This window comes from Entelurus aequoreus, linkage group LG09 (genome assembly GCF_033978785.1).
Source record: "Entelurus aequoreus isolate RoL-2023_Sb linkage group LG09, RoL_Eaeq_v1.1, whole genome shotgun sequence".
NCBI lineage: Eukaryota > Metazoa > Chordata > Actinopteri > Syngnathiformes > Syngnathidae > Entelurus > Entelurus aequoreus.
In genome coordinates this window covers 54,331,622-54,403,710 of record NC_084739.1, presented here as the reverse complement: position 1 = coordinate 54,403,710, position 72,089 = coordinate 54,331,622, and the positions used below count along the sequence as shown (strand labels likewise).

Below are 72,089 nucleotides of genomic sequence, written 5' to 3'. Positions count from 1 at the left end.
ATCCATCCATCCATCCATTTTCTACCGCTTGTCCCTTTCGGGGTCGCGGGAGGGGCTGGAGCCTATCTCAGCTGCATTCGGGCGGTAGGCAGGGTACACCCTGGACAACTCGCCAGCTCATCGCAGATGAATTCATATGTTACAATTTATTCTGGTCTCTGATTTTCCGTCATATCTTTTAAAAGTATTCAAGTCTTTGAAGAATTTGACTTGTTAAAACCTGCAGAGACCCTGGTATTGGATTAATATTGGTATCGGTCAATACTCAAGGTTCCAATATTAGTATTGTATCGGAAATGAAATTGTTGTATCAAATCACAGCTAGTTGTAGTTCTTGTGTCATGCTGTTATATAACAATAAAGTCAAAACAAAGTTCGTCACGATTTATGAAACCCAGAAGAGGAAAATGGTATTAAAAACATCCCCATCCATCCATCCATCCATCCATTTTCTACCGCTTATCCCTTTCGGGGTTGCGGGGGGTGCTGGATCCTATCTCAGCTGCAATCGGGCGGAAGGCGGGGTACACCCTGCATCCAGCCATCATAAATCCTACCATTATTCAAAGGGTGTATTTGCAGACGATATTTTTGGACTTACTACAAAGTCCAAGTCAGATCTCAAAATAATCTGTGGTTGGGCGATTTAATGAAGCAAACCACAAGGTGAGTAGGCTCATTTGACAGATGTTTATTTTTGGAGCCACGATAAGAAGTGCTGCTTCAGCATCAGGTTTTCTTCATTGGGGTTTCCAACCATGTATGTTTGGTCATGCCCGCTGGCTGCAGAATATAAGTTTAGCAAGTCTGATTTAGATTTGGGGTTTGGCTTCTTCCAAACCTGGGCCTTGTACCAGCAGCAATAAGATGATCAACATCCAACACACACATCTGCAGTCGTGTGTCATCCACCAAGTCAGATGATGAAACAGTCTTAGGTTGTCTGCTTGTGTTCGCAAATTGTTTTTGTAGCAAGTGTTGATTAATTTACAGAAGGGTCATTGTGGCCCCAGTTAATTGATTCAGTCCAAAAGTCATTGGGACTTATGTTAAAACTATAAATTTATGGAAGACAAAACATGGAATGGAATGGAAAACATGAAGAAGTCAGAAAAATAAAATATACTACTGTTTGCAGATTGTTTACTTACTCCAGTACCACAAGATCGGTGATTGTCTCACTATCGGAAAATGTATGTAGTTTGTGTCTTAGGTTCTAAATATAGCAAGCGCACCATCGAATAAGATCCGATACAAGTTTCAATAATATTTATTGAATGTTTAATGGTATCTAAAAATGTAGCCTAGAAACATGCTATTGTGCTCTTCCAACTGTGAGAATTTGTTAAGAGTTACATTTGATTTAGATGTGTCTTAGTAATAACTAGGTTAGTGGTTTTCATTCTTACCATTGTTCTCTGTTTGACACTTGATCAAATATTGTTTAACATTCCACACTGCAAAGCAATTCATGTATGTATGATTCCTGCTGATATCGTATTGGATACATTTTGGTATCAGCCAATTCTTCAGCTCCAATATCGGTTTTGAATCGGAAGTGAAAATGTATCAGGACACTCCAAGTTCTAGTGCATGGGTCACAAACTCGCAGGCTGCAGGCCAATTGCAGCTCGGAGACAATATTTTGTGGACCCCACCTTAATATGAAAGTTAAATGTTAGCGTGGCCTACAAGTTGTATATGAATAACACTTTACAGTGTTGTGTGCGGAGTTGAACAAACGTACCAATCATGGTGATGTATATTGCTCTGAGGGGGCGGGACATCGACTGGGCTTGGTGCAATCAGATAAATATTTCTCAATGACTAAAAGTGACAGCAGCGTTGACATGGAGAGTTTTCTTCCGTGCCGGGCTTCCTTGTTTTTATTGGACATTCAAGCCCACAGCAACGCCAAATTAATTGCATAAGATGGGTAAGTGCAAGTCCAACTTTCAATTCCGGGCCTCCAATTTTCCTTCATGTCTGTTGTACTTTTTTGCCAGCCATGACTAGCGAGGCTCTATCGGTAGCAGTCCCGCCTCCACTCACATAAAAAAAGATTGTGGATGATTAACAAGGGGTTATTCTGTTCATTTACAGGCAGGCACATCTGCGGAATTTTTCACATTTTTAAAGATTCATTTTTGCGTCAGAGCATCTCTTATTGTTAGTGAAATGTAAAAAAAATAGGATCTATACAAAACGTGTTGAACGATTGCCGCAGCCGCATGTACTCACCATTCCGCTTGCTAAATGCAGTAATGAATTGCAAGACATTTACTGAAGTAACATTTTGGATAGATTGTTCTTCTCAGAGTATGTTTGATGCAACATACTTATTACTTTTAATTGATAATTTTTGGGAGTAAGAAATGCTGATTTTGCTTCATTACAATAAGTTTTATTCCAATCTCTACAATTATTTGCATACGTTTGGTAGATGTATGGCAGAAATTCTGTAGTTTAGGATACATTTAAAAAAAATCTATCCTTTGTCCGTTTCTTGTTTGTTTGATGAATTGTGGGAAAAATGTGTGTCTGGCTCGCCGCTTGTACATGATCACTATTGTCTGTTTTATGGTTATTTTGACGTGTATTTTGAGGACCATCAACTCACTTCTAGTGTATGAACGCCAGGAGTTGTTAAAGATGAAGGAATCAGTACAATCATGTGAACTTTACAATGCAAGAGACTGATTCATTTTACCTTGCCGATCTACCCGAGTACCTCTTTCGGGTGAACACGCCGCTGCCCAGGAAACGGAAACGCCGAGGGGTACGATCCGGCCGACTGGTAAAGGTGAAAGCCTGGTTGGCGCTTTATCCTGACGCGGTGAGGTCCTCTGCACTTCCCCGGGAGTACAGCGATTGTTTTGGCCGCTATCTGTCACGGTGCGCGCTTCGACCAGTCGGGTCTTGGTTGGTGCCAATTATCGGACAGCGGGAGGATCCCTGCACGCTGCGCCCTCTCCGCTCACCTCACCGGGGATCAGGTGGTGTGTCCCTGGCTAATCTTCGGCCGCTGAGCTGGGCACTGCACGTGGCTAAAACAACGTTTACGAGGTGTGCACTTGTGAATGCGAGATCCGTGATGAACAAGACTTTTGTTCTCCAGGACTTTTTCTCATCACGCTCTTTGGATGTACTGTTCTTGACAGAAACCTGCATCGGCACCGGTGAGTCTGCTGCTTTCTCAGAGCTATTGCCTCCAGACTGTACTTTCATTAACACGCCGAAAACAAGCGGTCGTGGCGGGGGTTTAGCTATTGTTTTAAAGGAAAGCGTTCATCACAAGGTGATCGTCGAGTGGTCTTTCCCTCCTTTGAACTGAGCTGTTTCGAGCTGCGACAGACTGATCCAGCATTTTGTGCTGTAATCTACAGACCACCAAAGCACAACAAAGACTTTATCAAGGACTTTTCAGACTTCATTGGTTTTAGTCTGCTGCGCTACGACAAGATTTTAATCGTCGGGGATTTTAATGTGCACGTTTGTTGTCCTTCTAAACCCATGGCCGGAGAGTTTTTGGACTTGATCGAAGGTTTTAATTTGGCTCAGCATGTTACTGGCCTAACACATGTACATGGACACACGCTAGACCTTGTACTGTCTTATGGTTTTAATGTTGACAATGTCGTTGTTGGTGATGCTGTGTTTTCCGATTACAATCCTGATATGTTCAATTTAAGTTTGGACCCTGATGTAAAACCGCCTGCCGTGCGTCATGGCCGTGTTATTAGGTCTGACACTGCAGCCGCCTTTTCTCCTTTGTTCACTGTGTCCATGCAGAGTATATCACACTTTGCAGACACTGAACAATTGATGTGCTTTTTTATTTCCACATGTTCTGAGATTCTGGACAGTATAGTGCCCCTCAGAGCTATACGTCCAAAGTCAAAACAGGAGCCTTGGCTCAATGACACCACGCGCACAGCTCGGCATGAGTGGCGAAGGGCGGAGCGTAAATGGAAAGGGGATCACTTGGAGGTCTCTTATCAAATTCTAAAAGAAATCTGTCGGAATTATCAAAATGTGGTTAAAGCTGAGAAAACAAAATATCTGTCAGACTTAATTTCAAATAGTGTCAGCAAGCCACGTGTTCTTTTTAAATCTATTAGTTCTGTTCTTAATCCGAATCCAGCCACTTCACTGGAGATGACAAGTGAAACTTGTGAAAAATGTATCTCGTTCTTTAATGACAAGGTTGCTTCTATTCGGGCAAATCTTTCTCCTTCTGCATTGAGTTTAAATGTGGGCACTCAGTGCTTGGCTGTGTTTTGTCAGTTTGAGCCTGTGTCGATGCCTGAGCTTACAGCAGCGTTTCTCAAAGTGTGGGGAATAGAGACATGACAGGTGGGGCGCGAGGAACGGGAGGAATTTTTTGATTTTTTATTATATTCTTAGATTTTTTTTTTCACTATGCTTTCATTTTCTATACACACTGTAAATCACTGTGATACTGTCTGTGAAATCCGCAATATAAAAAAATGTAAATTACTTATTTTTCCTGCAGGCTTCAAATTTCTAGGTAGGAGCGAAAGTTTGACAGACAGAGCAACAGTAACTACTGGGGGCGGGGCTAAGCGGAAAAAACTTTCACGCGGATGGGTTGCTACCCATCCGCGCTAATCATCCACTCATCGGGGAGAGAGCTGTGTCCATTCTTCTCCCCTTTGCCCTTTTCCCTTTTCAGCTGTTGCTTCACTCAAAACGAAGTACAGGTCTCAGCTGAACATTGAGCATGACTTAAGAGTGACAGTGTCAAGCCTGCAACCCCGATTTGAAAAGCTGTGCAGTGCAAAACAGGCTCATTGCAGCCACTAATGCTGGAGTACTGTAAAACTCATGTTCACTTGCCCTGTCTTGCCAAATGCGTAACTCCTCCTTTTTTTTTTGCAAAGTTATTTTTGATGCAAGTTATTTGATTTATTATTGAACTCGATGCAAGTTATAACACTTTTATTTGATTTATTATTGAACTTGATGCAAGTTATAACACTTTTATTTGATTTATTATTGAACTTGATGCAAGTTATAACACTTTTATTTGATTTATTATTGAACTTGATGCAAGTTATAACACTTTTATTTGATTTATTATTGAACTTGATGCAAGTTAACACTTTTATTTGATTTATTATTGAACTTGATGCAAGTTATTACACTTTTATTTGATTTATTATTGAACTTGATGCAAGTTATAACACTTTTATTTGATTTATTATTGAACTTGATGCAAGTTAACACTTTTATTTGATTTATTATTGAACTTGATGCAAGTTATTACACTTTTATTTGATTTATTATTGAACTTGATGCAAGTTATAACACTTTTATTTGATTTATTATTGAACTTGATGCAAGTTATAACACTTTTTTTGGATTTATTATTGAACTTGATGCAAGTTATAACACTTTTGTTTTATTTATTATTGAACTTGATGAAAGTTATAACACTTTTGTTTTATTTATTATTGAACTTGATGCAAGTTATTTTATTTATTATTGAACTTGATGCAAGTTATACCACAGCTGCAGTTATTTGAGTTATTATTGAACTTGATGTAATTTTATGTTATTGAGTTTGAATGTATACAACTTGATGTTACTTGATGTTCAATACATTTGAAAATGTTAAGCTTGGCATTAGCGTTCTGTTGGGGCGATGGGGGCAGGTGGGGCTTGAAAACTCCCCCTTGTCCAAAGTGGGGGATGACAAAAAAAGTTTGAGAACCACTGGCTTACAGGAATAGTTGACAAACTAAAACCCTTGTCCTGTCCCACAGACCCAGCCCCCCCTCGCTTTCTTAAAGAAGTCTGGGACTCTATTGACTTGTTTGTTAGGGACATCATCAACAGCAACTTGATTTCTGGCAGTGTGCCCTCTTGTTGTAAAGGAGCTGTTGTTTAGTCTTTGATCAAAAAAACAGGTCTTGATCCTACAAGTTTGTCAAATTATCGGCCCATTTCTAAATGATCTTTTGTGTCAAAAATTTTGGAGAAATGTGTTTTGGCGCAACTGCAGCCTTTTTTTTAGATGAAAATAGCACTTTAGATCCATTTCAGTCTGGATACAAAGCTTTGCACAGTACTGAATCTGCAATTTTAAAGGTTTTTAATGACTTGCTTTTAATGTCTGATTCTGGCAGCTCTGCCATTTTAGTGCTTTCAGATCTTACAACTGCCTTTGACACAGTCGACCACACAATTCTTTTAGACCGCCTGAGAGACTGTGTGGGTGTCAAGGGGACTGCATTAGGGTGGTTCAGATCCTACCTGTCAGAGAGGTCCTTCTCTGTCAGGCTGCCAAATGTATATACCGATTTCAAAAGGCCACGGCCCCCTGACACCCTTCTCAACTGTCTATGCGACGTCAAGGCTTGGTTAGCCCATCATTTTTTAATAATGAATGAGGGAAAAACTGAAATTCTTAGTTTTTGGTCCAGCCCTCACTGACTTGGGACCATTGCAAAATGATGTGCGTCCCAAAGTCACCAGGCTTGGCGTCACTATAGACAGCGATTTTAAACTTGACAAACAAGTCAATGGCGTTTTAAAATCGTGTTTTTATCATCTTTGTCTTTTAGCAAAGGTAAAACCGTTTTTATCTTTTAACCTTTTTGAACAAGTCGTGCATGCTTTTATTTCAAGTTGCCTGGACTACTGCAATGCACTATATGCTGGAATTAGCCAAAAGTCTCTCTCCCGGTTGCAGTTAGTCCAGAACGCGGCAGCACGACTTTTAACAGGAGCCAGGAAACGCGAGCATATAACCCCAATTATTGAGAGTTTGCACTGGCTCCCTGTTCATTTTAGAATTGATTTTAAAACCTTGCTGTTTGCTTTTAAATCTTTACATGGACTGGCACCTCATTATATCTCGGACCTCATCCAAATTTACACTCCGAGAGCCAGCACCAGCTTGTGGTGCCATAGACGAGACTTAAAGGCCTACTGAAATGATTTTTTTTTATTTAAACGGGGATAGCAGATCCATTCTATGTGTCATACTTGATCATTTCGCCATATTGCCATATTTTTGCTGAAAGGATTTAGTAGAGAACATCGACGATAAAGTTTGCAACTTTTGGTCGCTGATAAAAAAAAGCCTTGCCTGTACCGGAAGTAGCGTGACGTCGCAGGTTGAAGGGCTCCTCACATTTCCCCATTGTTTACACCAGCAGCAAGAGCGATTCGGACAGAGAAAGCGACGATTACCCCATTAATTTGAGCAAGGATGAAAGATTCGTGGATGAGGAACGTGAGAGTGAAGTACTAGAGTGCAGTGCAGGACCTTTTTTCGCTCTGACCGTAACTTAGGTAAAAGGGCTCATTGGATTCCACACTTTCTCCTTTTTCTATTGTGGATCACGGATTTGTATTTTAAACCACCTCGGATACTATATCCTCTTGAAAATGAGAGTCGAGAACGCGAAATGGACATTCACAGTGACTTTTATCCCCACGACAATACATCGGTGAAACACTTTAGCTACGGACACAACGTGATAGCATTGTGCTTAAATGCAGATATAAAACAAAAGAAATAAGCCCCTGACTGGAAGGATAGACAGAAGATCAACAAAACTACTATCAGGAGACACCGAACCAAACACTGGACCTGTAACTACACGGTTAATGCTGTGCCGCCTGTTGAAGCCTAGCAATGCTGTTGCTAACGACGCCATTGAAGCTAACTTAGCTACAGGACTTCGTCAGAGCTTTGTCAAAAACATTAGCGCTCCACCTACGCCAGCCCTCATCTGCTCATCAACACCCGTGCTCACCTGCGTTCCAGCGATCGACGGCGCGACGAAGGACTTCACCCGATCATCGATGCGGTCGGCGGCTAGCGTCGGATAGCGCGTCTGCTATCCAAGTCAAAGTCCTCCTGGTTGTGTTGCTGCAGCCAGCCGCTAATACACCGATCCCACCTACAGCTTTCTTCTTTGCAGTCTCCATTGTTCATTGAACAAATTGCAAAAGATTCACCAACACAGATGTCCAGAATACTGTGGAATTTTGCGATGAAAACAGAGCTGTTTGTATTGTGATACAATGTGTCCGAATACTTCCGTTTCAACCATTGACGTCATGCGCAAACGTCATCATACATAGACGTTTTCAAACGGAAGTTCCCCGGGAAATTTAAAATTGCTCTTTATAAGTTAACCCGGCCGTATTGGCATGTGTTGCAATGTTAAGATTTCATCATTTATATATAAACTATCAGACTGCGTGGTCGGTAGTAGTGGGTTTCAGTAGGCCTTTAAAACCAGGGGAGACAGGGCCTTCTCTGTGGTCGGCCCTAAGCTCTGGAACACTCTGCCCCTCCATGTTCGAACTGCTCCCACAGTGGAGTGTTTTAAGTCTCGTCTTAAGACCCACTTTTATTCTTTAGCTTTTAACACTACGTGAGTTGTGTGGTCCTCTGTGGTCCTCTGTGTTATTAAAATTTTTATTTCTATTTATTGTTTGCGACTTGTCCAGGGTGTACCCCGCCTTCCGCCCGAATGCAGCTGAGATAGGCTCCAGCACCTCCCGCGACCCCGAAAGGGACAAGCGGTAGAAAATGGATGGATGGATGGATGGTTTTACCCTTTAAAATGTTTTTTAATCATATTTATTTTTATATTGTTTTTATATTGGTTTTATATTTATTTATTTTTTTGTTTTTCATTCAGTCATTGGTGGAGCTAAGGATAATATTTGAATATTGTTTTTAATATTGTTGTGCAGAACTTTGGAAACATTTCTGTTGTTTAAATGTTTAAATGTGCTATACAAATAAAGTGGATTGGATTGGATTGTTTTGTGTTGCATCCCATTGGTGACATTTACTTCACCAGGTCTTTGTTGAGCTGCTTTTGAGTCAAAAGTCTTTCTAAGCTACCTAAAGCCATTCTAAGCGCTCATCTGACGTTCATCAACAGATAGCATCCAAGGAATTCGTTAACATTTTTCTTTCCTGAGATCAACCGAGCTAAACACTTGTCGGTTCGTAAACAGGTCTAAAGTGATTGCCTGCAGCCACGGTAACTGTCAGCTGACAAAACATGAAAGCACCTCCTGTAATTTCTGTAATTGCAAGCTAATCAGATGGACACAGTAAGAGTTCAGAGATAACCAGGTCAATCTTATGCTGCCCATATTTTAACCAGGAACAGTTGGTAGCTCAGTTTTTGTTATAAATCTGTTCTAACGCCTCGGTTGAAAACAGTACTGTATGAAAAGTGAAACAATGTGTACCATAGGAAAAATTGTAAATCGAATTAAGCGGTAGAAAATGGATGAATGGATGGAATTAATTATTTCCAAACACCCAGATATATGAACAGAAAACGCATTTTTTTAGAAAACTAGAAAGCGTCCGGAGAGAGCAACCCTCCCCTAGGCCCTGTATGCAAATAGTAAAAAAGTCCTGGTGTCAGGCTTGTCCCTGACAGTCTGGCTATGTCTTAGTTTTCCTCTACGTTTGTCTTTGTTTCCTGTCTTTAGTTCCTGTCGGCGCTCTTATTTTGGTTATTTCCTGATTATCTCCCTGAGTGCTTTGTCCCCTCAGCTGTGGCTGATTGGCACCTGGCCACACCTGGTGTCAATCAGTCAGCTGCTATTTGAACCTGCCTTCCTCTCCAATCAGTGCTGGATTATTGTAGCTTCTACCTGTCACTACTACCTGTCATAATACTTGTTGTTGTAGCTCTGTCTACTTTTGTCCACTCTGCTCATGTCATAGTTCCTTCGTGTCACAGTAAGTGTTTTTGTTTCTTGTCGACAGTTAGCCTTTGTGCTATTTTAGTTCATAGCCAAGTTTGTTCTCCGCCTTTTGTTTGTACCCTTTTATTTGTTTTTTTGCTATAGTATTAAATTAAATCATGTTCTCTTGCTCAAAGCCTGCAGCCATCTCTGCATCTTGGGGTTCATCACCCACACACTTTGACACCTGGATCCAGACGGTGATCTGGATCAGCCCCCAAATGTAATAATTTGTTCCTTACCCAATTTCTTGGAAGTTTCATCAAAATACTGTATGCTTATAACTTTTAGGGCAATCTATGTTGGAATAAAGGTAACCGAGTGAAGCCTTTGTCTATGTGTTTGGAGTCTGGGCTGCAAGCATTCATCCACACACAGAAGTTGAAGCATGGAACGTAAATGTAAGGTAATGTAATAGAAATGATCCGGATAAACCCCAAAATGTAATCAAGATTTGTCACATGCAGAGTACACCACAGTGAAATGCTTTTTTCCATGCTCTTCAGATATTGCATACAGTGGGATCCAAACACTAGTTGCTGAATCTAATACACTAAATACAAAAAATACAACAATTTGAATAGCTCTGATGTACATTAATTACAAGACAATAAGTTGCACAATAAGTCCCAGTAGTTATGGTAGAAGTATCAGTACAAGTAAAAGTACAATAGTCACATACAGTACCAGTGCAATATCAAATAGTATAACAGTATATACAGTATACACAGTATATACAGTATAGGAATTAATACATATTAAGGTGTCTACAGTTCTTTTGGCAGTTGAGTAGTGACAGTAGTATGAACAGAGGTAATGGAACAGTATGACTTCTTTATACTCTTGTTTTTACATTATTTACAGTCATTGAATGAAGAGTATTGTAGTCCGGTAATTATAGTGGTAAGTAAAGTGATTCTTGTGCGTGCGGTTTTGTGCAATTGTGATAAGTGTTAATCAGCGGTGCAGTTGAGCAGTCTGATGGCTTGGGGATAGAAACTCCTCCTGAGTCTCTCCGTGTTGGCCATGAGACTCCGGTAGCGCTTGCCTGACTGCAAAAGTGAGAAGAGGCAGTTGCTTGGGTGGCTAGAGTCCCTCACTATCCTTTTGGCCTTGGATCTACACCGCCTGGTGTAGATGTTACAGAGGGTTTGGAGCACACCTCACTTGCTCCTTATCCCATTTCTGACATTTTCCTGAAAGTTTCATGAAAATCCCCCAATAATTTATTGAGTTATGTTGCTAACAGACAGATAAACCAAAATAAACAACTACATAACCTTCTGACAGAGGTAGTAATAATAGTTGTACACCCAGTAAACAATGTGAAATACATATAAATCACAAATTAAATGTCTAAATAATCATTTAACATCACTTTCACCTTTTGTCGAAGATTCTTGACGGCAATGAGCAGCGAGGAGTAAGCGTCCTTGGTTGTTTGACTAGGCCAGGGAGCAGCAGCCCGTGGCTCCGGACCTAAATACGGGTAATTAGCCTCCTTGTCGCGGGTCCCTTTGCAGAGCATTGAGATCCTTTTAATACAGGGACGAGAGCTGCGTATAATTTGAATTTGGACAAGTCGGGTTCTGATTCTGGTTCCTCATTTTGATCCTGGTTCCTAACAATTCCAATTATTTTAAAGGGGTCGTATTATATACATTTTTCCACATTTAAACTCTTCCTTGTGATCTAAATACTATATTGTGGAGGGGGGCGTGCCAGGACCGGCCTCGAAGACAGCGACAGGTGAGTAGATGGCCCAGGTGGGCCTTGTTATCTAATCACCTGTCGTTTTTATTAGCAGCAGCCGGAATGAGATACGGCAGTTGGAGTTAGAGGTGCTGCTCAGCGGACGCAGGAGAGAAAGACATTTTGCTGGAAAGCAAAAGCCTCTCCACATTGATGAAAAATAAAACAGTGTTATACCCTGAATTCTGAGCTTTCCTGGCAGTGTGTGGTGGTTCGAAGAACCCACTAGAGGGCAACCTCTACATTTGGCGCCCAACATACCGGACCACCAAAGGAGATGGAAGCCCACCCCCTGGCAGCATTGGCGAAGATCCTCGCGGAGGTGTCGGCGGCCAGTCGCCGACAGCTGGAGCAGTCCAGCAGCAAGTGGGCCAGCAGGGCCAGATGATGAGAACGCTGGCGGACCGGATCGGAGCGGCACCGCCAACATCAGTGGCCGTCTCAATGCAGCGGCAGCCTATCTGGATGACGTCATCATCCAGAGTGGCGGCTGGGAAGAACACATGCGGCGGGTGGGGGCGGTGCTCGGTCCCTAAGGCAGGTGGGGCTCACCGCCAACCCGGCGAAGTGTGCGGTTGGCCGCAGGGAAGTACAGTATTTAGGGTACCACTTGGGAGGAGGGCAGGTGCATCCGCAAGTAGATAAAACAGCGGTAATTGCAGCCTACCCAACCCCCGAGACGAGAAAAGAGGTGAGGCAGTTTTTGGGTCTGGCAGGTTACTACTGGAGGTTTAGCCCCCGGTTCGCGGACCTGACCAGCCCACTAACTGACCTCATCCAAAAGGGTGCTCCAGATCTGGTCCAGTGGACGGAGCAGTGCCAGCAGGCGTTTGAGAGGGGGAAGAAGGCCCTCTGCGAGGAGCCGGTCCTGCACATGCCTGATTTTTCTCTCCCGTTTTGTCTGCAGGCTGACGCGTCGGGCAGAGGGCTGGGAGCTGTTCTGTCCCAGCAGGTGGGGGGCGTCGACCGCCCCATTCTGTACATCAGCCGGAAGCTCTCCGATCGGGAAGCGAGGTACAGCACCAGGGAGAGGGAGTGCCTCGCCATCCGGTGGACAGTCGGTGCCCTCCGGTACTACCTCCTGGGGCGCTCATTCAGTCTCTGCTCAGACCACAAACCCCTCCAGTGGCTTCACCGCACAAAGGATGCCAACGCGTGGATCACCCGTATCTAGCTTTACAACCCTACAATTTCAGAGTGATCCACAGACCGGGGGCGCAGATGGCCGTGGCTGACTTCCTCTCCCGCTCCCTGGGGGGAGTAGGCGCGGCCGGACAGCTTCCCGGCCTGCGTCTGGCGGTGGAGGTATGTGGAGGGGGGCGTGGCCTGCGGGCCTGCCGCGGAGCGGGGTGTGCCAGGACCGGCCTCGAAGACAGCGGCAGGTGAGTAGATGGCCCATGTGGGCCTTGTTATCTAATCACCTGTCGCCTTTATTAGCAGCAGCCGGTTTGAGACACGGCAGTTGGAGTTTGAGTTGGAGCTGGAGTTGGAGGTGCTGCTGAGCGGACGCAGGAGAGAAAGACATTTTGCTGGAAAGCAAAAGCCTCTCCACATTGATGAAAAATAAAACAGTGTTATACCCTGAATTCCGGGCTCTCCTGGCAGTGTGTGGTTGTCCGAAGATCCCACTAGAGGGCAACCTCTACATATATAATGGTGGTTATTTGGTCAACATTTTGCATAGATTATGTTTTACAGACCATCTTCGAGCCTCCACTTTGACTGTGTCCTCTTCCCTTGCCAGCCTTGTTGTAGTTTTAGAGTCTACTGATAAGTTAGAACTATACATTGTATTAGAAATGGCAATAGCGGCGGATTTTAGCATGCATGTGCACGTACGAGCCAGTCTACCCCACAACTCCAGCGTCGTACTACAATGGCGGACTCGTGCAAATTTATTCGGGTAAATGTTGTACCATATATCCTCTGACATCACCAAATGGAAAACAAACCTTCACATATTGGGCAAATTCCAAACGGTTTGCTTGGAGGAAGTGTAAAGGAAGACAGGATTGTTTTATAAATATCTTCCCAATGCCGCCATGGTTTGATTTCACATTTTTGCGAATTATGCACATCCCAATATACAAAAATAGGTACCAAAAGATAAGAAAAAAAACGTAAATATTGAAGGCAGCCCTCAACTGTTGTAAAACAGACTTTTGGACCCAGAGTAGTTTTGGCAAAAAGCTATCTATTACAGTAATTCAGTTACTTATGTAGTGTGTTCTGACACACATAATGTTGCATCTTCAATTAACTTGACATACTGTACACAGTTTTGGATTGTGGGAAGAACACAATGTCATGCAGTTAAGTGTTCAGTGTTCAACAAACTTCTGATCACACTTGCTCTTTGCACTAACAAGTAGTTCATCATTGTCTATTTTGGTGCCAAGTTGAGATGAACAATATTGTGCTACTGCTCCATCTTGGATGAACTTCCTGCTTCCTTGAACTTTATTCTTCGACTTATCTGAACATCCGCTCCTCCTCTTCTCAGAACAGTTGTCAGGAACAAGTATAATGAAACTCATCGATCTTAACTTTTTTTTAAAGGCTTACTGAAATGAAATTGTTTTATTTAAAAGGGGATAGCAGATCCATTCTATGTGTCGTACTTGATCATTTCGCGATATTGCCATATTTTTGCTGAAAGGATTTAGTAGAGAACATCGACGATAAAGTTCACAACTTTTGGTCGCTGATAAAAAAAAGCCTTGACTGTACCGGAAATAGCGTGACGTCACAAGTTGAAAGGCTCCTCACATATCCCCATTGTTTACACCAGCAGCGAGAGCGATTCGGACCGAGAAAGCGACGATTACCCCATTAATTTGAGCGAGGATGAAAGATTCGTGGATGAGGAACGTGAGAGTGAAGGACTACAGTGCAGTGCAGGACGCATCTTTTTTCGCTCTGACCGTAACTTATGTACAAGCTGGCTCATTGGATTCCACACTCTCTCCTTTTTCTATTGTGGATCACGGATTTGTATTTTAAACCACCTCGGATACTATATCCTCTTGAAAATGAGATTTGAGAACACGAAATGGACATTAACAGTGACTTTTATCTCCACGACAATACATCGGCAAAGCACTTTAGCTACGGAGCTAACGTGATAGCATCGTGCTTAAATGCACATGGAAACAAAAGAAATAAACCCCTGACTGGAAGGATAGACAGAAAATCAACAATACTATTAAACCATGGACCTGTAAATACACGGTTAATGCTTTCCAGCTGGGTCGGCGGCTAGCATCGGAAGCGCGTCTGCTATCCAAGTCAAAGTCCTCCTGGTTGTGTTGCTACAGCCAGACGCTAATACACCGATCCCACCTACAACTTTCTTCTTTGCAGTCTTCATTGTTCATTAAACAAATTGCAAAAGATTCACCAACACAGATGTCCAGAATACTGTGGAATTTTGAGATGAAAACAGAGCTTTTTTGTATTGGATTCAATGGTGTCCGCATACTTCCGTTTAACTATTGACGTCACGCGCATATGTCATCATACATAGACGTTTTCAACCGGAAGTTTAGCGGGAAATTTAAAATTGCACTTTATAAGTTAACCCGGCCGTATTGGCATGTGTTGCAATGTTAAGATTTCATCATTGATATATGAACTATCAGACTGTGTGGTCGGTAGTAGTGGGTTTCAGTAGGCCTTTAAAGTCCTTTATTAGATATACAGTAAAAATAAAATGAAGGATCTTCAGTTCTCTGTGTGACCATGTTGAAGTATACTTCAGCAGGAATCCGAACCCCCAGTCACTCCTGATGCTGTGTCATCGGTAGAGGTGATACGTGTTAAAACGTTTTGAGCACAGTCGGTCGTTTTTAGGGTTGGGCATTGCGCAGCGGTGGGGGTGGGTCTCACATTCCGAATCGTCCACATTTAAGCCTCGATTCCTATTTTCGATGTTCGGAATTAGCCGCCACAGAGGTGGCTAGCAGCTGAGTGCACCGCCATACACTTTGTGGAGCCGCTCCCCTCAGTCAATAATCCTCCATTGCAGCATATAAACTACAGTTCCTATTATTATTATCATATCATTATCACTGGAGGATGAGGCTAAACATATTATACACAGCGGAAGAGCAAGCAGGAGCAGTTAAGCTACTGTAATTGCTAAGCTAGCCATTTAAACTAGCTTGAAACAACACAAATAAGTGCTTAGTAAAGTATAAAGTACCAGTAGGGTGGAAAAACAAGTTGACTTTATATGCTTAATTGTTTTCATAATCCACAAAGTATGTGAAAACACTGTTTAAACATCACAAAATGCCACAAATTCAGTCTGCCATTTTGAATAATCCGTTCCAAAAGCATTCAGCTATTTTAGGAGAATGACATCACTGGACCCGCAACCCCGAGAGGGACAAGCGGTAGAAAATGGATGGACATCACTGAAGTAACGCTTCTTCACTCTGATTTTGTTATCAGATCAGTCATACTGGAAATACGCAAAAATTGGAAAGAGATGGTGTTTATCATTCACAATCAAGAACATATATGCTTGGCTTTTTTATGCATTCAAAATCCTAAATAAATAGTTAACAATTGAGTCAACAGATTGAAGGTCATCTGTGGCCCTCATTATACTTTCTCTAAAAACATCCAGAAAGCGCCAACAATACTCTATTTTTACATGTCTATCCATCCATCCATTTTTCTACCTCTTGTCCCTCTTGGGGTCGCGTGGGTGACGGGAGCTTTTCCCAGCTGCATTCTGGCGGAATGCGCGGCACACTCTGGCCAAGTAGCCACCTCATCGCAGGGCCAACTGATAGACAGACAACATTAGGACCCACATTCACACACTAGGGCCAATTTAGTGTTGCCAATCAGCCTATCCTCAGGTGCATGTCTTTGGAGGTGGGAGGAAGCCGGAGTACCCGGAGGGAACCGATGCAGTCAGGGGTAGAATATGCAAACTCCACACAGAAAGACTCAAGCCTCAAGACCTGAAAATTAACCGAATATTAGTGATGTTGTTATTATAAGCGCCAACGCAGACAGAATATTTTAGCGGCGCATTGATTACAGCAGTGGTTCTCCAATTTTTTTGTCATCCCCCACTTTGGACAAGGGGGAGTTTTCAAGCCCCACCTGCCCCCATCGCCCCAACAGAACGCTAATGCCAAGCTTAACATTTTCAAATGTATTGAACATCAAGTAACATCAAGTTGTATACATTCAAACTCAATAACATAAAATTACATCAAGTTCAATAATAACTCAAATAACTGCAGCTGTGGTATAACTTGCATCAAGTTCAATAATAAATAAAATAACTTGCATCAAGTTCAATAATAAATAAAACAAAAGTGTTATAACTTTCATCAAGTTCAATAATAAATAAAACAAAAGTGTTATAACTTGCATCAAGTTCAATAATAAATCCAAAAAAAGTGTTATAACTTGCATCAAGTTCAATAATAAATCAAATAAAAGTGTTATAACTTGCATCAAGTTCAATAATAAATCAAATAAAAGTGTAATAACTTGCATCAAGTTCAATAATAAATCAAATAAAAGTGTTAACTTGCATCAAGTTCAATAATAAATCAAATAAAAGTGTTATAACTTGCATCAAGTTCAATAATAAATCAAATAAAAGTGTTATAACTTGCATGAAGTTCAATAATAAATCAAATAAAAGTGTTATAACTTGCATGAAGTTCAATAATAAATCAAATAAAAGTGTTATAACTTGCATCAAGTTCAATAATAAATCAAATAAAAGTATTATAACTTGCATCAAGTTCAATAATAAATCAAATAACTTGCATCAAGTTCAATAATAAATCAAATAAAAGTGCCACTTTGCAAAAAAAAAAGGAGGAGTTACGCATTTGGCAAGACAGGGCAAGTGAACATGAGTTTTACAGTACTCCAGCATTAGTGGCTGCAATGAGCCTGTTTTGCACTGCACAGCTTTTCAAATCGGGGTTGCAGGCTTGACACTGTCACTCTTAAAGGCCTACTGAAATGAATTTTTTTTTATTTAAACGGGGATAGCAGATCTATTCTATGTGTCATACTTGATCATTTCGCGATATTGCCATATTTTTGCTGAAAGGATTTAGTATAGAACAACGACGATAAAGATTGCAACTTTTGGTATCTGATAAAAAAAAAGGCTTGCCCCTACCGGAAGTAGCGTGACGTAGTCAGTTGAACATATACGCAAAGTTCCCTATTGTTTACAATGATGGCCGCATGAAGTGAGAGAGATTCGGACCGAGAAAGCGACAATTTCCCCATTAATTTGAGCGAGGATGAAAAATTTGTGGATGAGTAAAATGCAAGTGAAGGACTAGTGGGGAGTTGAAGCTATTCAGATAGGGAAGATGCTGTGAGAGCCGGGGGTGACCTGATATTCAGCTGGGAATGACTACAACAGTAAATAAACACAAGACATATATATACTCTATTAGCCACAACACAACCAGGCTTATATTTAATATGCCACAAATTAATCCTGCATAAAAACACCTGCGTGTTTGTTACGCTAGCTCCTAGCTCCTCTGCTAGCTCCTAGCTCCATAGAACACGCCAATACAATTCAAACACCTGATCAACACACACAATCACTCAGCCCAAAAGACCGTTCACCTAACCCAAGGTTCATAAAGCTTATATATTTTTAAAAAGTTACGTACGTGACGCGCACATACGGTCAAGCTATCAAATGTTTAGCAGCCAAGGCTGCATACTCACGGTACCTGATATTCAGCTGGGAATGACTACAACAGTAAATAAACACAAGACATATATATACTCTATTAGCCACAACACAACCAGGCTTATATTTAATATGCCACAAATTAATCCTGCATAAAAACACCTGCGTGTTTGTTATGCTAGCTCCTAGTTCCTATGCTAGCTCCTAGCTCCATAGAACACGCCGATACAATTCAAACACCTGATCAACACACACAATCACTCAGCCCAAAAGACCGTTCACCTAACCCAAGGTTCATAAAGCTTATATATTTAAAAAAAGTTACGTACATACGCAAAAAAAAGTTGCGCACATACGGTCAAGCGATCAAATGTTTAGAAGCCAAAGCTGCATACTCACAGGAGCACGTCTGCGTCTTTGTCATCCAAATCAAAGTAATCCTGGTAAGAGTCTGTGTTGTCCCAGTTCTCTACAGGCGTCTGTGTATCGAAGTCAAAAGTCCTCCTGGTTAGAGTCTCTGTTATCCGAGTTCTTCCATCTTGACTGCATCTTTCGGGAATGTAAACAAAGAAGCGCCGGCTGTGTACTGTTGTTGCTGACTACGTTCGAAAAATACGTCCATTTCGCACCGACAACTTTCTTCTTTGCTTGCTCAGCTTCCTTCTCCATAATGCAATGAACATGATTGCAACAGATTCACGAACACAGATGTCCAGAATACTGGACATCTGTGGAAGGCATACCCGTGTTCGCCGGGCCACGTCACACGCATACGTCATCCTCAGAGGCGTTTCGAACCGGAAGTTTAGCGGCAAATTTAAAATGTCACTTTATAAGTTAACCCGGCCGTATTGGCATGTGTTATTATGTTAAGATTTCATCATTGATATATAAACTATCAGACTGCGTGGTCGGTAGTAGTGGGTTTCAGTAGGCCTTTAAGTCATGCTCAATGTTCAGCTGAGACCTGTACTTCGTTTTGAGTGAAGCAACAGCTGAAAAGGGAAAAGGGCACCACACCTACTGTTTGTGGGATGGGTTCTCGGGGAGGCTGGGGCCGTACTCTGGCTCCCGCACACACTGGGAGTCAAATGTATTGTACATGCAAATTCACATATACTCACACACATACATACAGACATACATAGGTACCTACGCTCCCACATACATATACAAATAAATACAGTACATATTTACACACTCAAAGTTCGTACATCCACACGCACATTCATTATACAAACATACTGTATACACATACTGTACATATACATTCACTGTAAAAACATACATATACACATACTGTACATATACATTCACTGTACAAACACACACATACACATACTACACATACATTCACTGTACAAACACACACATACATATACTGTACATATACATTCACTGTACAAACACACATTTACACATACTGTACATATACATTCACTGTTCAAACACACATACTGTATACACATACTGTACATATACATTCGCTGTACACACATATACACATACTGTACATATACATTCACTGTACAAGCACACATACACATACTGTACATATACAAGTACATATGCACACATACACTCATGCACATAATCACGTTTCATCAAACATATATTAACGTTGTTGCCCTAGGGTAAACTGGGTATAACACATGGCACACTGACAAAGCTTAACCTATTGTTACTATAACAATCTACAAGGTTAAGGTTGCTTCTCTTTCTTCCCCTCCATTTTTCTGCATTCTTTCGTATCTCAAGTTATCATTACGTATATGTATTGTTGCATTTGAACAATTGTATTGTTGATAATAAAGGTAAAGTACTGGTATTGTTTATTATCAATAGCACTATTTCTATTGGTATTCATATTGCTCCATTTTTAGTGTAATAATGCTCATTGTCATTTCTGTATTTTTTTTAAATTTTTTTCGCTAACTGCTTATTTGCTATTACTTTTACCATCATATTTGTACATGTCGTATTTGCTGATGTTGCTCTGTTGTTGTTGTTGTTGTTGTTGTGTTTGCTGTTGCTGTTTTTGTCTCTCTGTCTAATCCCCCTCTTGTCCCCACAATTCCCCCCTCTGTCTTCCTTTTTCTCTCTTTCTATCCCCTCCTGCTCCGGCCCGGCTGCACCAAATGATAATATAAATACATTTAATAAAGTCAAAATACAAGTAAGGCAACAAGAGAAGTATCCTACACTTCTCTTTTGTAAAGTAAATCTGAACAGCCGATATGGGCATCTACATCTGCTATATGATTTGCCCGAGAAGCTGGGCAGGACATTATAAAAAAAAAGAAATAAAAAAAAAAGAAAAGGGAAAAGGGCAAAGGGGAGAAGAATGGACACAGCTCTCTCCCCGATGAGTGGATGATTAGCACGGATGGGTAGAAACCCATCCGCGTGAAAGTTTGTTCCGCTTAGCCCCGCCCCCAGTAGTTACTGTTGCTCTGTCTGTCAAACTTTCGCTCCTACCTAGAAATTTGAAGCCTGCAGGAAAAATAAGTAATTTACATTTTTTTATATTGCGGATTTCACAGACAGAATCACAGTGATTTACAGTGTGTATAGAAAATGAAAGCATAGTAAAAAAAAAAATCTAAGAATATAATAAAAAATCAAAAAATTCCTCCCGTTCCTCGCGCCCCACCTGTCATGTCTCTATTCCCCACCAGTGGGGCGCGCCCCACACTTTGAGAAACGCTGGATTACAGTGAGCTAATGCTAGCTTACGCTGCTATTGTTGACACACTATAAGCCGGCAGCTGCTTCTGCTTCATCTCAAACTTGCTAAAAGTAAATTCTAGATTATAATTCATGAATCTCTCACCTGGTAGTAGACAAATGTGGCCATGGCTCAATAGGTTTGTCGACTTTCACATTCTGAGGTGGCAAAAAAAAAAAAAAGACGATTCCTGCAATAACTTTTTTTTGGTTATATTATGGTTTAAATGGTTGGTTTGTATGTTTAGCACCTAGCAATGCTACAAATGCCAGTGTCACAATAAAGGTGCATCCGCCGGGTAGCAGTCGGCTTCTAAAACTTATTGTTCATCCTCATTGTGTTCGGGCTCAAAAATATAAGGTCTTGGATAATAATTTTTCCCAACATAACCGTCCTAAAGTCTGCTTGATTAGCACTGATATTGATAGAAAGGGAATCTTTGGTTCCTAGCACGACGTCTCGCGATCACGTGAATGGCTTCCTCATTATCTCTCAAAATGGCTCAGGAATCTCTGTGTGATTGATACAATTTTATTCATATCTATTTATTCACAAACTTTGGAAGTCTTAAGGCCTCATAAATCAGATACCGTAATTTCCGGACTATAAGCCGCACCTGACTATAAGCCGCAACAGCTAAATGTAGGGGAAAATACAGATTGCTCCATATATAAGCCGCACCCGACTATAAGCCGCAGGGTTTTGATGTGTAATTACCGTAGTATATAGGGGTTCCTGCTACCACGGAGGGGATTGTCGGGACAGAGATGACTGTTTGGGAACGCAAAGCGTTCCATTTATCAACAATAAATCTTTCAATCTTTCAATCAAACTTTCACATCTTTGACATGGCGAACAGCATTCATGCAGAGTACAAATAATACAACGGTGCAAAGTAATACAAAGTGCTCGCCTGTACGTTATCAAAATAACCAGCCTACCGGTATATGAAAAGTCAGTCTTTAATCATTGTGTCATCGTCTTCCTCCTGTGTACTAAAACCACCGAAATCCTCTTCGTCTGTGTCGGAGAAGAACAGGCCGTATATAAGCCGCACCGTTGTATAAGCCGCAGGGACCAGAACGAGGGGAAAAAGTAGCGGCTTATAGTCCGGAAATTACGGTATATATGATAATAGCTTCAATATAGAGCAGGGATCTCAATCCCACGGGCCAATTGCAGCTCCCGAGATAATATTTTGTGACCCCCACCATAATATAAAAGTTTAATGTTATTGTGGCCCGCGAGTTTTACATAAGTGGCACTTTACAGTCTTATGTGCGGAGAGGCGAAGGGTACTGCATGCAGCGTCAAACAATAACCAGTAATAAAAAACTAAAAAAACTGAAGGTAATAAATAGAAAGGGTTGATTAGAATCAGCTGTGGGTGTCCCTCAGCTCCGCCTCCAGCTTGGGCAGAAATACAAATAATAAGCGGTCACTACATTAGGGACAACAGGAAAAAAACTCTAAACAATAAAACTGACCCAACCTGTGTCACAGCGGGTGTGACATGTATGTATTTCTCTCTCTGACAAAATAAATCAAAGTGATGCATGCGCAGCGGGATGAAAAAAAAAGTAAGGAACTCAATGTAGCCTAATGTAGTCTGCAGTTGCATAGTGTCCGCCGGAAATAACAGTTCCTAATAACCTGGACCAATTATACGGTCAGACCGTTATTTGTGAGTCATTATATTTAATTTGAATGGTGCTATTTGCATTGTATTTGCATTGCCTCACACGATGAACACTACAAATATTTCTGTTTGATTTCAATATTTTTTTTTGTTTCCATGACTGTGTTTACAACAACAACAACACAGTGTCATTTACGCTTCTTTTTCCAGTAACAACAGCATTGTGGATAACACTTCGGCAGCAGTCGCCTTTTCGCACTCGCTATCCCGGTACTTTATACCATCTCAAAATGCTGTGGTGTTCATGTCATCATGAAAGACATGAACATCGAGAGCAAAAACAACGGATACTGCATAGTAGGCTATTATCCGCCGACCTCAGTGCTGCTGAATAGGATAAAGCGGAAATGACGTTCTCCTTGCATCAGGACGTACTCTGCATGTAGGCTAAACATGACAGTGACACCAAGTGGAATTAAAATATATTCCACATCCCCAAACATGTATATACTTATTTTCTTATTAATTCTTAATTTGTTTATTGATATTTTTACCTTACTTTATGTGTTAAAAAATAGAAATAAAGACATGTGAGAAAATTTGAATTATTTTCAACAAAGCTTTTCTTGTGGAATACCTGCCTCACCCACAAGCCTCACCCAGACTCTGCCTCCTGCGGCCCCCACATAAATTGAGTTTGAGACCCTTGATATAGAAGCAACTTGTTTTTCCGCTCTACTGGTACTTTAAGAAGTGTAGATGTAAGCGCATTACAACAGACTGTAAAAAGCTACTAACAGGAAATTAACAAGTAGATTAATAAGAGGATAATATACATCTGTTTTGTAGTGGCCAGGCGTACACAAAAGGTGAGGACGTATCCATCCAAACATTGGTAGTGTAATTCCAAGGGTAGTATCAGTATATAATTTATAGTGGAGTATTTAGAACAATATTTTAATTTTTACAAAATATATATATTTTTTATATTTGTGTTAATGTTTACAAACTCAGGGAATAATTCCTTAGAAACAAAATGCCTTTGTTAACTTATGTTTAGTTATTGTGTACTGTTGACTTTGTTTTGATCAAACAATTGTATGTAATAAAAGAAAAAAATGAAACTAATTTAAATATTGTGTTGCTATTGTACACTGTCAATAGCACTGGGATGGGAATTGATAGGATATTTCTGGTTCCGATTCCATTTTCGTTTCTACTTAACCATTCAGTTCCTTAACGGATCTCTTAACGATTCTTATTTGGAAAAAAAAAAAAAAAGGTGGATTAGCCTCAATGTAGTTTAGTTTAGATGTAACATGACCTTAGAACGCCTACAGTGACGTCACATACGTAGCATAGAAAAAAAAAGGTACTTTTTCAAAAATAAAAGTAATAAATTAATATTCTTCTGTAGAATTTAACAAAATAAATAATGTGGAAATTACACAAGAATGTAACATTTAGTAACATGTGATATTAACTTATTACATGCAAAGTGAGATATGTCATGCCTCAATTGGTTATGATTTTGATAATTGTGGTTTACAGTTTATGAAATGAAAATCTCAGAAAATGTGTGTCAGCATGTCTGTGATCTTCTTTTAATTCTTATTTTTATTTTTTTTATTTTTTTAAATATATAATAATAATTATTATTATTATTATTTATTTATCAATTTATTTAATTATTTAATTATACATTTTAAAATATATTTTATTATCTTTTTATTTTATTTTTCCCCCTCCCTCAGGGGAGGGGGGTAGGGTGATTGCTGGTTGTTCCATCTCCATCGTTGGGGTCCCTGCGGGTGGGGTGGGTGGTTGCCGTGGCCCCGTGCTGGGCGGTCCTGCGGCGGCCGACTTGGGTGGGGTGGCCTTGGGCGGGCCGCGCCATGCTCTCCAGGGGTGGGGGGTGGGCTCGTGGGGGCCCGGTTGCTGGTGGGGCGGGGGCGGTCTTCCTGTCCGGTTGTGGGGAGTCTCTGTCTCGCAACCGGACGGGTCCTGCCTTTCTGCCCGTGTGGGGTGTGGTCTCTCGCTGGCTTGAGGTCTGTCTGTCCCCTGCTTCTCTTGTGCCTTGTCCTCTGCCGGGCGCGTCTGTCTGCGGCCTGCTGCTGGCTCTTACCGGCGGCACGGTGGGCCTGGCTCTTGGGTTCCTGTTGCTGGCCGGCCTGGCTGCGTGGGGCCGGTGGTTCCTGGTGCCCTGGGCGCCACACCTGCTGTTTGTGGATTGGGCTCTCTGGGTTGCTGGGGCCGTACTCTGGCTCCCACACACACTGGGAGTCAAATATATTGTACATACAAATACACATATACTCACATACATACATACATACATACATAGGTACTTACGCTCCCACATACATACACAAATACAGTACATACCTACATACTCAAAGTTCGTACATCCACACGCACATTCACTGTACAAACATACGTATACACATACGGTACATATACATTCACTGTACAAACATACATATACACATACTATACATATACATTCACTGTACAAACATACATATACACATACTGTACATATACATTCACTGTACAAACATACATATACACATACTGTACATATACATTCACTGTACAAACATACATATACACATACTGTACATATACAAGTACATACATACACTCATGCACATAATCACGTTTCATCAAACATATTTTAAGGGGAAACTGGGTAACACATGGCACACTGACAAAGCTTAACCTATTGTTACTATAACAATCTACAAGGTTAATATAGGTTGCTTCTCTTTCTTCCCCTCCATTCTTCTGCATTCTTTTGTATCTCTAGTTATCATTTTGTATATGTATTGTTGCATTTGAACAACTGTATTGTTTTTAATAGAGGTACATTATTGGTATTGTTTATTATCAATAGCACTATTTCTATTGGTATTTGTATTGCACCATTTGTAGTGTAATAATGCTCATTGTCATTTCTGTATTATTATTTATTTCGCTAACTGCTTCTTTGCTATGACTTTTACCATCATATTTATACATATCGTATTTGCTGATGTTGCTCTATTGTTGTTGTTGTTGTTGTTACTGTTGTGTTTGCTGTTGTTGTTTTTGTCCCTCTGTCTAATCCCCCTCTTGTCCCCACAATTTCCCCCTCTCTCTTCCTTTTTTTCTCTTTCTATCCCCTCCTGCTCCGGCCCGGCTGCACCAAATGATATTATAAATACATTTAACAAAGTCAAATACAAATAAGGCAACAAGAGAAGTATCCTACACTTCTCTTTTGTAAAGTAAATCTGAAAAGCCGATATGGTCATCTACATTAACTATATGATTTGCCTTAGAAGCTGGACAGGACAAAAAAAAAAGAAAATGTGGGGTTTCAAAAAGTGTAAGCCAAGATGATCAAAATTATAATAACGGCTTGGCATACCTCACTTTGCATGTAATGAGTTAATATCACAGATTAGTTTTGTCACACCTGGGTGAAGTCTTGTCTGGATTTTGTCTGGTTTCAGGTTGTCTTGTCACTTCCTGTTGTATTTTGAAAAGCTAACTCTCCCTTTCGTTTCAGATCACTTGCTCTTCCTCGTGTGTCATCGTTTGTCTTGATTGGTTTCACCTGTTTCCCCATGCTTAAATGTCTCGTCCTTCTTCTGTCCTGTGCCAGAGTGTTTTGTTTCTTCTTGTGCGTACCTCCAGCGTTTCTTTGCCACGTTTTGTGTACCTTTTGGATCCTCGGGAGAGTTTTGGTTTGTAACTTTTTCAGGTAAAATTTAGCTTCCTAGTATCGCCTCCGTTGGAGAGCCTTTTGTTGTATTTAGTAGTTTAATTTCTTAGAACCTTTTTCCCTCCGTAGCTGGAGCGTTTTGTGTTTGTTAATAATTTTGTAAATTTCGTGGTCTGGTTAGATCTGTTTTTATAGCCTGTTTTTGTTTCTCCCGCCTGTGTTCAGAGTCCAATTCTGGTCGTGACAAGTTTTACATTTGAAGTTAATTGCTGACATGAATGGACGTTAACACGACTTTCTAATTTTTTGAGTTTCACCTGGATATGATGAGTGATAGGAAATCTGGTGGGAGGAAAACATACAATTTTTCTGACTACAATTACACACTCACCTACAAAAAATTAGGAGTGTCTACTGTAGTAAAAAAACAACAACACCAATTTAGTCACTGCTCGGTGACGTTAGCCGCTGCTCGGTGACGTTAGCCGCTACTCGGTGACGTTAGTCTGGTGACAAACGTGAACTGGAGCGGGAACTGCCTGCCTTGGAGCCAGTCAGAATCAGTTTCTCGTCATGCTCATCTAAATGAGAAGGCATTCATTTCAATTTAACAAATAATTGCGCTAACATGATAGGAGGTCAACGTTCCCTCAAAGGTGCGCGCCTGCGCAATGGCACATCGCTCACACACCCTCTGCGCACAGCAAATCTATGCTGCGCACAAAATCAAATCCCATCTGAACTATAAACAAAATAAACACAACTATCTGTTCAGTATGATTTTGCATTGCAACTGTGAGTAACAAGTTGACGGCAATCGGCCACAACAGAGAAAACAATGTTTGTCAACACTGTTAAATGATTACGTCTGTATAGAGACACTTTAAAGAGGGCAGGAATTCCATCCATCACAACAAAAACATAGTAAAAACTATTTCTATCTAGCAAAACTGGTCATTGTCTGCCGTACAAACCAGGCTTAAACTAACTCTTTGTCATCTGTCACATCGACAGCAGCCTTTCTCTCTCTCTCTCACTTGCACGTGATGCATTTATGGCCAAACAAAAAGTTGGATAACTTCAACACCACACAGTGTCAATTCCAGTTTGTTACACTATGACTCCCCAAACAGACGTGTGCTTATTCTACTGTCATTTATTAAGAATGTTAATTTGTCATATGAATATTAATCATGGAATGCTGTTAATGAGTGTCCGCCCTGAGATCGGTAGATTGTGAGTTCAAATTGGGACCCATTACCTCCCTGCTTGGCACTCAGCATCGAGGGTTGAGATTGGGGGTTAAATCACCAAAAATGATTCCCGGGCGCAGCCACCGCTGCTGCTCACTGCTCCCCTCACCTCCCAGGGGGTGAACAAGGGGATGGGTCAAATGCAGAGGACAAATTTCACCACACCTAGTGTGTGTGTGACAATTAGGGATGATGCTCGAAACCGGTTTTCCCGGTTGTTCGATAAGAAAAGAACCGAGTCCTCGGACTCGAATCCCTTTTTGAGAACCGGTACCCGTTATCGAGACCACTATAGTAAAGAAAAATAATTGGTTCTTTATTCGAATCACTTGGAACGAATCCTGTCCCGACAAGGAATGCCCCGTGTGACATCACAAGAAATGACGTCACGTAGCTCAGTCATTTGTCACGGTGGCGTGCAGCGTGCTGCGGTTCGTTCCCGGGACGCAAAACTGACGGTTCCGGACGAAAGCGTGCAGGTAGGAGATGATTTATTTCTCATAAATCATACACATTACAACAGACAAGAACGAAACAAAAGGAAAGCGTGCAGTTCGCACGAGAAGCTAAAGCAAAAACTTACTTAGCTCAGGAATACTAGAAGCTAAGGTAACTTAGCACAGGAATCATGAGCTCGAAACCAGAATGCCAACGTAACTGTTGCAAATGCAAACAATGAAGCCACGACGAGTGACCGGAAAAGGCAGGCTTAAATAGTCTCTGATGAGCAACAGGTGCGCGTACAAGGCAGGTGAAAATCATAAGTAACCATGGTGATTAAAACAAACCCCCGAAGTGCACAAAACAACTAAGGAAGTCCAAAACTAACAGAACATAACTAAACAAAACATGATCCGACCACATCATAATACATCACAGTTTCATATCATTTCACTTTACAGGAGTAGGAAGAAGTAAAGCTTATTTAATCCTACCCCTTTCCCACTTCATACAAATATATACATCATTTACTGACCTTTTATAATAAAATATCTGTGAATTAGTATATACAACAGTTTTGTAATATGTAATTAGTTAATTCAGTCATTATTAATATACTGAGATGAAGAATATCTTATTTTCAATAAGGTTGAAAGTATTTCTCATAGTTCTTCTTCTTTGTACTTTGTAAGCACTATTCATTTGAACAACCTCTTAAACTGGATCATATCAGTACAATGTTTAACTTCTTTACTTAATCCATTCCATCATTTAATTCCACATAATTTTAGCTGTTTGCAATTTTACCAAATCATCGAACTTTAATATTTTTGACTCAATAAATAAAGTGTTCGTATGTTCTCTATATCCAACATTATGTATCAGTCTAATTAATTTTTTTTGTAACATGGTTAACGAATGTAGCGCACATTTGTAGTTGTTTCACATATTTCTGCACAATAACCCAGATATGTAACACTAGTGAGCAATAGAGAATGTGAAGTGATTTGTTAAACCAAATATTGTGTGTTTTTTTCCATATACAACAACCTATCTGGACTCGATAAGAGAATCGATAGGCTCGAACTCAATAATTTCTTATCAAACATCATCCCTAGTGACAATCATTGGTACTTTAACTTTAACTTAACTTAAAGAAATGCTAATAAAAATATATATTAAACAGAACTAAATGTGATCTCTGAAAGGGGTACAAGTTATTTTCAAAGCTGGACCCCCACCTATACCTAAAACACAGAGCGCATGAAAAACAAGATTGTATTTATTTTATTCATTTAAGTGGGGCAAATCACTTAGAAAAAATGTCATGAAAATGACTGCTGTTGTAATCACCCTGAGAAGGGAGATGTTTGAGTATACAAATACGAGGACACAACTTTGTTCTGCTCACGTCTGTATTGACTGCCACAAATCAAACACCAAATATGTACAAGTACACATCCATCCATCCATCCATCTTCTTCCGCTTATCCGAGGTCGGGTCGCGGGGGAAGCAGCTTAAGCAGGGAAGCCCAGACTTCCCTCTCCCCAGCCACTTCGTCCAGCTCCTCCCGGGGGCTCCCGGGGGCTCCCGAGGCGTTCCCAGGCCAGCCGGGAGACATAGTCTTCCCAACGTGTCCTGGGTCTTCCCCGTGGCCTCCTACCGGTCGGACGTGCCCTAAACACCTCCCTAGGGAGGCGTTCGGGTGGCATCCTGACCAGATGCCCGAACCACCTCATCTGGCTCCTCTCGATGTGGAGGAGCAGCGGCTTTACTTTGAGCTCCCCCCGGATGGCAGAGCTTCTCACCCTATCTCTAAGGGAGAGCCCCGCCACCAGGCGGAGGAAACTCATTTCGGCCGCTTGTACCCTTTCGGTCATAACCCAAAGCTCATGACCATAGGTGAGGATGGGAACGTAGATCGACCGGTAAATTGAGAGCTTTGCCTCAATTGAGAGCCGGCTCAGCTCCTTCCTTACCACAACGGATCGATACAGCGTCCGCATTACTGAAGACGCCGCACCGATCCGCCTGTCGATCTCACGATCCACTCTTCCCTCACTCGTGAACAAGACTCCGAGGTACTTGAACTCCTCCACTTGGGGCAGGGTCTCCTCCGCAACCCGGAGATGGCACTACACCCTTTTCCGGACGAGAACCATGGATTCGGACTTGGAGGTGCTGATTCTCATCCCAGTCGCTTCACACTCAGCTGCGAACCGATCCAGCGAGAGCTGAAGATCCTGGCCAGATGAAGCCATCAGGACCACATCATCTGCAGCCACCAAACCAGATCTCCTCAACGCCTTGACTGCGCCTAGAAATTCTGTCCATAAAAGTTATGAACAGAATCGGTGACAAAGGGCAGCCTTGGCGGAGTCCAACTCTCACTGGAAACGTGTCCGACTTACTGCCGGCAGCCCTTTGAGACACTTGTGATTTAGGGCTATATAAATAAACATTGATTGATTGATTGATTGAATGCGGACCAAACTCTGGCACTGATCATACAGGGAGCGGACCGCCACAATCAGACAGTCCGATACCCCATACTCTCTGAGCACTCCCCACAGGACTTCCCGAGGGACACGGTCGAATGCCTTCTCCAAGTCCACAAAAAACATGTAGACTGGTTGGGCAAACTCCCATGCACCCTCAAGGACCCTGCCGAGAGTATAGAGCTGGTCCACAGTTCCACGACCAGGACGAAAACCACACTGTTCCTCCTGAATCCGAGGTACGACTATCCGGCGTAGCCTCCTCTCCAGCACACCTGAATAGACCTTACCGGGAAGGCTGAGGAGTGTGATCTCACGATAGTTAGAACACACCCTCCGGTTCCCCTTCTTAAAGAGAGGAACCACCACCCCGGTCTGCCAATCCAGAGGTACCGCCCCCGATGTCCACGCGATGCTGCAGAGTCTTGTCAACCAAGACAGCCCCACAGCATCCAGAGCCTTAAGGAACTCCGGGCGGACCTCATCCACCCCTGGGGCCTTGCCACCGAGGAGTTTTTTAACTACCTCAGCAACCTCAGCCCCAGAAATAGGAGAGCCCACCACAGATTCCCCAGGCACTACTTCCTCATAGGAAGACGTGTTGGTGGGATTGAGGAGGTCTTCGAAGTATTCCCTCCACCGATCCACAACATCCGCAGTCGAGGTCAGCAGAACACCATCCTCACCATATAGTTGATAGTGCACTGCTTCCCCTTCCTGAGGCGGCGGATGGTGGTCCAGAATCGCTTCGAAGCCGTCCGGAAGTCGTTTTCCATGGCTTCCCCGAACTCCTCCCATGTCCGAGTTTTTGCCTCCGCGACCGCCGAAGCCGCACACCGCTTGGCCTGTCGGTACCTGTCCGCTGCTTCAGGAGTCCTATGAGCCAAAAGAACCCGATAAGACTCCTTCTTCAGCTTGACGGCATCCCTCACCGCCGGTGTCCACCAACGGGTTCTAGGATTACCGCCACGACAGGCACCAACTACCTTGCGGCCACAGCTCCAATCAGCCGCCTTGACAATAGAGGTGCGGAACATGGTCCATTCGGACTCAATGTCCAGCACCTCCCTCGTGACATGTTCAAAGTTCTTCCGGAGGTGGGAATTGAAACTCTCTCTGACAGGAGACTCTGCCAGACGTTCCCAGCAAACCCTCACAATGCGTTTGGGCCTGCCAGGTCTGTCCGGCATCCTCCCCCACCATCGCAGCCAAGTCACCACCAGGTGGTGATCGGTAGAAAGCTCCGCCCCTCTCTTCACCCGAGTGTCCAAAACATGAGGCCGCAAATCCGACGACACAACTACAAAGTCGATCATGGAACTGCGGCCTATGGTGTCCTGGTGCCAAGTGCACATATGGACACCCTTATGTTTGAACATGGTGTTTGTTATGGACAATCTGTGACGGGCACAAAAGTCCAATAACAAAACACAGCTCGGGTTCAGATTCGGGCAGCCGTTCTTCCCAATCACGCCTCTCCAGGTTTCACTGTCGCTGCCAACATGAGCATTGAAGTCCCCCAGTAGAACGAGGGAATCACCCGGGGGAGAACTCTCAAGTACTCCCTCGAGTGAATCCAAAAAGGGTGGGTACTCTGAGCTGCGGTTTGGCGCGTAAGCGCAAACCACAGTCAGGACCCGTTCCCCCACCCGAAGGCGGAGGGAAGCTACCCTCTCGTCCACCGGGTTGAACTCCAACATGCAGGCTCTGAGCCGGGGGGCAACAAGAATTGCCACCCCAGCCCGTCGCCTCTCACTGCCGGCAACGCCAGAGTAGAAGAGAGTCCAGCCCCTCTCGAGAGAACTGGTTCCAGAGCCCTTGCTGTGCGTCGAAGTGAGTCCGACTATGTCTAGTCGGAACTTCTCCACCTCGCGCACTAGCTCAGGCTCCTTTCCCCCCAGCGAGGTGACGTTCCACGTCCCAAGAGCTAGCTTCTGTAGCCGAGGATCGGACCGCCAAGTGCCCTGCCTTCGGCTGCCGCCCAGCTCACATCGCACCCGACCTCTATGACCCCTGCTATGGGTGGTGAGCCCATTGGAGGGGGGACCCACGTTGCCTCTTCGGGCTGTGCCCGGCTGGGCCCCATGGGGACAGGCCCGGCCACCAGGCGCTCGCCATCGTGCCCCACCTCCGGGCCTGGCTCCAGAGGGGGGCCCCGGTGACCCGCGTCCGGGCGAGATTAATCTGGGTCCATAGGTTTTATTTTTCATTGAGGTCTTCGAGCTGCTCTTTGTCTGATCCCTCACCTAGGACCAGTTTGTCTTGGGAGACCCTACCAGGGGGCATAAAGCCCCCGGACAACATAGCTCCTAGGATCATTGGGACACGCAAACTCCTCTACCACGGTAAGGTGGCAGCTCAGAGAGGAGTACAAGTACACAGTATTGCAACAAACATAAAATGCACTCCAGTATTATCATACGGATTTTACATTCAAATAATCGAGTAGGTTTTCCTGTTCTTTGCACTAATAGACTTTACCTAAGTGTAACTGTATTTGAAATGTCTCAACAAGTAAATACAAAGGTTCACCCAATACAGTAAGCCTATATTGTTTTAGTAACAAAAGTCACTTATCATTCCTTAATATTACACAAACTACACTGAATTAGTCCCAGAAACTGTAATAAATACACATTTCATCAGCAATATACACAGATTAATAATTAACTACGCACAGTACCTTTCTATATATTTAACACTGTTGATGCAGTTAGCATCTGCTTCGTCATCGGCAGTGCAATTAGCTTTAGCATTAGCTTGGTCATGTATAAAGCCTTGTCGACTGAAAAGACACATATCATAAAAATATACTCTTTCAAACATGTTTAAACACTATAAAGATACATTCGGGGGTAAAACTATTTACATAAAGACAATTGTACCTGAGAAGGGAGATGTTTGAGTATACAGATAGAGGACACAACTTCGTTCTGCTCACGTCTGTATTGACTGCAAGCAGGAAGTCAGGTGTCCTCTAGTATAGCTCCCAGCACAACGCACCCCCTTCAGGAGCCGTCCAGTACTACAATGGCTCTTATTAATGCTGGCATTACAATAACATTAGCTCCATATTCTACAAATAACGGTGCTTTACTGTTGTCATTAACAATAAACATTTTTAAGTTGCGAATATAAAATGATATAGTAATACAACTCAAGAGCTTACTTTGCTACTTACAATCACTGTATTCTACTAGTAACTAAATGTACATCCTGTCACACTGTCATTTGATTATTAAAATAAAACATTTAAATTGTTAAGTCAGCTTTGGGACAGGTGTGCTGCTGGTGTGGCCATAGTGTGCACGTCTGATGTTGCTCACATGTGCTCCACTGAATGCTCAGGGAGTTTTTGCATTTGCTCACACACATGAACAATTAGAGGGAACATTGTAGAAGGTGTGTGTTAGTACGTGCTGTATTCAGATGACATGGTAGATTACACTTTTTACTTGTTGATGGACTATGGATGTAACAATTAACGGTATAATGATAATTCGCAATAAAATTTGTGACGGTTATTTTTAATTACCGAAAAACTGTAATTTATTAATGCATTTTAGACAACTGCTTACTTCCTGAATACTGAAGCGCTGCAGCGTCTGCACATGCGCACTAGAGCCGTTCGGCTCGGGAAACATGGCGGTGACTTAATGGACTTTGCGTTAAAAATGTTCCCTCCGAGCTAACGGAGCAGATCGTATGAGGGGCCGTTAGGGACATTATTCAGAATGACCTCTTACATACACTGCTGAAATGCTCTCACATAAACAACTGAAATGTTTTTCTCTCACACACACTACTGAAACACTCTCATTCACACTACTGAAACACTCATACACACTACCGAAATGCTCTCACATAAACTGAAATGTTTTTTCTCTCACACACACTACTGAAACACGTATACACATGACTGAAATGCTCTCAAGCAAACAACTGAAATCTTTTTTTCACACACACACTACTGAAACACTCTTATACACAGTACTGAAACACTTTTATACACACTACTGAAATGCTCTCACATGAACAACTGAAATATTTTTCTCTCACACACACTACTGAAACACTCTTACATACACTACTGAAATGTTCTCATATGAACAACTAAAATGTTTTTTCTCTCACCCACACTACTGAAACACTCTCATACACACTACTGAAACAATCTTATACACACTACTGAAATGCTCTCACACAAACAGACATATTTTTCTCACACACACACTACTGAAACACTCTTACACACAGTACTGAAACACTCTTATACACACTACTGAAATGCTCTCAGATAAACTGAATTTTTTTTCTCACACACACACTACTGAAACACTTATACACACTACTGAAACACTCTTACATACACTACTGAAATGTTCTCACATAAACAACTAAAATGTTTTTCTCTCACACACCCTACTGAAACACTCTTATACACACTACTGAAACACTCTTACATACACTACTGAAATGCTCTCACATAAACAACTAAAATGTTTTTCTCTCACACACCTTACTGAAACACTCATAAACACTACACAGTAAATTCCATAGTGTCAAATCAACACTTAAAGAGTTAAATTTAACACTATCCCCGGGTCTATATGGTCCTAACCTGAGCTGGTGTTAAATTTACTCTTTCCATAGTGTTACATTTATAGAGTTAAATGAACACTAAATAGAGTCGAAAATTGTAACACTGTAGAGTGTTGTCTGGTGTTAAATTTACTCTTTCCAGTGTTAAATTTATAGAGTTAAATGAACATTAAATAGAGTCAAAAATTGTAACACTGTAGAGTGTTGTCTGGTGTTAAATTTACTCTTTCCCGTGTTAAATTTATAGAGTTAAATGAACACTAAATAGAGTCAAAAATTGTAACACTGTAGAGTGTTGTCTGGTGTTAAATTTACTCTTTCCCGTGTTAAATTTATAGAGTTAAATGAACACTAAATAGAGTCAAAAATTGTAACACTGTAGAGTGTTGTTCAACTTATTTTTTAACTCTGATTAGTGTAAATATTACTCTTGAGTAGTGTTGATAACTTACTCTTCTGTGGTGATAAATGTACACCAAGTTAAATGTATTTGCTCATTAACACTGCTTTGGTGTTCAAATAACTCTGATAAGGTTTGATAATACACTAATATGTTGATTATTCACTCCCTTGCAGTGAAGAAAACATTTAGTAAATAGTAAAAATGTTTTAAACATTGCAGTGTTTATAAAACCTCACACTATTACTCTCGTGCAGTGTCAAATGAAGTGCAGTGTCAAATTAAGTGCAGTGTCAAATTAAGTCTCACCAACTTTGCTATTTAGCAAGTGAGTGCAAAACACAGTAATACAATATCATACGTTTAATTACCTTTATTTCTTTGTCAGGCAGAACAATCAACTTTAGGGAGAGAATACAGAAAGGGTGACCTTAGGTCTGCATGAAATGGCAATGTGGGACAACATACAATGTGGAACATGATGTTTTATACACCATTTGAACATCAAATGGTTTGGAGTAAGGCAGTTTCTTTATGTCCAAAACCTTAACAACTTTGTCTGGATGCAGCCTGACCTTATAGGCATGGTAATGCTCCTCAAAACACACAGTTTCCATCAGTTTCCCACAGAGCAATACATCATCATCTTTGACAATAATATTTTTTATCTTACAAAACACAGGCATGTAAAATGCCACTTCTGAACAGACAATGAAGTCACAGCGGTACTCTGTACACTTCCTCCATGGATGAGACAAAACCATTCATAGTAGACTGACTTAATCCAACTGCCTTAAGTTGTGCAACAGCAGTGGCACACATATCCAGACTGCTCCTATTAGCTTGTCTCGACTGTTCAGATGTTGTGGCTGACTCATCTACATTAACTGACAGTGTCTCTTCTGTCCTGTTTAAGTGAACATTGGTGCCAATCTGTAGTTCAGTACACTCTGAGTGTTTTGTTTTCAAATGCTTCTAAAACCAGAGAAAGTACCAAACACACCACCACATTTGAACGCATTTAAGGTTAAGATTTTTTCCAGGCAGGTAACCGTGAACTAAACGTAAATGTCGAACAAGCATATTTGAACTAGGGAACTCAGCCTGACAAACAAAACACTTAATGGTGGAAGACAAAAGTCAAACACTACAGAAGCAACCTTGTCCTAATTTCAGCAACACGAGGACTCTCTTTGACCTTCCCAACATCAATGTTGTACAAAGTAGTCTGGATGAATGTGTACATGTTGTGGAGCATGGTGTGGTATGATGTCGCAAACACAAAGTGTGCTTTAAACAGTTCATCAAAAGCACCAAGAGAGGAGTGTGACCTGCAAGGTATGGCATTCTTGTCGAGAATTATGAAGAACTGGTGGGTTGTATTCTTCCTCACTCCAACAGCCAGGAGATAGGGTTGAGTGCTGGTAGTAATGGTGTCAAGATGTTCTTGGATGCTTGTTCCAGTCTATGGAGAGAAGAATAAAAAAATCGACATGGTTGTGGTTATATAATAGAAATGATTACATAAAATATTGTAAACTAAAAATCCTTTATTAGAGAACAATACAAACCTTCTTGAAGACCACAAGATGCTTCTCAGCCCGGGATGCAGAAACTTTTCCTGGCCTCTTCCGACCTAGAGCAGTCGGCGGGATCAAGTGCAAGAGCAGCAAAATCGATGAGAGATCACTGTCCCAACCTGAAACAGAACAAGTTTGATAGCCTACTTCAAATGTGGACCAACAATTTAATTTAATACACTGCAAGGTCAGTGGCATTTTCATTACTATATATATATATATATATATATATATATATATATATATATATATATATATATATATATATATATATATATATATATATATATATATATATATATAAAAATAAAATATGGCACTTTAAAAACACCTGAAGAAGCTCCTTTTTTTTTTTTTTTTTAAATCTTCTTGGTGAGGCCAAAGACTTTGGAATTTTGATCTAATTATGGTTGTAAGTCCGCATTTTGAACATGCTTCCTCATTTAAATGAATGTATCCTTACAAACATCTTACCAAAGTCAATGTTCACTTCAGCCCCATCCTCAGGAAGGTCAGCTGCCATCAGGAGTTCCTCAAGCTCAGTGATGGAGGGAAGCTTTCTGCATTGTTGGATGATCTTCTTTTTGAATGTGGTTGGCCACTTCTCCAGAAACTTGCCCGATACATCATCTCCAAACATTAGAACAAAATCCTGTTCAACCTGTAGTGGGAAGTTAGGTACCAATTTTAAAATTACACAGTAAACGACAGTTAAAATGTGCAATAGTTGTACAACATTAATATAGAAAATGTTGATGAGATAATTACCAAGCCTTTGATGTCTTTAAAACGAGGAAAATAAGATAGAATGTTGCTTGACTGCTGTGGGTCCAGGACCATGTTATGCCGATGGGCAAATGTCAGCTTCATCTTTTTGATGACCATGTCCACGTCAGCCGAATGTTTCATCAGTGACATCGCTTCCTTGCACTCATCTTCAGACAGGACAATCTCTGGAATTAATTGGGTAACTCGTCCAACAGTTGGTCCTCCCGACTTGTCTTCATCAGATGGTCCTTCCGCCAAAGCTAAACAATGTGGGGACATACTACTCATGACAATCACATACAGTTCAAAACACTTTGTCAGCTGGATGTGACCCAACTTTTATTAAAAAATGTTTGGCTATTGGCTGAAAAGCATTGCAACAAATGCAACAAAACCAACAAGTGCTCATATGACTATTCTATTCAATACATTTTTCAAGAATAATATAGGATTACCTCCAAATGATGATCGTCTTTCTTTAGCACTGCATCTCTGAATAGTTTTAATTCTCCAGGCCAAGTACCCAGTACTACTGTTGCTATCATAAAAATGTTCCTTTGAGAGAATTGCAAAAATAGGCACTATTAGTCACAACATACTATGGGACGACTCAAAATAAAAACTATAACAACAATTAAGAGTGTGTAACTCACATAGCCATTCTTGGAAAATGGGTCTCTGAGGTTGGAGAACAAGTTCACACTTCCTTGTGCATACATTTCCTTCACCTGTCTAGATGGAGATGTACTTAAAAAAAATCACATTCAAGTTTATTTGTCATACACACGTTTTATAAGATGTAGTGAAATGTTTATTATTTAATTTAGATTTAAAATTACTCTGAAACCTAAATAAGAACACATGTGCCAATCAAAACCAATAAACAACTTACCCATTCTTCTCCGTCATCTCAGCTGCCAGTATATTCACCAATTTTCTTCTGCTCTCATCTGTCAAGGACTTAGTTCGGTTGTATTAATTTATTATATATTCTCCACCTGATTTCTTAGTAAGAATGGATTTCACCAGCTGAAATAAAAATATCAAACAGTGTAAGAAATCTATATTTAGTACAATACAATGTTAAAATCTGGACATAACTTAAACATAGCCCTCATACGATGCAATTTAAGATCATTGTTTGAACCATTTTAATCCTTGTTCAATACAAAGCATTAGTGCCTGTATGAAGTCTTACTTGCATAGCTTCAGAGTCCAGCCTCTGACGCTTTCTGGTAGGAGTGTCTTCAAGGATGATTGTGTCTGAGTCCGATGAACAAACGGATGATTGGGACTTTGGAGAGGTTACCATGGAGATAGATTCTAACCACCATTGCAAAAAGGAAAAAGAAGACATGTTGGACACAATTTGCTCATAAACCCACACCTAATCTAATGGAGAATATCGGTTTGCTTTGAAAAAAAAAAGTTACTTAGCTTGATTATAAATAAAGATTTACCTCTTCTCACTATTGGAATAAACATTTTAATATAGCTTACAAATTTAAAGCGGTAACAAACCTGTTTCGTATTTGATGGTTAGAACCCCAGTGGATGGATCCTTCACAATTTCCTCAAAAACAACATCATCTATCTCAGTCCCTGAACTGTCAACAACTTTGACACCTTCTGTTACAGCTGGGACACCGAATTTGGCAAATGCTAGGAAACAGAAAAAAAGCAGAAACCAACAGGTCATTTGATATATTTTTAAAATGAGTTTCAAATCAGATATTTTGAAGCGAAACATACAGCCAAAGTTGAAAGGCCCAGTCAAAAAAAATACTGTGTACACAAATATAAGAAAAATTATCATTAGAAAAACCTAATGACTTGGTACTCCTATATATAATTTCAAATAGGGCTACCAAAAAAAAAGGGGCAACAAATGTGAAATTGCACACTCAATTAAAAAAACACATAAAATGAAACATGATTTATGATACCTGTAATCTTATCTGCATATCTTCACGCTGGTAAGCTAACAGGTGATTGTTTAGTAACCTCGCCATTAACAATGTAGAAGCAGATGTTTTGGGGATATTTTATGTGTGTTTTAAGTCATTTTCTGAGTATTTTGTGTTTTTTAAGACATTTCATGGGTTTTTGTAGTGTTATGTGTGTTTTGTGGGGTATTTTATGTGTTTCAAGTCATTTTCTGAGTATATTGTGTGTTTTTAAGTCATGTTGTGGGTTTTTTAAGTCATGTTGTGTGTTTTTGGGGTATTTTATGTGCGTTTTAAGTAATTGTCTGAGTTTTGTGAGTATGTTGTGTGTTTTGGGGTTATTTTATGTGAGTTTTAAGTCTTTTTATGGGTTTTTGTAGTATTCCGTGTGTTTTTTAAGTCTTTTTGTGTGTTCTTTGGGTATTTTGTATGTCTTGGGGGTATTGTATGTGTGTTTTAAGTCTTGTTATGGGTTTTTGTAGTATTCCGTGTGTTTTTTAAGTAATTTTGTGTGTTTTATATGGATTTTTGGAGAGTCCATCTTCCTATGCCGAATTCTTGCGGGATAAGATTTCATGCGCAATTAGACTGTCGTCATTTAGAAATGTTGCTTTTATTTTGCAAAAAATCTGTAATAGAAACCCAGTTACAGACACTAAATTTGGAATTCAAACCTATCATTTGAGTTATAATATAAACTTTGTGCTTACCATTAGTTATAAAGTGAGAGCAGTTTTCTATTTTTCTATAACTAAATTCAACTGAATTTTAATTTTATATATATATATATATATATATATATATATATATATATATATATATATATATATATATATATATATATATATATATATATATATATATATATATATATATATATATATATATATATAATGCATGACAAATAACTGGGCTTGCCCCACCCAGACACATTTGATGCTTACACCGGAAGCAACACAATTACATCAAACTATACATTTTTAAATTGTGACACTGGCCATCACAGAGTGAATCCAGCATTTTTTCGTTCATTGTTTCAGAAAAAGCACAGTTTACCGGAGTCAAATTCCTTGTGTGTTTTACATACATGGCCAACAAAGATGATTCTGATTTCAAACCTGGAAAACACTGTATTTCCAGACATTCAAGGCTGTGTACATACTCTGCTCATAGCACAGTTAAAGCTTGTGTGCAAACATCACTTTCACAATATCAAATTCCTACCTGCATTCAAAAAGTCCGACAAATTTGGTTCTGTTATTCTAACAACTTTTTGGACATCACCCAGTCTCACTTTTACCAGCATTTTCCCTGTAGAAAGTATATAGCACATAAGCAGGATTAGAGCAACATAATAAAGATTCATCCACATGCACATTCATTCAGAATGCCAAAAAAGAAGTCAACGTATCACAGTTCTGGGTATATGTGATACTGCAACCTTTTTTTTTAATTATTATTTTATGAACTGCAATGCATTTGTGAAAGCAAGGGGAGGTTCAAGTTTGGTCTGTGTGTGTAACGAAGAACAGAGTAAAAGCCGGTTTCTGAGCGTTCATTATTATATATTTATTTTGGCGTTTTCAAAAATAAAGTGAAACTTTTGTCAAAGTGTCCTCCTGTGGAAATAAATTTCATAACATGTATATTCAAGTTTGAAATGTACATATTGCTTGAAAAAAGCCCTGTGAGAATAGTACATTTTTGACTCTACGTCAAAGAATCAGAATCAAAATAAGGAACCGTAATCATCTAAATTCAAATGATGGCCAACCCTAATCTTTCGACGTTCCGTGGTTATGATGTACTCCCATGGGTGGAAGATACCTAACATGCCACACGGAGAAAGGACATGTAGGTAATTTTAGTTAACTTTTTCCGTTCATTAAGTCGACTAAGCGTGATACAAACTAATGGCGGAAGTGAAATTAAACATGAACATTTTTTTCAGAATGTGGAGAAATTTCAACTAGCACAATAGCCAAACCACTTGCCAAACCCTCACGCTTGGTCGAGGCTGTAGTCGTAACCATCATGAAGGAAGACGGTATCCTCAAACAAGCAAGGGTATCTGCTGCTATGAAAGTTCACCAAAAGTAAGTCTTGGTTTTCATACACTGACCATTTGGAACAGATTTGGAATAAAAACTGAGGTACTGTATTCCACAAGTCACATAGTCCCTAGGAATTTGCATCATTCAGATGTATTTATTTTCAAAATAAAAATGTGTCATTAATCACTGTATTAGTGTTAGTGTCAACATGGTATACTTGCTATATAGCTATATTTTATATTCAATACTGAAATATCGATACCGTCAATACCGAATCTTTATGTTGTAATACCGATTCTCAAATAAAATTATCAATACTTTTGATACTTTAGGTATTTCAGATAATGTATATAATAGTAAATAAGAACGCAGTCAGTGCAGAACAATGCCGTAATTTGTTTTACCCTGTGATTTTATATTGTTTGAAGATGATTCCCCAAGAGCATCAAAATTGAAATAATAATAATAATAATAATACATTTTAGGGGTAGGGGGATTTGAATGAATGGAGTTGAACAAACTGAGTGCGGTCTGAGAGATATGATCTTAACCAGTGAAGGGGTGTGCTTTTGATGCCAATACTGTGTAATCTATTGAGGAGTGCAGTGTGTGAAATGGTATCAAAGGCTGCAGTGACATCTAAGAGGATTAGGATAGTGAGAAGACCAGAATCAGCTGCCAGGAAGAGATCGTTTGTGATTTTTACAAGTGCTGTTTCAGTGCTGTGCAGCTGTATGCAGCTGAGATAGGCTCCAGCACCCCCCGCGACCCCAAAAGGGACAAGCGGTAGAAAATGGATGGATGGATGGATGGACATTAGGTATATACTCAGTATCGGATCGGAAAGAAAATCAGAGGTATCGCACATCACTAGTTCAGGAACCTTTTACAAAAATAAAATAAAGTTTTTCTGAATTGGGTCCACACACATTTTTAGTAGTTCAATATGTGTACTATCAGATTTAGAGTTGAAAACAGACAGAACCTTTGCTTTATTTTGAGAGTTACAAACTTTCAGTGGAATGGACAGGTATAAGTTTGGACTTAACCCTAAAGCTTGAATCTCATAATAAGACAACGAGTACAGGTTTCAACCCAGTGTAATAACTAAGATTATTACTACAGGTTAAAGTAGTATAGAATAGAGAGGTTTCAGAGAGGATGTGTCATCCTACATGATATTATAGACTTTACCACAAATTACAGTTGACAGTATGACAACAACAAAATAGTACCAGGCGCTCTCATTGGTTGATTCAGTTGGCATGAATCATTACTAAGTGCCTGCCAACTCCATTTGCTGTCCTATCATTTCCCGTCCTAACCACCAAGAAAACAACCACAATTTGCCCACTAATCATTCATTGAAGTAGTGCAAGGGACGAATGGGGGGAGGGGGTAAATTAATTACAGGCAATTTATGTGGGTTCGCCTATATTTAGTTGACTCTGGCAAGCTTACCGTAAGAAAATCTGCAAGAAAATCCTCATAAGTGCAAAAGCACAATCACACTGACAATATGCAAATATATGCACAACACTAAGACCCAAAACTAGCAACACAACTTTTAATCATTTCATATAGACGTGTTATACACTCATATGCATATCACATGTAGACAATAATTTGTTCAAGAAAATTTGTGTTTAACAAGCTACTTTATTAGTGTTAAAAAATATGTTCTATACAATTGTGTGCTTGATACAACAAGCACACAGTTGTATAGAACACAAATTTGACTTGATGAATACCATCAAGTCAAATTTTGGAGTGGTCGTCATTGGGGGTGACCCATATAATGTTTCACTATGTATAAATACATACATACTAGGTTTGTCGCGATACCAATATTTTGGTACTGGTGCTGGTACTAAAATGTATTTTGATACTTTGAAACTTTTCAAAATAAAGGGGACAACAACACAATATAATTGGCTTTATTTCAACATAAAATCTTATGATACCTTAAACATATATTGCTTATTGCAATTAAAGAATAATTTGGTCATTAATTAAGACTGAACATACTCTTTTCTCTTTTAGTGGTAAGTAAGCAAGCAGTGGCTCCTAATTGGCTGCTGACGTATGCAGTAACATATTGTCAGTTCCCATTCTATTATTTTGTCAAAATTATGATGGATTATTAATCTGCTTGTTCATTTACTGTTAATATCTGCTCGCTTTCTGTTTTAACATGATCTATCCATCCATCCATCCATCCATCCATCTTCTTCCGCTTATACGAGGTCGGGTCGCGGGGGCAGCAGCCTAAGCAGGGAAGCCCAGACTTTCCTCTCCCCAGCCACTTCGTCCAGCTCCTCCCGGGGGATCCCGAGGCGTTCCCAGGCCAGCTGGGAGACATAGTCTTCCCAACGTGTCCTGGGTCTTCCCCGTGGCCTCCTACCGGTTGGACGTGCCCTAAACACCTCCCGAGGGAGGCGTTCGGGTGGCATCCTGACCAGATGCCCGAACCACCTCATCTGGCTCCTCTCGATGTGGAGGAGCAGCGGCTTTACTTTGAGCTCCCCCCGGATGGCAGAGCTTCTCACCCTATCTCTAAGGGAGAGCCCCGCCACCCGGCGGAGGAAACTCATTTCGGCCGCCTGTACCCGTGATCTTGTCCTTTCGGTCATAACCCAAAGTTCATGACCATAGGTGAGGATGGGAACGTAGTACGACCGGTAAATTGAGAGCTTTGCTTTCCGGCTCAGCTCCTTCTTCACCACAACGGATCAATACAGCGTCCGCATTACTGAAGACGCTGCACCGATCCGCCTGTCGACCTCACGATCCACTCTGCCCCCACTCGTGAACAAGACTCCTAGGTACTTGAACTCCTCCACTTGGGGCAGAGTCTTCTCCCCAACCCGGAGATGGCACTACACCCTTTTCCGGGCGAGAACCATGGACTCGGACTTGGAGGTGCTGATTTTCATCCCAGTCGTTTCACACTCGGCTGCGAACCGATCCAACGAGAGCTGAAGATCCTGGCCGGATGAAGCCATCAGGACCACATCATCCGCAAAAAGCAGAGACCTAATCCTGCAGCCACCATACCGGATCCCCTCAACGCCTTGACTGCGCCTAGAAATTCTGTCCATAAAAGTTATGAACAGAATCGGTGACAAAGGGCAGCCTTGGCGGCGTCCAACCCTCACTGGAAACGTGTCCGACTTACTGCCGGCAATGCGGACCAAGCTCTGACACTGATCGTACAGGGAGCGGACCGCCACAATCAGACAGTCCGATACCCCATACTCTCTGAGCACTCCCCACAGGACCTCCCGAGGGACACGGTTGAATGCCTTCTCCAAGTACACAAAGCACATGTAGACTGGTTGGGCAAACTCCCATGCACCCTCAAAGATCCTGCCGAGAGTATAGAGCTGGTCCACAGTTCCACGACCAGGACGAAAACCACACTGTTCCTCCTGAATCCGAGGTTCGACTATCCAGCGTAGCCTCCTCTCCAGTACACCCGAATAAACCTTACCGGGAAGGCTGAGGAGTGTGATCCCACGATAGTTGGAACACACCCTCCGGTTCCCCTTCTTAAAGAGAGGAACCACCACCCCGGTCTGCCAATCCAGAGGTTCCGCCCCCGATGTCCACGCGATGCTGCAGAGTCTTGTCAACCAAGACAGCCCCACAGCATCCAGAGCCTTAAGGAACTCCGGGCGGATCTCATCCACCCCCGGGGCCTTGCCACCGAGGAGCTTTTTAACTACCTCAGCAACCTCAGCCCCAGAAATAGGAGAGCCCACCACAGATTCCCCAGGCACTGCTTCCTCATAGGAAGACGTGTTGGTGGGATTGAGGAGGTCTTCGAAGTATTCCCTCCACCGATCCACAACATCCGCAGTCGAGGTCAGCAGAACACCATCCGCACCATACACGGTGTTGACAGTGCACTGCTTCACCCTCCTGAGGCGGCGGATGGTGGTCCAGAATCGCTTCGAAGCCGTCCGGAAGTCGTTTTCCATGGTTTCTCCAAACTCCTCCCATGTCCGAGTTTTTGCCTCCGCGACCGCCGATGCCGCACACCGCTTGGCCTGTCGGTACCTGTCCGCTGCCTCCGGAGTCCTATGAGCCAAAAGAACCCGATAGGACTCCTTCTTCAGCTTGACGGCATCCCTCACCGCCGGTGTCCACCAACGGGTTCTAGGAATACCGCCATGACAGGCACCAACTACCTTGCGGCCACAGCTCCAATCAGCCGCCTCGACAATAGAGGCGCGGAACATGGTCCGCTCGGACTCAATGTCCAGCACCTCCCTCGTGACATGTTCAAAGTTCTTCCGGAGGTGGGAATTGAAACTCTCTCTGACAGGAGACTCTGCCAGACGTTCCCAGCAGACCCTCACAATGCGTTTGGGCCTGCCAGGTCTGTCCGGCATCCTCCCCCACCATCGCAGCCAACTCACCACCAGGTGGTGATCGGTAGAAAGCTCCGCCCCTCTCTTCACCCGAGTGTCCAAAACATGAGGCCGCAAATCTGATGACACAACTACAAAGTCGATCATGGAACTGCGGCCTAGGGTGTCCTGGTGCCAAGTGCACATATGGACACCCTTATGTTTGAACATGGTGTTCGTTATGGACAATCTGTGACGAGCACAAAAGTCAAAAAACAAAACACCACTCGGGTTCAGATCCGGGCGGCCATTCTTCCCAATCACGCCTCTCCAGGTTTCACTGTCGTTGCCAACATGAGCGTTGAAGTCACCCAGTAGGACAAGGGAATCACCCGGGGGAGCACTTTCCAGTACTCCCTCGAGCGCATCCAAAAAGGGTGGGTACTCTGAACTGCTGTTTGGTGCCTGAGCACAAACAACATTCAGGACCCGTCCCCCCCACCCGAAGGCGGAGGGAGGCTACCCTCTCGTCCACTGGGTTGAACTCCAACGTGCAGGCTTTGAGCCGGGGAGAAACAAGAATTGCCACCCCAGCTCGTCGCCTCTCACTGCCGGCAACGCCAGAGTAGAAGAGAGTCCAGCCCCTCTCGAGAGAACTGGTTCCAGAGCCCTTGCTGTGCGTCAAAGTGAGTCCGACTATATCTAGCCGGAACTTCTCTACCTCGCGCACTAGCTCAGGCTCCTTCCCCCCCAGCGAGGTGACGTTCCACGTCCCAAGAGCTAGCTTCTGTAGCCGAGGATCGGACCGCCAAGTGCCCTGCCTTCGGCTGCCGCCCAGCTCACAATGCACCCGACCTCTACGGCCCCTCCCATGAGTGGTGAACCCATTGGAGGGGTGACCCACGTTGCCTCTTCGGGCTGTGCCTGGCCGGGCCCCATGGGGACAGGCCCGGCCACCAGGCGCTCGCCATCATGCCCCAACTCCGGGCCTGGCTCCAGAGGGGGGCCCCGGTGACCCGCGTCCGGGCGAGGGAAATCTGAGTCTTTGTTGTTTCATTCCCATAGAAGTCTTCGAGCTGCTCTTTGTCTGATCCCTCACCTAGGACCTGTTTGTCTTGGGAGACCCTACCAGGGGGCATGAAAGCCCCCGGACAACATAGCTCCTAGGATCATTGGGACACGAAAACTCCTCTACCACGGTAAGGTGGCAGCTCAGAGAGGAGAGGATCTATCTACACTTATGTTAAAATGTAATAATCACTTATTCTTCTGTTTGATACTTTACATATGTTTTGGGTGAGACTACAATTTTTGCTATCAATCCAAGTACAAGTGGAGGATCATACTTGGTCATAAGTTTAAAGTCCTCATTTGTCCAGGGATGTATTTCATGAGTTTATAAACAATAAAAAAAGACAAATGATTTTGCGATAATTACAAATATTGACTAAGCATTGTAGTATCGACTATGTATGGCTCTTATACTTGGTTTCGTTAAAGCCGCTGTCATGGCATTTGTTTACATTGAGAAGCGCTAGCATGCTGTTAGCTATTGTATCTTCCTACAGCAGGGGTCACCAACCTTTTTGAAACCAAGAGCTACTTCTTGGGTACTGATTAATGTGAAGGGCTACCAGTTTGATACACACTTAAATAAATTGCCAGAAATAGCCAATTTGCTCAATTTACCTTTAACTCTATGTTATTATTAATAATTTATGATATTTATCTTTGTGGAAACACTGATCATCTTAATGATTTCTCACAATAAATATATATAGAAACAGATCAATATCAATATGCAACATTTATTTTTATATTTTCTCTAAGTGCACATTTCTCAAATTGAACATTTTCAAATGATCACTTCTAAGACAGTCTTGTGAAATCACAATATCCCATTTTAACTAGCTAGCCACTAACATTTTTTAACAAATCATGAATTACTTTGCACCCTGTTTGTACAAATAATAACTCATGTAAAATACAAAAATCAACTCTTAAATTTTTAATAAATCATGTCACACTTTGAACTGGACACCAAATCTGTTATCTGTTTCTTTGTCAGTTAGTGGGAAGCCTGGCATTGCATACTGTTAACTAGTGTGTTGTACTCTGGTGTGTAACTTGACACTGCAACTCTGAGTGAGTCTTGCAGATGTGCATCAGTGAGGCGTGTTCTGTGTTTGTTCTTGATGAAGTTCATGTCAGAAAAGGCTGATTCACAAAGATAAGTTGAACCAAACAGGCTTGCAACCTTCATAGCTGCTGCACATACACCACTGTACTTTTCTGTGTCAACAAGGCACCAAAAGTTTGGGGCAGCCTGGTGGGCTTTGAGGTGGAGGTCATTTTGTAGTGTTACAATTTCAATCTCCACCTGTTCAGCATCCAGGCTGAATGTTGCACTTAACTGCTCAGCAATGCATATGTCCACGTTCATGAAAGGATTAGAAATGAACGACACACATGGCTCAAGCTGATCCAGGTCATAAAACCTTTTCTCAAACTCTTGCCCAACTCTGTTTATGACCTGAGAGTACTTTTCTGCAACTTTGTCAAAAGCCTCAGATGCAGAAGCATTGTCTTTCAGCACCATCTGCACAGAGGGAAAGTGCAGCACTTTTTTTCTCTGTAAATGCCAGCTCACTGGTAAGTGCTGCTATTTGAGCTATTTTTAGAACAGGCCAGCGGACGACTCATCTGGTCCTTACGGGCTACCTGGTGCTCGCAGGCACCGCGTTGGTGACCCCTGTCCTACAGTGTGTAGTGAAGCATGTTTAGCTATTCCTTGTCCTGCAGCGATGATACTTGGAAGAAACATAGTTTATCACAATGGCGGCAAGGATTAGTGATTTAGAAATAGCTGAAATACTGCCGACTGCGGATGGACGTTAGCTGCTAGCTAACAAGAGCAAGAGCTAAGCATTTCTTGCCGAGCAGCGCCTCAGTGTTTATAGCTTCAACTTTATAATTAGTTTTTAAGCCAAAATGCGTCCAATCTACCTTTTCTATCTCCACACTGTTTCTGCCCATGTGTGCATTCACACTTGTTTTTTATCCCGGTGGGGTCCATGACCTGAGATAGTCTGGTGCAGTTTTTTTATTTTTTTTATTTTTATTGTCCCAACAGGTGCAATTTTTCATACTTTGTGTTTTCTTTCGAGGTCACACATGGTGTTGCAGTGTGTGAATTTGGACTTGTGGGGACCGTTTACTGACAAAGTGTGTGGCTTGAATCAATACTGAATAAATGCCCAAGTGATCATTGACGCTATTTCAGTGTGTGAAAACAACTTGGTGGGGACTTAATTAATAAACTTAACCTAACATTTTAACACAACACTTGTGTATTTGCTCCAATTTTTAATTATCTGAGTACAAAGATCTACAGGCCTATTTGTTTTTGAATTGTTGACAAATCTGTCTGAATATTTGTTAGTCAGCACTTTGATACTCTGATAAGCCATCCATCTCTCAAATGTGTTGTATCAAGATGCCGATTAAGCATAATTGTTGTAAAGGTATGCTTTATGTTGCCTGTACAACAATACAGGTATGCTTTATGTTGCCATCGTGTTCTATTTTACCACAGAACACGATGCCACATATATTGAAGAGTTGAAAGAGCGTGCAATAACAATACTGACTGCAAGAATGTTCACCACACCTGCTGCCTGTAAACTGAATGTTCATTGCTCCAATATAAATTGTCTCCGAAGGTGTTTTAGAAAATTTGGCCGTACATCTAACCTGCCTCACAACCACAGACCATGTTTAACTACAACGGGCCAGTACATCCACATCCAGCATCATCACCTCCTAGATGGTATAAGACCAACCACTTGGAAAGTCGTGCAACAATCACTTTGTATGACCAAAAAATTAAAACAAAAGTAAAGTCTGACTGTCACATCCCCGTGGTGCCATCTGGATAACACCAAAGACAGTGGCGAAACTGTGACAGATATAGCAAGCCAAACAGTCGACCAGCTTTACCTATTTGGGCAGCAAGCTTTCATCGAGAAATCTATTGGAAGTGTAAGTGAACAACAGAATTGTCAAATTCACAAAGAATTTAAATGGATCCTACTCACTTCTCAAGGAAAATAAAATGGAAGATGAGCAGAGATGTGCAGAGCTAAAGAAGAACATCAGGCCAAAACTATTCCGGGCAATCAGCAGAACATGTCCATCCTAACAAAGCCCTTTATGGTAGAGAATCTTGAATTAGGACTTAACATCATAAAGTTGGGAAAAGCTGCAGGACCGGATGACATACTGACACTGAAATGATCACAAAATTAGGCCTGTAACACGACATACTTACTTGGGAAACACGACTCATCGCCGTCTTTAACATGTTTTTTTTTTTTTGCGAAGACGCAAGCAGCAATAGCTAAAGTAATCCACGTCTTAAATAAAATGAAAACACAATTCTTGTTACCTAAGTTTGCTTAAAGAAATGGTGAACGTGAATAACGCCGGATATCAGGCTCACGAGTTTGTTTTTGAAGACTCTTTTCCTCTATATTCCTCTATATTTTGGGTCATTAAAAAACACAACTGTGATTTTAATTGATCATGGTCAAAGTGTAGATGATATACAATCTGCACGATACACAGTATTTATAAATGCTATACAAACATATTTTACCATTCAAAAATGTGCATTTCAACTATCATTGAGCAGTAGGTAGTTCACTATGTCAAACTCTTTCCAGGTGGATATGTTAGCAGCCTCTCTAAAATGAAACGACATGTAAATTGTTGCTATAATTTGTCTTCATTCATTCATCCTCCCCAGATTTTTGCCTCGTCTTCCGTTGGGGGACATCGCATCAAACAGATTGCCTGGAACATCCTGTCACATTTTTTGACGATGAGAGCAAATGGAAAAATGGCCCTCCGACAAATGGAATTGTACGTGAGTACATAAAAATGCCACTAGAAAAAGTTTGATTTGTAGGAAAAGGTTATGTTATTATGGTGGTATATCTCCAAAAAAGGGCTTGATAAAAATGCCAAAGTGTGTAAAATTAGTTGGCAGGAATGTTGAGGATGAAGACACTTTTTTCTGCAATTTCAACTGCAAACATAATGCTAAAATGTTCTAATCATATTTATTACTATACTAACATGTATTTTTAAGTGCAAAGAATTATACGGTAGTATACACTGTTTCAAGCAAATATATAAAGAATAACTTAAAGTTGAGTGTCTTTAAAGTGACAATGTAAACATTGTGTGTAAGTGTAAAACAATAATGTTCACTTATTGTATTTAAACTTTTACTTTCTGACAAGCAGTGACCTCAGTGGGCATTTTTTTATTGTAATTTTGAAAAATGCTGATTGTCAGAAAAGTTAACTGACAACTTTACTTTTAATCATGTAAATACCTCACACATTGATGTTAAAGGCCTACTGAAATGCATTTTTTTAATTTAAACGGGGATAGCAGATCCATTCTATGTGTCATACTTGATCATTTCGGGATATTGCCATATTTTTGCTGAAAGGATTTAGTAGAGAACAACGACGATAAAGATCGCAACTTTTGGTATCTGATAAAAAAAAAGCCTTGCCCCTACCGGAAGTAGCGTGACGTAGTCAGTTGATAGCCTCCTCATATTTTCCTATTGTTTTCAATGCAGCTAGAGCGATTCGGACCGAGAAAGCGACGATTACCCCATTAATTTGAGCGAGGATGAAAGATTTGTGGATGAGGAACGTTAGAGTGAAGGACTAGAATGCAGTGCAAGACATATCTTTTTTCGCTCTGACCGTAGCTTAGGTACAAGCTGGCTCTTTGGTTGCTGCACTATTCTTTGCACTTAAAATACTTTTTGTAAGAGTGTTTATTGTCAACATTCTTGTTACTTTATCTATGGTCGCTTATTTTCAGTGTACGGCATGCATCAAAACAGGAAGTACATTTTAAACCTGTGATAGCTGCAGTGAGCAAACTCATACAATAAATGGCAACTAAGAACACCATTTCAGGCCTCTGCTTGGGTTTAATGCTAACTATTGAACACAAAACATTGTGGGCATTAGCAAAAAACAAAAACCATAAATTAGCCGCTCCCTTTTATAAGCCACAGGGTTCAAAATCTAGAAAAAAAAAGACCTGTTCACCGAGAGCATGTAACTGTTAAGGACAGGAATGTATTGAAGAGTTGAGTTATTTACGCATTTTCAGACCAAGACATCGACCAGTACTACTCCGCTTCTCTGATCAAAGTTCCAAAGACAAGTGGAAGCGCCGGGTAACCAATCAGGTTTTAGGACCCGCCCACTGACTTTGACGCTGAGTTTGACAGATGATATAAATTCACGAAATACTTACACAAATCATGAAATAATTTATTTAATAATAAAATATTTTTTACATTAAATAAAAAATGACACATTTAATAACCCATGTATGTATTCAAATCCCATAGTAGAAAATGACATTTAAGTAATTATTTACAGATTTTTTAAATTGTGTCCCATTTAACCCTCCAAAGGGTTGATTACTTTACAACATGTACTATCTATGTTACAAACCCCGTTTCCATATGAGTTGGGAAATTGTGTTAGATGTAAATATAAACGGAATACAATGATTTGCAAATCATTTTCAACCCATATTCAGTTGAATATGCTACAAAGACAACATATTTGATGTTCAAACTGATAAACTTTTTTTTTTGTTGCAAATAATCATTAACTTTAGAATTTGATGCCAGCAACACGTGACAAAGAAGTTGGGAAAGGTGGCAATAAATACTGATAAAGTTGAGGAATGTTTTTCAAACACTTATTTGGAACATCCCACAGGTGTGCAGGCTAATTGGGAACAGGTGGGTGCCATGATTGGGTATAAAAACAGCTTCCCAAAAAAGGCTTAGTCTTTCACAAGAAAGGATGGGGCGAGGTACACCCCTTTGTCCACAACCGCGTGAGCAAATAGTCAAACAGTTTAAGAACAACGTTTCTCAAAGTGCAATTGCAAAAATGTTAGGGATTTCAACATCTACGGTCCATAATATCATCAAAAAGTTCAGAGAATCTGGAGAAATCACTCCACGTAAGCGGCATGGCCGGAAACCAACATTGAATGACAGTGACTTTCGATCCCTCAGACGGCACTGTATCAAAAACCGACATCAATCTCTAAAGGATATCACCACATGGGCTCAGGAACACTTCAGAAAACCACTGTCACTAATACAGTTTGTTGCTACATCTGTAAGTGCAAGTTAAAGCTCTACTATGCAAAGCGAAAGCCATTTAACAACAACATCCAGAAACGCCGCCGGCTTCTCTGGGCCCGAGATCATCTAAGATGGACACATGCAAAGTGGAAAAGTGTTCTGTGGTCTGACGAGTCCACATTTCAAATTGTTTTTGGAAATATTCGACATTGTGTCATCCGGACCAAAGGGGAAGCGAACCATCCAGACTGTTATCGACGCAACGTTCAAAAGCCAGCATCTGTGATGGTATGGGGGTGTATGGCTTGTACAGCCCTTTGAGACACTTGTGATTTAGGGCTATATAAATAAACATTGATTGATTGATTGATATTACAATGTAGTAGTACAATCCAAGATGGCCGACAGCACTGTCTTTTGTTTGTCTGCTTGTCAAAGTGGTCTGAATTTCTATCTGTTTTAATTTATTTTTTAGCCAATTTAAGTAAATTGTACTAGTTTTAAGCGTAACAATTGATGAATGAAGGCTTACTTCCAAAAAGTGGCATTTCTGACTGCTTTTGTTGGATTTGGAAATCTGGAGGCCTTTGACCTGCTGAAGCCAGGAGATGTTTTGCTAGCTGAAATTTTGGCCTTCCACCTGCCACAGCCCGGATCTATCCTGGCCCCAGCTTGGCCTTCCATTGCCTACAGACTGGGTCTGCTAACTTCATTTTGGCCTTCCACTGCCTACAGACAGGATCTGCTAGCTGCAGACCGGATCTGCTAGCTTCATCCTGGCCTTCCATCTGCCACAGCCTGGATCTGCTAGCTTCATCTTGGCCTTCCATCTGCCACAGCCTGGATCTATCCTAGTCTCAGCTTGGCCTTCCACTACCTACAGTCTGGGTCTGCTAGCTGCATCTTGGCCCTCCATCTGCCACAGCCTGGCTATAACCTAGCCCCAGCTTGGCCTCTCACTGCCTACAGACTAGGTCTGCTAGCTTCATCTTGGCCTTCCATCTGCCACAGCCTGGCTCTAACCTAGCCCCAGCTTGGCCTCTCACTGCCTACAGACTGGGTCTGCTAGCTCCATCTGCCACAGCCTGGATCTATCTTAGCCTCAGACTGACTAAGGCTGGGCCTTTGCTAGCCTTAGCTTGGCCTTCCAACTGCTGTAGCCTGGACATCTGAACTTTGAATATTGGACCTGGGTAGGTAGTAAAACAATTTAACAATGACTTTGACAAAAGCTCTGTATTTAATATTAATGCTTTTTCCTGGACTTGTTTTCTGCAATTGTAGTGGGGTACCTGACCAGGTGCTCCACCAACCTTTAACTCTACCGAACGCAATAACAATCACCTGGTCCTACGAAACTACAGCATTTACACAAAGCTTATTGATATCTACATGTGGGTCAGTGCTAAATAATTCTAACCAGCTTCATTTATGGTGTATTTCGGTGTTAAATAGATGTTTTTCTCCTTCTGAAATTACTCATTTTGACATTGTGAAGCCAAGTAATGTTGTCATCGGGTTACCTTGCCACATGAAACAAAACATTTTTATATTGCTCTTACTTCTTCTATCAGGCAATGTGCAACCAAATCCAGGCCCAGCTTTGTACAACATCAGTACTCCTGATGAATTTAGAGCTAGGTCAGGTCTTGGTTTAATTCATTCAAATATTAGAAGTCTACTGCCAAAATTAGACTTAGTCAAAATCTGGATTCAAACAACCAATGCAGACATATTTATCTTATCAGAAACCTGGCTAACCAAAGCAGTCTCTGACAAGGACATTGCTATAAATGGATATAATGTCTTCCGATGCGATCGTCCTCGAAAAGGTGGAGGAGTGGCTATGTATATCAAAAACAAATTTAATGTTACCTTATTATCATCACTGTCAATCACTAAACAATTTGAACTCCTTGCCCTGCAGCTTGAATTCTCACATGGCCAACCTCTCGCAATTGTAGGCTGTTATAGACCTCCCTCTGCCTCCACTGAAGCCCTTGCCTCGCTTGAATCCTTTATGAGTGGGTTAAAAGCTAGTGAACTTCTCTTGGTTGGTGATTTAAATTTTGACTGGTTGACTTCCTCTTCTGATAACCTTAAAGCTGTATGCAACTCACTAAACTTAACTCAATTAATCACTTCCCCAACTCGACCCAATACTAAAAACTCCTCAAAATCATCTTTACTTGATCTAATTCTAACCAACGCTCCCCATAAGTACACTGGCACTGGGGTGTTTGCCAATGACTTGAGTGACCATTGTACAATTGCAGCTGTAAGAAACTGCAAGCTACCAAAATCAAAACCCACTATTACATGCAAAAGAAATATTAAAAACTTTTGCCTCCCAGCTTTTATATACGATTTAGCTGCCTTTCAGTGGAACAGAGTTGCTTTAATTGATGATATTGAGATAGCGTTGAAATACTTTTATAAAGAATTTCAACGTATAGTCAATAAACATGCTCCGTTTCGAAAACTTAGAGTTAAAGGTCGAAATAATCCCTGGTTTTCCTCTGCAATTGGAAACCTTCTCAAAGAGAGAGACGTTGCTTGGGCCAGGGCTCGAAAAACAAAGACAGAGGCTGACTGGCTTAGCTTCCGCCAGCTTAGAAATAAATGTACTTCGCTTGTTAAGAGGGCCAAGTCTGATTTTTACCTGCATGAATGCAAAAAACATATAAATGATCCCAAAAAGTTTTGGCAAACCATAAAAGCTTCTTTAAATCATGTGACAACAAATGACTTTCCAAGTCCTTTAATTACTCAATCTGGTACTTTGTCTGATAAGACAACTATATCAAATTGTTTTAATGAGTATTTTGTTTCTGCCGGATCCTTGTTTGAGTCGTTGAATCCTCAATTGTCAAATGTTGGTTTAACTAATGTTAATATACCAAATACACCACAGGCTGTAAATAGATGCAGCACCTGCACTTTTGAGTTCACACCTGTATCAATATCCGAGGTAAACAGTGCACTAAAGAGCCTGGACACAACTAAAGCAGCAGGACCTGACCAAATTGAACCCTTTTTCTTAAAATTGGCTGCTGATTTTGTTGCTGAGCCTCTCTCGCATATTTTTAACCTAAGTCTAACAAGTAAAAGCATTCCAAAAATCTGGAAATCGGCCTTTGTTCTTCCCCTGCTAAAAGGGGGTGAACCCACAAATATAAATAATTACAGACCAATTTCTAAATTATGCATTTAAGCAAAATTGTTTGAGAAGATCATCAGTAACCAGCTAGAGGATTTTTTAGAATCAAACAATATTTTATCTCCATTTCAATCTGGTTTTAGAAAACAGCATAGCACTATTACAGCTGCTCTTAAGGTCTTCAATGATTTAATCGAGGCTGTAGACGGCAAGAAATATTGTGTCGCCCTATTTATTGATTTGTCAAAAGCATTTGACACAGTAGACCACAGTCTGTTAATTCAAGCCCTTCATCACGTTGGATTATCTAAAAATGCAGCTGCTTGGTTCACAGACTATCTCTCCAGCAGAACACAATGTGTATAGGTGGCTGGGACCACCTCTTCATTACTGGACATTACCAAAGGCGTTCCACAAGGCTCAGTGCTGGGGCCCATTTTATTTTCTATCTACATAAATAATCTTTGTAATAATTTGTCCAATGCAATGTACCATTTTTATGCAGACGACACCATTATTTATTGCTGTTCAACCTCCATCACTCAGGCTTTTGAGTTTTTACAAGCTGCTTTTGATGTCATCCAGGCTCGCTTATTTGATCTTAAATTGGTTTTAAATACAGATAAAAGCAAGGTAATGGTTTTCTCTCATTCAATGGTGCTACTGGAAAATATTCCAAATATTGTAACATCAAATGGAAACCCTATAGAGCAGGTCTTAAATTACAAGTACTTGGGTTTTACTCTTGATCAGGAGCTTTCATTTAAAGCCCATATTAACAACTTGGTCTCTAAGCTTAGGGTAAAGCTTGGTTTCTTTTTTAGAAATAAAAACTGCTTCTCTCTTAAAGTCAGAAAGAAATTGGTGACAGCAACTATCTTGCCTGTAATTGATTATGGAGACGTGCTTTATTTTAGTGCTTCATCTAAATGCCTCCAGTCCTTGGACACTGTTTTTCATTCAGCACTAAGATTTGTTACTGGCTGTCGTAGTCTCACCCACCATTGTCAACTGTATATGAAGTCAGACTTATCTTCATTGAGTGCACGCAGATACACACATTGGCTGACTTTAATTTATAAGGCTCTTTTAGGTTTAATACCTCCATACTTGTGTACTCTGTTACAAAGAAAAAGCAGCTCTTACGCATTACGTTCTAACAATTTGTATGTTTTAACTGTTCCTCATGTACGGACTGAATTTGGCAAAAGAGCTTTTGGCATTGCTGCCCCTATGGCATGGAATGAATTGCAGACGAAACTGAAACTTACAGAACTACTTCCATTTGGAGCCTTCCGTTCTGTCCTGAGGGACAAACAGCGAGAGACTTTTGCACAGTGCCTGTGTTTTTAAAGATGTAAATCTCTGTTGTTTTACACTTCTCTTATGTATTTTAAAATGTATGTCTTAATGTATTTATTTTGAAACTGCTCTGTGACATGTGCTGTTGACCTCTTGGCCAGGTCACCCTTGTGAAAGAGATCTTCATCTCAATGGGTTTTCTTATCTGATTAAATAAAGGTTCTATTAGTGCCCAAGGCATGGGTAACTTACACATCTGTGAAGGCACCATTAATGCTGAAAGATACATACAGGTTTTGAAACAACATATGCTGCCATCTAAGCGGCATGTTTTTCATGGACGTCCCTGCTTATTTCAGCAAGACAATGCCAAGCCACATTCAGCACGTGTTACAACAGCGTGGCTTCGTAAAAAAAAAGAGGTACGCCTGCAGTCCAGACCTGTCTCCCATCGAAAATGTGTGGCGCATTATGAAGCGTAAAATACGACAGCGGAGACCCCGGACTGTTGAATGACTGAAGCTCTACATAAAACAAGAGTGGGAAAGTATTCCACTTTCAAAGCTTCAACAATTAGTTTTCTCAGTACCCAATTGTTATTGAGTGTTGTTAAAAGAAAAGGTGATGTAACACAGTGGTGAACATGCCCTTTCCCAACTACTTTGGCACGTGTTGCAGCCATGAAATTCTAAGTTAATTATCATTTGCAAAAAAAAAAAAAGTTTATGAGTTTGAACATCAAATATCTTGTCTTTGTAGTGCATTCAATTGAATATGGGTTGAAAAGGATTTGCAAATCAATGTATTCCATTTATGTTTACATCTAATACAATTTCCCAACTCATATGGAAACGGGGTTTGTAAAAAAGTAATATATTTTTTATGTTTACTGTTTAACCTTGAATAATTCTAATGGAGATCTAGTGTTTTATTAGATATGCTATCTAAATGTATTGTACAACAATGTGCTGCTAATTATTTGCAATGCATTTTGTTATCATCAATAAATAGCTTTTTTTTTTTAAACTAATGAAGAATTGTCGTGATTACTTTAAATAGACAAACTTTTTTTCTTTGTAGACTCATTAAAATATGGTGCAAATCAATGCTAAAAAAGTTATGGTTATAACTCGGACCTCTGCTGGTCCAGAGCTGGTCCAAATGTAATATTTAGGTAACACATATTGGGGCCGTATGTGACCTTGTTTTCCGCTGCTTTGGACCAAAGCTGTTTCAGATCTGGCAAATGAGTCCGAATCAGATCAGTGCCGAGGTGCAAAAAGACACTGGCCCAGATGGATAAGCACATACGGCCCATAGCTGGTCCTATTAAATGGGTTATACTTGTATAGTGCTTTTCTACCTTCAAGGTACTCAAAGCGCTTTGACAGTATTTCCACATTCACCCTTTCACACACTGATGGAGGGAGCTGCCATGCAAGGCGCTAACAGCACCCATCAGGAGCAAGGGTGAAGTGTCTTGCCCAAGGACACAACGGGCGTGACTAGGATGGTAGAAGGTGGGGATTGAACCCCAGTAACCAGCAACCCTCCGATTGCTGGCACGGCCACTCTACCAACTTCGCCACGCCGTCCCCAATTATATTTTGCTATCTGGGGCTGCAGTCAAACATCTCTATTTTTATTTTCTTAGCAGTCAGTGTCACTATAAAGCTGTTATTCTTTTATCTTTTCATTTCCCTGCACCACATTTTAGTTTGAACTCTCGTATTTTTGTTTTTCCTCTGTTGTTTCTATCTGTCCTGGGCTCATGGCCTGATCATCATTAAAGATGATTGGACGAGGAAGGGCTAAAACATGCGTGGGTGGGACTTCTCATTGGGCCATTTTGCCCAAGAGCCTTGACAGACAATACATGGACTAAGTAAATCAATCGTCACCTTTCTGTTGCTGTTGTGTTTCGGGCTATGGTGTCGGGAGATTACCAAATATCGTTTATTGAGAGAGCACACACGTGTATCTGCAGTCAGTTATATCATCTTCATGTGAACAAGATGGCCGCCGGGTGGCAGTCACGCGGTTTGGCAGGTCCTGTGATCCTGCCACAAAAACTCTCTAAAAGCGCTATAAGACCATGGCCAATACCATCAACATCTACTTTTGAGCTGCGCATGTCCACAGAAACAGGCTAAAACAAAAACCCAGTTTAGCAGAGTCAACACTTTCTCTTCATAAGAGTACTGGATGAAGGCCACGCTAGACCACCCCCAGGTAAACACGGAAAGACAGAAATGTTTCAACCTTACCTGGGAGTACATATTTTGATGATATTGTTCTGAGCTGGTGATATCGAAGTGAATCCAGGTCCGTCTTTAATGGGAATGCAATCACATTTACCTGTGCTTAATCTGCTGCTATGTGGGCTACCTCCACAATTAGCTTGGCTACGACCACCTGTCTCAGGGCTACATCCACCTCTAATTGAGCTACAGCCTCTGGTGCCTGTGCTACAAACTGGGCTACGCTGGCAGATAGCCAGGCCTCAATTATTCCGAACTGGACCTCTTCCATCTTTATCTGGCGCACATCCACACCTAGTACCCACAGCCATCTGGGCCACAACCATCACCATCTGGGCCTCAGAATCAGAATCAGAATCAGAATAGTTTTTATTGCCATTGTTTGAGAACGGGTTCACAAACTAAGAATTTTACTTGGTGCAACCATGCAACATAAAACACATATAACACAGAATAGAATAACATGAACTGTAACTGAGCTATCATGTGCCTGATGGCCGAGGGGAAAAAAACTGTTCAGGTAGCGGGAGGTGTGGGTCTGGATGGACCATAGTCTCCTGCCTGAGGGGAGAGGGGAGAATAGTAGAGAAGAGTCAGCTGTGATCCGACCCACACGCCTCCTGGTCCTGGAGGAGAACAGGTCCTGGAGGGATGGGAGTCTGCAGCCAATAACCTTTACCTGAAGCACGTACGATGCAGTTACTGCTGGCTGGGTTTCCACCCCTACTACCTGGACCACTACCTGAGCTGCAGACACACTTACCTTGGTACACCCACTGCTATCAGGACTACATCCTTGGGGTAGCTGTGCGCCTAACTCCATCGACTCCAGCTGGGCTCAGACCGATGCTACAAACTGGACTCCGATCACCACCTACAGAAGCTGTGCTAAAATCGCCACCTCTGCAGGCTGGGCCCCGACTAACATCACGGGTTGGGCTTCGGCCAACACCACTGGGCTGAGCATCCACCGCCACTAAAGCAGCGACGGGACATCCCGCGGAGCCGTGCGCAGGAGCAGTGGACATACAAAGCTCTGATTTATGCAGACAAGGCATGAACTTACGGCGGTATAGCTCGGTTGGTAGAGTGGCCGTGCCAAACTTCAGGGTTCCAGGTTCGATCCCCGCTTCCGCCATCCTAGTCACTGCCGTTGTGTCCTTGGGTAAGACACTTTACCCACCTGCTCCCAGTGCCACCCACACTGATTTAAATGTAACTTAGATATTGGGTTTCACTATGTAAAAGTGCTTTGAGTCACTAGAGAAAAGCGCTATATAAATATAATACACTTCACTTCACTTCATGAACGGAGTGGGGCGGAGTGGGTGAGGCTTGTTGAGGGAGCAGCGAGTGTGAGATGCAGGCACAGTTCTACAGAACAGTGATATTATATCTAATATATGGATGTTTTTTACCCTAGGCGTTTGTTTTGCCGTGTCTTTTGCATATGTGTTCCTCTGCACGATTAAAAAATATGTTGATCAAGGAGGTGGTCTGCAGTAGAGGAGCAATGTTCATATATACTCAATATTCAGTTTTTCATTATTCATAGTTAGTATTGTAAATCCCAAATTCGATATTTTATGTACATTGTAACCCATATTTAAAATACCCATTGAAAACATGCATACAGTGCAAAGACTTTTATTGTGGAGGGTAGTATACTTCCTGCCGCTCGCTACCTTTTAAGGAATAGCTGCTCACTTCACCACCCCCTCCTGTCTCTGCTGTGGCTGCGGTGCTGTGAGACGTGCTTGAGAAGAAACTCGCAACATCTTCTCATTCTCATACTTTGCAAACTTCACAATTAGGTGAGTCTTTTGCCATGGCATAATCAACGGAATTCCAAAATCACAATCATGTGCCATGTCGCCAATATTATGTTAGCATCTGTTTTAGCATAGGCGCTAACCGCTGCCATTCTTCCATAGAGCCGGCATGTTCGATTAACTATCGGGCCGTGCATGGTATGTTGTTTTTGCCCTCGATTACTCAGGTAATTATGTTTTATTTTCTTCTGATCATCCAGCCAATTTATAGGCAACAGTTTAGTCTAGCAAAGTGGCAAAGGGCTTTGCACCACTATGCTTTAGCCACTTTGTGGATGGTTTTTCACTTTTTTACATTTTCCCTATGGGGTCTTCTTTACTGTGCACTTCAGATGGAACACAGGTGCGTGTATTTGGGTTGTTGCGCAACACTTTAATTTATTAACTCTGCTTGATTTTTTATCAAATTTGAATGTTTGGACAAGTACTTGAATTTGAATTATGATACATTGAGTTTCTAATAATGAGTATTATTATGAAACTAGGTTATATAAGTGCACTTGTAATTGAATTTGTAATTGATCCATGATTGAGTTTTATCACTTTAGATAAGAAATCATGATCTGTATTATTAGAAATGTATTATGAATGTTCATTTTAATTGGACTCGGGATTGTATATTAATCAACATGGTTAATTATGTCATATCAATGGGTTTATTAGTACAAAAAATTAGTCATTTCGGACAATCGAATGCTTACAATATGCTTTCAAGTACATATATAATGTACGTTGCTAGTGAAGAAGTAACTAAGTTACTCACTTTGTTTTTTTTGGACTTTTAGGTCAGGTTTTTTTTTTCGGGAAGGAATACCCGTTGACCCAAACAACCTGAGCTCCCTATCCACCTTCAAACTTAACTCAACAAATGGCGAGCTAAACAACTACGCGGTAGGACAAGCATTTTTTTCTCCTCCGCCGCAAACCTTTTGGATTACTTTTGTTTTTGAACTGAACTTTTGGACTGACGCGAAAGCGTTTGCGTACACTTTTGAACTGAACTGTGAACTGGTTCCGAGAAGGCAGCAGGACTGCATCTTGTATTTTTGTTTTGGGCATTTTTTTAAATTTTTTCCTGTTGTGTCATCTGTGGCATTTATATTCTTGTTTCAATACATTTAATGCAGTCGAAACCAAGATAACTTCAGGCTCCTAGACGAACCATCTTCTGTCACACGGTTTATACTCTTAACCCCCCTAGCCCATGCGAGCGTTACAACTGGCGAGCTAGCCAGGAGCCTGTCAGTGTGAACGATTTTTGATACGACCTTTGCATATATATATATATCTTTTTTTGTTGTGTTGAAAGATGGATTACTTTGTAGAAAGTGTTATGGACAATGCTCATATGGTCATTGTTAGTGGTGCAACAAACACTGAAGCATAGAAAGAAATTATTGATAATTTAAGCGGGTATGGTGACGTTAAGAAAGCGATTATTGTTTACAATCGTCAAACCCCTTATTACAAAAACCTGGCCGTTGAGTTTGTAGACGTTGTGGCGTTAGAAAAGCTAAACACGTTTTTGCCATATACGACGCACACAGCAACCAGTGAAGTTGTTGTTAACTTACTTTTGGTCGAGGGCGCCGTAGCCACAGCGGAGCATCCCCAGTCCCAACACCAATCTGTGGACTATCTCCAAGTTCTGAGACGCCTTTCCCGGGAGAGTGGTCGTCCATTCGAGCATGTTTTAAAAGGAGCTATGGACCAAATTAGCTTTCATCTTGGAGCTGTTGGGGGCGAAGAGGATAAAGGCGATGATGAAGATATGGAGGTGAATGACACCAAGGACGGAGTGGCTAGCGATGACGTGCTCTGTGTTCAAGGCCCTTCTAACCCACCGACAGCTCCAAGATGAGAGCTAATTTGGTCCATAGCTCCTTTTAAAACATGCTCGAATGGACGACCACTCTCCCGGGAAAGGCGTCACCGACAGCGCCGGTGCACCGACCCTCCTCCCCCGCCGAAGTCCAAAGACTTGTAGTCGAGCACATTGTGCGCAGGGATGATGTTAACACTCAGTCACTGTCTCCATTACGGCTGCGCACGTTCTCAGGAAAAGTCCCGAAACCCCCTCATGAAGCAGACTATGAAGCCTGGAAAACACAGATGGAGTTGTTAAGTTCTGATCCTAGTCTTGCTCCTTTGCACATAACCAGACGGATAATCGAAAGTCTCCTTTCCCCTGCTGCTGATTTAGTCAAACATTTGGAACCAAATGCCCTGCCTGCCACATTCCTGCGGATTCTTGACTCCGCGTACGCTACTGTTGAGGATGGAGAGGAACTATTTGCCAAGTTCTTAAATACGTTCCAAGACCATGGAGAAAGACCATCTTCATATTTGCAGAGACTCCAATTAATGGCGTGATAAAACGAGGTGGCATTCCGGCAGGCGACACGGACAAACACCTTTTGAAGCTGTTTTGCAGGGGCTCTTCATGCTCAGAACTGAAGAAGACAGACAGTACACCAAAGATAGTCTCATGAAAAGACACATTCCCTCAGTTAAACATTGTGTCAATCTACAGACTCAGAGCGCTACTCGATGTTCGTGTGGCCATTCTTCAGATGCAAGTGCGATTGATTTGAGAAAGCAAATGGTTAAGCTTCAAGAGCAGATGTCCACTCTGTTGTCTAGAAAAACACAGAACACTGACAGAACAGATCACAACCAGAACAAGCAGAAACCAAGAAATAGCAATGCGCCAAAACCTTGGTTTTGTTTCAAATGCGGGCAAGATGGACACATTTCCCCAAACTGTTCAAACAATCTAAACCCCGCTCTAGTGGAGAACAAGAGGAGACAGGTCAGGCTCAAGCAACAATCCGGGGAGAGCCGTAAGCCTTTAAACTGCATGCAGCTTCCTCTGAGGGACAAGTGGGAGCTGCCACCGATCGTTGTCTCCACAGCAGGCACTCAACTTTGCAAGCCTCAATACCAAAAGGCTTAGTTGGCACCATAAGCACTGGAGAGATCAAAATCCGAGGAGGCAAATTCCATTGCCTCTTTGACACAGGATCTCAGGTCTTAACAGTTTCACACTCGTTTTACAACACCTACCTCGCAGATCATGAAGTAAAAACCTTTGAACAATCTCCTTGAGGTAGAGGGCGCCAACGGACAGAGTGTGCCTTATATTGGATATATAGAGCTTGGCATAACATTCCCGGCAGAGTTTGTCGGTGAGGAGATGGACATTGACACTCTTGCCCTTGTTGTCCCTGACCTGCGATCTTCACAGCCGCCTGTTCTCATTGGCACAAACACTTTGGACACTGTGTATGACCTTCATAGTCATAAACGACCCGAATTCCATCCGGTTCCCTTTGGTTACAGAGCAGTGCTGAAGATTCTGGAAATAAGACACAAGGTTGCAACCAATGACCACCAGGGAGTGTTGAGAATGCAGTCCAACGAGCCCCTAACAATCCCTGCTGGGCGAACTGTAGTGCTGGATGCTTTTGCTGTGTGTCCATTCCTGCAAGGCGAGAAAGAAGTTGTGATTCAACAACCAGCTTTGTTTACCCTCCCTGGTGGTCTGATTATACAGTCCTGCCTGGTTGATCTACCTTCTGTCCAACCTGCCAGGCTGCCTGTGGTAGCCACGAACGAATCAGCTCACGACATTGTGATCCCAGTCAGAGCACCCATTGCCGAAATCAGTGCCATCCAGTCTGTTTTCCATAAAGAGCAAAGTGTAGAGCCATCCCAGCTAACATACAATTTTGGTGACTCTCCTCTCTCCCCTGAATGGAAGCTCCGTGTGACAGCTACGCTCAACAGCGTTCCGGAGGTCTTTGCGAAACACGACCTTGATTTCGGTCGAACAGACAAGGTAAAACATGAAATCAACTTGTCTGATCCAGCCACCTTTAAACAACGGCCCAGGCCGCTTCATCCTTAAGACGTGGATGCTGTTCGCAAGCACCTTCAGGAATTGTTGTCATACGTGAATCAAGCTCACCTTTCGCTTCCCCGATAGTTGTGGTGAGGAAGAAAAATGGCACAGTAAGACTCTGCATCGACTACAGGAAGTTGAATGCACAAACCATCAAAGATGCCTAAGCCCTTCCTAAGCTTGAGGACACGTTTTCAGCTTTGTCTGGTTCTGTTTGGTTCTCGGTGTTGGATTTAAAATCTGGGTATTACCAGATCGAGATGGAGGAGAGGGACAAGGCCAAGACTGCTTTCGTCTGCCCGCTAGGGTTTTACGAATTTAACCGCATGCCCCAAGGTATCACCAATGCGCCGAGCACATTCCAGAGGCTCATGGAGCGTTGCGTGGAGGACTTAAATCTGAAGCAGGCACTAGTCTTCATTGATGACTTGATAGTATTTGCCCCAACGCTAGAAGAACACGAGCAGAGACTCCAGAATGTACTTTAGCATTTGAAGGAGTATGGGTTAAAGCTATCAGTGGAGAAATGCATGTTCTTTCAGACGTTTGTCCGTTATCTTGGGCATGTGGTTTCCAGTAACGGAGTGGAGACGGACCCCAGCAAGATTGCCGTCTTAATAACTTGGCCAGTCCCGAAGAACCTTAAAGAGCTTCGATCATTCCTAGGCTTTGTGGGATATTACCGTAGGTTCGTTCAGGGGTACTCTTCTATCGCAAGACCCCTCAATGAGTTGACTGCCGGTTACCCTCCTAGCCAAAAGAGAACAAAGCAAGCGGTCAAATCCCAACACTATCTCGACCCAAAAGAGAACTTTGGCGCACGTTGGACACCTGCTTGCCAGGACTCTTTCGAGGCCATTATCCAGAAGCTCACCACAGCCCCCGTCCTCGCTTTTGCGGATCCAAGCAAGCCTTACGTACTGCACACAGACGCTTGTTCAACCGGGCTAGGGGCGGTGTTATATCAGGAGCACGATGGATGCAAAAGAGCTGTTGCATTTGCCAGCAGGGGCGTATCACGCAGCGAAGCCCGTTACTCTGCCCACAAACTAGAGTTTTTGGCTCTAAAATGGGCAGTGACAGAAAAATTCAGTGACTACCTGTATGGCTCCACCTTCACCGTAGTCACTGACAGCAATCTGCTTACCTACCTGCTGACATCTGCCAAACTGGACGTGACGAGCTACCGGTGGCTCTCGTCGCTCTCCACATACACCTTCAAAATGATTTACAGAGCAGGGAAGCTGAACGCCGATGCGGATGGGCTCTCTCGGTGGTCTCATGTGGAACACCCAGAGGATGCCCTTTCCCAGAAGGAATGAGAGATAATCCTGAGGTTCGCACAACACCATTTGGACGACCCTTCCTGCATCTCTATTGACGAACACTCAGTGCAGGCAGTATGTGACAGGCACCTTGTGTACAGCTCACCAGACAAACTGCAAGTGGCAGCTCTTGTGCAAGCTCTCTCAATCAGCGTTGACGGACTACCGGACAGCTTTGTGGATGATCAACAGTTCTCTTCTCTAGTCACTTCCTTTCTGTCTGTCACTGAGATTGTAGACAAACAAAGAGCAGATCCGGTTATTCAGCATGTTGTCGCTGTCAGGCTTGATACAAAGGATAGGACTCAGATGCAGAGTAGGGAGTTTTGACCGGCTTTTATTTTGACAGCTTCCTGTCACCTCCACAGTCAAGGAATACAATATCTATCTTTAACCAAAAAACTAATCGGCGAAAAAGGTTCCAAAAAAAAAGGAACAACCGAAAATCACTCCGAACGGAGGAAAACACAAAACCAAAGACGAACTAATAATTGGCGCAGTAAATGCTACAACATTTATTAACAAAAAAACGCTCCGATGGGAGGAATAAACAACAGCTATGAAAAATTCTACACTATCTTATTTAATAAAGTTTAACAAAAATAGTCACTCAAAAAATTGAGGAAAATAACTGAGAACTTACCACTTCGGCTGAATAAGGTCAATAACAAAAATCACTCTGCTGAGGAGGAAAAAGGAAAACTCAAAATAGTCACGAAGGGATTCAAGAACATGGAACATAAGCAGGGGACAAGGCAAGGCATGGACATGGACATGGACGCTGGAAAGTACGAATGAACGAGACAATCTGGCACAGAACAAAGGAAGGAGTGGGCTTATAAGACACATGAGGGTAATAGGGAACAGGTGGAAACAATCAGGGAACAGGGATGACGTCAGACTGATGACACAAAAGGAAGGGCAAGTGACCTGAAACGAGAGGAGAGTTACTTTTCAAACTAAAACATGCAAATCACAAGACAGAAAAAAACCAAGACAAGACATCCCTCACCGCGGTGTGACAGTACCCCTCCCTCTAGGGCCGACTCCTGACGGCCCAGATTGTCCAGGATGGTCTCTATGAAAGTCCTCAATGAGGGTGGAGTCCATGATATGCCGAGAAGGCACCCACTGTCTCTCCTCCGGTCCGTACCCTTCCCAGTCCACTAGGTACTGTCTGCCCCGGCCCCGGCTACGAACTGCCAACAACTTCTTCACCTTGTAGACAGGGCCGCCTTCGATCATCTCGGGTGGTGGAGGGGACGTGGTGGCTGGAACCAGCGGGCTTTCTTTGACTGGCTTCACTTTACTGACGTGGAAGGTTGGGTGTACACGCAGGGACCGAGGCAGACGGAGTCGTACTGCTGAGGGTCCGATGACTCTGGTGATGGAGTACGGACCTACAAACCGTGGTGCCAACTTCTTGGAAGGAACTTTGAGCCGCATGTCCTTGGCTGAGAGCCATACTCTCTGCCCTGGCCGATATGCAGGAGCGGGTTGCCTCTTGCGATCCGCTGCCTTCTTCATCCGATCTCCTTGTCGGATCAGCACCTGACGAGCTGCTGCCCAAATGCGTCTGCAGCGTCGGACCATGGCATGTGCAGAGGGGACCGACACCTCCGGCTCATTGTCTGGAAAGACTGGAGGTTGGAAACCATACGCACATTTAAACGGAGAGAAACCTGTGGCAGATGTAGGTAACGAATTGTGAGAATACTCGACCCAGACCAGGTGTTTGCTCCATGTAGAGGGATTTTGGGACACCAGGCACCGGAGACTGGTTTCCAGTTGCTGGTTGAGGCGTTCGGTCTGGCCGTTGGCCTCCGGGTGATAGCTTGAGGTCAGGCTGGCCTTAGCTCCTATGAGCCTGCAGAAATCCCTCCAAAACCGTGACACGAACTGGGACCCCCGGTCGGAAACAATGTCATTAGGGAAGCCGTGGATCTTGAATACATTGTTCATCATGATGTCTGCCGTTTCCTTGGCAGAGGGCAGTTTAGGCAAGGCAATGAATCTCACCATTTTGGTGAAACGGTCCACAACTGTGAGGACAGTGGTGTTACTTTGAGAAACCGGGAGCCCCGTGACGAAGTCCATTGAGATGTCGGACCACGGTCTGGAGGGAATGGGTAGGGGCTGCAATAGGCCCATACGGGATCCAGAGGACATCTTGTTACGAGCGCAGACCGAACATGCCTCCACGTACTCCCGTACCTCTGGTTCCATGGATGGCCACCAAAATCGCCGGGAGATAGCGAACATCGTTCTCCGAACTCCCGGGTGGCATGAAAGCAGGGAGGTGTGAGCCCAGTGGATCACCTGTGGGCGCAACCCAACCGGGACAAACAAGCGATTATCTGGGCACCCAGTAGGTGGCGGGGCTCCACCATTGGCCTGCTTCACCTCATCTTCTATTTGCCAGGTGACCACTCCAACCACACGGGTAAGTGGAAGGATAGTTTCTGGTTCTTTGGCAACAGGCTCGGGGTCGAACAGTCGAGACAAGACGTCTGGCTTGACGTTTCGGGACCCCGGCCTGTAAGAGAGAGAAAAAGAGAAGCGGTTCAAAAAGAGCGCCCACCTGGCCTCGCGAGAATTGAGTCTTTTAGCCTTTTTTATATACTCAAGATTTTTATGGTCAGTCCAGACAATGAACGGGAGACTGGCCCCCTCTAGCCAGTGCCTCCACTCCTCCAGAGAGAGTTTGACCGCCAACAACTCACGGTTACGACGTCATAATTCCTCTCAGCTTTGGATAGGCGTCTTGACAGGAAGGCGCAGGGATGCATTTTCCCATCCTTCTCCGAGCGTTGGGAGAGGACGGCTCCGATTCCTTCGTTGGAGGCATCCACCTCTACCACAAACTGGCATTGGGGATCTGGCATGGTGAGGATAGGAGCTGAAGTGAAGCGAAGCTTGAGGTTCTGGAACGCCTTTTCAGCCTCTGGAGACCACCGGAACTGCACCTGGGTGGAAGTGAGAGCATGGAGAGGGGCAGCTATAGTGCTAAAACCTCTAATAAATCGCCTATAAAAATTAGCAAACCCCAAGAACTGTTGAACCTTCTTCCGGCTATCAGGAGTAGGCCAGTCGGCTACGGCGCTAACTTTAGACGGGTCCATTTTAACTCCTCCAGGGGCTACGATAAAGCCCAAGAAGGAGATAGTGTTGGCATGAAACTCACTCTTTTCAGCTTTGACAAATAGCTGGTTCTCCAGTAGCCTTTTTAGGACCTTGGTCACGTGGACCTTGTGAGTATCAATGTCTGGAGAATAAATTAAAATGTCATCAAGGTAAACATATACAAAATGGTCTAGGAAGTCTCTTAGCACATCATTTAACATGGCTTGAAATACAGCAGGAGCATTGGTGAGTCCAAATGGCATGACTAAATACTCATAGTGTCCACTGGGAGTGTTAAAACCAGTCTTCCACTCATCCCCCTCCCTTATACGGATGAGATGATAGGCATTACGAAGGTCAAGTTTTGTAAATACCTTGGCTTGCTGGAGTTGGTCAAACACAGAGTTCATGAGAGGGAGGGGGTACCGGTTCTTTATGGTGATGTCGTTCAGTGGGCTGTAGTCGATGCAGGGTCTCAGGGTTCCATCCTTTTTGTCCACGAAGAAGAATCCGGCACCTGCCGGTGATGAGGAGGGGCGAATCAGTCCCGTTTTTAATGAGGCGGTGAGGTACTCTTTCATGGCCGCCCTCTCAGGTCCGGAAACGGAGTACAAGCGTCCTTTGGGGATGGTGGATCCTGGGACCAAATCAATGGCGCAGTCGTACGGGCGGTGAGGAGGCAGCGACATGGCCTTAGTCTTGCTGAAAACATCTCGTATCTGGTGGTAGCATGGAGAGACCGAGTTCAGGTCCGGGTACTCTGATTCTGTGGTGGGGTTCGTAGAAAACAAATTAAGTTGTGCTGCATCCTTATTTTGTGTAGCACTGGTGACACATTCATCGACACAGTCCTTCCCCCATGCTTTAATTTCACCCGACCTCCAGTCTATATGGGGGTTGTGGTGAAAAAGCCAAGGTTGTCCCAAAATCATAGTGTGCGAGGAAGTTTTGAACAGATACAGGCGAATATTTTCTTCATGGTTATTTATGCACATGCGTATGGGTTCTGTGGTGTGTGTGATAAGAAAAAGTTCCTTTCCATGTAGGGTTTTGGCTCTAACGGGTCGGGCTAATGGCTCAGACTTAATACCCAATTTAGCAGCCAGACCCCAGTCCATTAAACTCTCATCTGCCCCCGAGTCAATAAGTGCCCCAATGTCTGTGATAGTGTGATGTTTTACCTGCACTTTAGTGAGAGTGCGCGTAATGGGGGTAGAAGCTGAGAGTTGACTCACTCCTATGGGTTGCTTTACTGGACAGGTGGCGACGAGGTGACCCGCCTCTCTGCAGTAAAAACACCTTCCTTCAATCTGTCGTCTCTGTCGTTCCTCCTGCGACAGCCGCGCTCTTCCCAGCTGCATGGGATCCTCACCTTCCTCCACGGAAGGGTGATGACTCGGCTCGGGTGAAGCGTGGTGGAAGGCTGGTCCGTGCTGTGTCTGAGTGTATGTGGCCCCTCCCGTAGAAGTGGTCCGTGCGCTCCGATGTCGTCTGAGCTGAGTGAGCCTGTTGTCGGTGCGAATGGCGAGCGCGATAAGCTCGTCCAAACCGGCAGGTAAATCCAACGGGACGAGAAGGTCCTGAATCGGTGCGGCCAGCCTTTTCAAAAATACATCATAGAGGGCTGTGGAGTTCCAACCGCTCTCCGCCGACAGCGTGCGGAACCGGATGGCGTAGTCGCATACCGAGTCTCGGCCTTGCCTTAGTCTGCTCAGTTCCTGTGCTTTCTCCCGGTTGTCGGTGACTGGATCAAAAGTCATTCGTAGGACCGCTTGGAATTCTGTGAGCGAGCT

The 72,089-nt window shown here is 42.3% G+C and overlaps 1 protein-coding gene across 1 annotated transcript; it reads right to left on the bottom strand.

The window, feature by feature from the left end:
* Positions 1–35,900: 35,900 nt before the first annotated feature.
* Positions 35,901–60,250, bottom strand: LOC133656890 (uncharacterized). The gene is made up of 11 exons (XM_062057748.1): positions 60,119–60,250; positions 41,001–41,087; positions 39,352–39,492; positions 39,029–39,153; positions 38,723–38,859; positions 38,484–38,577; positions 38,286–38,385; positions 37,831–38,090; positions 37,537–37,723; positions 37,054–37,181; positions 35,901–36,947 (listed from the first exon to the last, which is right to left on the bottom strand). The coding sequence occupies exons 5-11, from the start codon at positions 38,737–38,739 to the stop codon at positions 36,630–36,632; spliced, it is 1,104 nt and encodes a 367-aa protein (XP_061913732.1). The 5' UTR covers positions 38,740–38,859; positions 39,029–39,153; positions 39,352–39,492; positions 41,001–41,087; positions 60,119–60,250; the 3' UTR covers positions 35,901–36,629.
* Between the last annotated feature and the right edge of the window lie 11,839 nt (positions 60,251–72,089).

Bases quoted from the DNA above. Each gene is read 5' to 3' on its own strand.
- LOC133656890 (XM_062057748.1), bottom strand. The intron at 38,386-38,483 runs GTGAGTTACACA...ATTCTCTCAAAG, and splicing joins CATTTTCCAAGAATGGCTAT to GAACATTTTTATGATAGCAA. The intron at 38,091-38,285 runs GTAATCCTATAT...CACATTGTTTAG, and splicing joins AAGACGATCATCATTTGGAG to CTTTGGCGGAAGGACCATCT.